This window comes from Coffea arabica, chromosome 11c (genome assembly GCF_036785885.1).
Source record: "Coffea arabica cultivar ET-39 chromosome 11c, Coffea Arabica ET-39 HiFi, whole genome shotgun sequence".
Taxonomy (NCBI): domain Eukaryota; kingdom Viridiplantae; phylum Streptophyta; class Magnoliopsida; order Gentianales; family Rubiaceae; genus Coffea; species Coffea arabica.
This window is the reverse complement of record NC_092330.1, coordinates 281,666-343,825: the sequence shown is the minus strand read 5'-3', so window position 1 is coordinate 343,825 and position 62,160 is coordinate 281,666. Positions and strand designations below refer to the sequence as shown.

The following is a 62,160-nucleotide window of genomic DNA, read 5'->3' as shown; positions in this document are numbered from 1 at the left end:
TTTCAATAGACTTAATTGACCCACACATCCTGAATTCAGTTATATTAGATATTCATTTACAAGGAAATGAATTTGAAAAACATACAAAGAATTTTGCAATAATATATAGAATATATTATAGACCTTTATCTTCACATTTAAATCCAAAATTCATAATGACTCCAACTCTTAAAGAAGAAACAACTTTATTACAAGTAGATGCAGATAGACCTACAACTTATACTCCAAAAAGATTAAAATGGAATGAAATAACAATACTAAGTGAATTTGAAATTAAAAATCCACAAATAGCGAGAAATATAGAACAAACTACTGCCGAAGATATTATAGAAAAACCTGATGGAAATACTTTAATAAGATTTGCTTCATTAAGAGAAAGACCTAGTTCAAGTTATTCATGGTTACCAGCTAGACATTCTAATTATGAATCTACTGAAATAAATTTTCCGGTAGAAAATACTTCAACTTTTAAATATAAAACTCTTGTTCCAGAAGTTATAAATCAAAATCAATCAGAGTATTCCCCAACTCATTCACAAATGAAAGGAGAAATAAATGTTATAAATAAACCATATAAAATAAATCATAAATATTTACAAGAAGATTTTGATGATGAGGAAAATACTGGAAAAAGAATTTGGTTTTTTCAATTAGAATCAGAATATAAAGAAAAATTAATATTAGAATGGAAAGAAGAATTAGAAAAGAGAAAATTTGATTTTCCTTTCTTTACCTGGTTATCATTTTATATTTCAAAAATAGGAATAAATGATGTTTATAATACACCACAAATAAATGTTCAAACTAATTTATATAAAAAATGGAAATTAAAAGATGATCAAATATTAACCTCAATACATCCCCCATTACAAGAAGTAAAAATTAATATAGGACAAGGAGATATAATAGCCTCACCTTTTAAAAAGGGTAGAGAAGCTGAATCAAGTACAAATAATAATGTAAATTTAGAAGATATTAAAAAAATTTATCAACAAAATAATTATACAAATCAAATTCTTCATACAATTTCTCAACATATGGAAGTATTAAATACAAAAATAGATACATTAAAGAAACCAGAATTAAAGTTTCCAAATGATATTTCAACACCTCATTTTCAACCAAAAAGCCTGACCAGAGAAAAAGAACAAGATTTAGTTCAAAATATTAATAGTCAGAAAATAAATAATACAGACAATCTATTAAATAAAATATCACATGCATTACAAAGTATAACTACAGAAGTAAAACCTTCAATACCTAAAATAAATACTTTAGATCAAACTATAGAAGAAAATTCAACTGAAGAACTAGAAAATTCATACGAAAAATCAATAAATTCATATCTAGAAGAAAATATAGTATTACCCATAGAAAATCAATTTGAAGAAAAAAATGATCAAATAAATAGAATAAGAAGAAAAACTTATAATAAAGGAAATACCAAAGATTAGAAAGTAATAAGTACTAGAAATTATTATCCAAGACCTAGCCCTCCAAATATTCAATATGAAGAAAGATCAAAATTTAGAACTACTAAATATGATGGAGATTCAATTTATGAATGGAACATAGATGGCAAAGCTGAATATGAAGTATTAAATAATTTGCAAGAAATGGGAATGGCTAGATTAGCTTATAAAATTAAAAACATTCAAGAAAGAAATATTGCAACATTATTAGTTTCAAGATTTACTGGACAATTAAAAAATTGGTGGGATAATGCTTTAACATTACAAGATAAATTGTCAATATTAGAACATACACAAGAAATTGAAGATGATCAAGGAAATATTCAAATACAATCAGATGCTGCAGAATTTTTAATTGTAACAATAGTAATGTACTTTATAGGAAATCCAAAAGAAGAATTAAACTCTAATAAAACATTTCTAACAAACTTAAGATGTCCAACATTATCAGATTTTAGATGGTATAAAGATATATTTTTAACAAATGTATTAAGAAGACCAGATTGCAATGCCTCATTCTGGAAAGAAAGATTCATAACAGGATTACCAAGTTTATTTTCACAAAGAATAATAGATAGTTTACAAAAAGAAATGGGAACAGATGTTATTTCATTTGAAAATATAACTTTTGGACAATTATTTGCATTTGTGAAAAAAGAAGGATTAATGTTATGCTCAGAATTAAGATTACAAATAAAATATGGATATAAAACAAAAGAAGTAGGATCATTTTGTGATGCATTTGGAATTAAAAGAATTAAATCACCATCAGCATACAAAAAGAAAATTAAAAAATATAACAAAAAAATAAAATATAAAAGATCTAAGGAAGATGAACCAGAACAAAAGAGAAAATTTATTAAAAAGAAAATTGTTTGTTATAAATGTGGAAAAATAGGTCATAAAGCAAACAAATGTAAATTAAAAGAAAAAATCACAGAAATCTGTGCAAACGAAGAAGAAATTAAAAATAAATTAATACATTTACTAATAAATGAACAAGATAACAATTCTGAAGACGATTATTATGATGATATATCTAGTTCCGAAAGTGAAGAAAATTGTAATTGTACTCCAAAATATATAAATGTTATAACTAAAAAAGAAGATAAAAAATTCTTATTAGATATAATAGAAAAAATCGAAGATCCAATAGCTAAAAAAGAATATTTAGAAAAATTAAAAAGTCTAATTATTCAAGAAGATAAAATGCCAAAAATAATAGAACCTTTTAGCATTTCGAAATTAATAGGTAAATATCCAAATATAAATATAATGAAGAAAGAAACTACTAAAGATCTTCAATCCGAAATTAATAATCTTAAAATACAAGTAAAACAATTACAACAAGAAATAATAGAATTAAAAACAAAAGATTTAGAAATAGAAGCAAAAATAACATTAATAAATAATCAGCCCTCAACCTCTAATTCTAAAACAGAAGAAATATTAATATCAGAAAAACCAGTAGAAGAAGCTCAATATTTAAACACTATAGAAAAAATGACATTTCAAAAATGATTTGCTTTAGTAACCATTACAGTAGAAGATTTCAAAGAAACCTATGTAGCTCTAATAGATAGTGGAGCTGAAGCAAGTTGCATTAAAGAAGGAATAATCCCTACTAAATATTGTGAAAGGACAAAAGAAACATTAATAGCAACAAATGGAGAAAATTTACAAGTAAAATATAAGTTTACAAAAGGATCAATATGTAACAATGAATATTGTATTAAACATAATTTTATAGTTGTAAAAAATATAAATCATGATGTAATATTAGGAACACCTTTTTTAATTCAAATTTATCCATTTTTAGTAAGCCATGAAGGAATTTCAATAAATATAATGGGAAAAATTATTACTTTTAAATTTTTAACTCCAATAAAACAAAGAGAATTACAGACTTTACAAACATCCTCCATTTACAAAACAATAAATACTATTACCAGAGTACAACAACATATAAATTATATTAAAGAAGAAAAATCTTATTTAAAAATTGAAGAACAACTAAAAGACAATAAAATACAACAAAGAATTAGAGAAATAGAAAAATTATTACAAACATAAGTATGCGCAGATATTCCTAATGCTTTTTGGGATAGAAAACAACATATGGTAGAATTATCCTATGAAACAGGGTTTAATGAAAAAAATATTCCAACTAAAGCTAGACCAATACAAATGAATTTTGATTTACTAGAATTTTGCAAAAAGGAAATAAAAGCATTACTAGATAAGAAATTAATAACTCCCTCCAAATCACCGTGGAGTTGTGCTGCATTTTATGTAATGAATCAAGCTGAAAAAGAATGAGGAGTTCCAAGATTAGTTATAAATTATAAACCTCTAAACAAAGTTTTACAATGGATTAGATATCCCATTCCTAATAAAAAAGACTTGCTTAATAGATTATTTAAAGCAAAGATATTTTCAAAGTTTGATTTAAAATCAGGCTATTCGCAAATATTAATAACACCAAAAGATAGATATAAAACAGTATTTACAACGCCTTTTGGTCATTATGAATGGAACGTAATGCCATTTGGATTAAAAAACGCACCATCAGAATTTCAAAATATAATGAATGGTATTTTTAACCCTTATAGTACATTTAGTATAGTTTATATTGACGATGTATTAATATTTTCTGAATCATTAGAACAACATTTTAAACATTTGAATATATTTTTGAAAATAGTTAAGAAAAATGGATTGGTAGTTTCAGCCCCAAAAATGAAATTATTTCAAACAAAAATAAGATTTTTAGGACATGATATATACCAAGGAACAATAAAACCAATTAATAGAGCATTAGAATTTACTACTAAATTTCCAGATGAGATAAAAGACAAAAATCAATTACAAAGATTTTTAGGATGCTTAAATTATATAGCAGATTTCTTTCCCAACTTAAGACAAGAATGTTCAATACTATTTAATAGACTAAAGAAAAATCCAAAACCATGGACAGAAGAACATACTCAAAAAATAAGATATTTAAAAGAAAAAATTAAATCATTACCATGTTTATGTCTACCACATCCTAAAGCATTCATGATAGTTGAAACAGATGCATCGGAATTAGGATATGGAGGAATATTAAAACAAAGAATCGGAGATTCAAAAGAAGAATTAGTTAGATTTCATTCAGGAACCTGGTCTGACCCTCAAAAGAATTACTCAACAATTAAAAAAGAAATTTTATCCATAGTCTTATGTATATCAAAATTTCAAGATGATTTATATAATAAAAAAATTTTAATTAGAATAGACTGTAAATCTGCAAAAGAGATTTTACAAAAACATGTTCAAAATATAGTTTCAAAACAAATATTTGCTAAATGGCAAGCTATTTTATCTGTATTTGATTTCGAAATTGAATTCATCAAAGGAGAAGATAATTCTCTCCCTGACTTCTTGACCCGAGAATTTTTACAGGGCAATGAAACGTGAAACTCACAAAGAATATATTCGAAGATTACGAGCTGAAAGAGATAATCCTATTCTTAGAAGACGAGATTCAAATATTTCACACAGACATTTTACCTATTATATTAAAACCTCTGAAACTGAGATTCAACCCATTCCTTATCATCAAATTCGAAACCACGATACAGTACACATTAGACACAGCTTTTGGGCTGCCACTACTCCAAAAGAACAAGCCTTTTTTTTCCAAAGACAAATCAATTCCTATATTATTTTCAAAGACGTCCTTAAAAAGGCCGGTCATCCTCAAGAGGATATTCAATATTACAACAACCAAATCCAACAGCTGAGAGAAAAACTTAACAAAATTATTTGTTAATTGTGCAGGATCATGGATTCAAAAGTAGGAAATTCCAGGCCAAAGACTCCTCAGGATTATGAGATGAGTCTTACTCCTGTTACTCAAAATAGATTCCAACTTTTATCAGATTTTCCAGCACTGACTTATAGTCAAGCTGCTTGTACTCCAACTTCCTCTCAAATTAAACCACTTCAACAACTACCAAAATCCCCAGAAAAATCCACAGAAAATACCTATTTTACAAAGCCATTTACCCAACATATCACTCTAACCAGATTTCAAGAAGTACCTCTATACTCTACACTTAATCAAATTACCCAAAGAATCTTTCCGCAAAAGTGTTTTTGGCAACTAGATGATCCTTCAAAAAATTTGGATTATTATGAATTAATTCTTACAGATACTCAATCTGTAGAAATATTCCCAATTCCAGACAGAAAAAATCCAAATATAATTAGCCACTCAAAATGCATAATCAAGAGAGTTTGTTCTCCAAATGAATGGACTTCTCTTTATTCTAAAAAATCCTTTTCAGTAAGGTTCATTCCAGATGGATTCACTTATCAAGACTACAAAATGGCATGGTATCGTGCCTTCCTTTTTAGACCATTCAATCATTCATGGTTCTTCACGTTCAAAGAAAATTGCAGCAGCGAATTTCCAATTTGGTTTAATCACTGGTGGAAATGGTTTGGACCACAACCAGAGATATTACCTCCAAATGTGCTTATGGGATTTCAAACATATCTAAAAAGAGCAAAGGGGGAAGAATATACAAGACCGATTTTATTTCACATGGAGTTCAAAGTTCCATGGATATTTTGCTGGAGTTTCAAAATTCATCAAGAGCTTGAAAAACCACTTCCAATGTCATTAGTCAGAGAATTCAAAGTTAAATGGTGGACAGGATTCAATCAAGAATTCGGAGATCAAGTAAATGTCATCAGATTCCTAACTACCGGAGATAAACTCAAATGGACCAAACCAATATCTACTCCAACAACTTTTGTACCTACTACAACCAAGTCTTCACCAATTCCAACCACTACGGCACCAACTCCAACCACTACTCCAATAAAGAAAGAAAAAGAAAAAGATACCGAGATGGTATCCGAGGCAATCTCAAATGACTTTTTGATGAAAAAGATGATTCAAGATCCAAGACTGCTTAAAGAGTATTTGGACTATATACAAAAGCAGAATAAGAAAGAAGAAACCGACAAGATTGACGAGTCAGCAGAATCATCCGAATCTACTTTTGATCCATTCGGAGGACCATACGGATAAGATCCAAATGACTTTTGAAAAAGATGTCGGCCACAAATGGAAAAGGAAGATGAAACTCAAATGAAGAGAAAATGAAATTCAAATGACAAGTCCCGAGCCTCTATAAATTGAATCAAGATTTTAGAATGAAGGCATTGGTGAAATTATCAAACTAGATATTGTAAAGCCTTTGAAAACTCTCTCAACAACTCTCTTATTTTCAACCTACTCCCAACTACTCTCAACCACTCTTGTACTCAAACTATTGTATAATAAGAAGATTCAAGCATTCTTCAAAACTTCCGTGTGCAACTCAAAGTTTTATTGTAAGTCCAAATCTTTATGCTTATTACAAGTTTATATTGCCTGGGTAAAAGTGGTATCAGAGCCACTTTCACGTTTATATGCACCTGCATATTTAAGATTTTGAACTACTATTATTTTGTTTGAATTTCGATTTTATTTTAATCTGCTAATTCATGCATTTATGTTTACATATTTTATTAAACCTTTACTAAAATCGTTGGTAAGACTTGATGCCTTGTAAGACCGTTGGTAAGTCCAGGATAGGATGTTCCAGGCATAGTGCTCGGTTGTTCCCGGTTAGGTAAAAATTTAATTAAATATTAAACATGGCTGCATTTCTTAGACAATTTAAAATAGGATCTAATTCAAAACAAGCTAATATAGTACAAAATCACGAATATCATATGCCTATAAATAATTCAGATTGGACTATTCCAGAAGAAAAAATAGAACATATTTATAGAATAGGCCCGTTAGATTTCAAAACAGCATTATCAGTTAAAACTCATGAAGAAACAATATCTATTCAAGAAGAATATCAATCAATTCCATTATTAAATCATAGTACAATTCAAAAATATTTAAGTAAAGGATATCGATATATTCATATAGGTTTAATACAAATTGCTGTAAAACCTTTATTCCATCTAGGAGTAGATGCTCCAATATATTTAGCATTAAGAGATACTAGACTCAAACGTTATAAAACTTCTTTACTTTCTATGATTCAAACTAATGTTTGTAATGGACCCATATATTTTAACTGTGCTCCAAATTTTTCAATAGATTTAACTGACCCACACATCCTGAATTCAGTTATATTAGATATTCATTTACAAGGAAATGAATTTGAAAAACATACAAAGAAGTTTGCAATAATATATAGAATATATTATAGACCTTTATCTTCATATTTAAATCCAAAATTCATAATGACTCCAACTTTTAAAGAAGAAACAACTTTATTACAAGTAGATGCAGATAGACCTACAACTTATACTCCAAAAAGATTAAAATGAAATGAAATAACAATACCAAGTGAATTTGAAATTAAAAATCCACAAATAGCGAGAAATATAGAACAAACTACTGCCGAAGATATTATAGAAAAACCTGATGGAAATACTTTAATAAGATTTGCTTCATTAAGAGAAAGACCTAGTTCAAGTTATTCATGGTTACCAGCTAGACATTCTAATTATGAATCTACTGAAATAAATTTTCCGGTAGAAAATACTTCAACTTTTAAATATAAAACTCCTGTTCCAGAAGTTATAAATCAAAATCAATCAGAGTATTCCCCAACTCATTCACAAATGAAAGGAGAAATAAATGTTATAAATAAACCATATAAAATAAATCATAAATATTTACAAGAAGATTTTGATGATGAGGAAAATACTGGAAAAAGAATTTGATTTTTTCAATTAGAATCAGAATATAAAGAAAAATTAATATTAGAATGGAAAGAAGAATTAGAAAAGAGAAAATTTGATTTTCCTTTCTTTGCCTGGTTATCATTTTATATTTCAAAAATAGGAATAAATGATGTTTATAATACACCACAAATAAATGTTCAAACTAATTTATATAAAAAATGGAAATTAAAAGATGATCAAATATTAACCTCAATACATCCCCCATTACAAGAAGTAAAAATTAATATAGGACAAGGAGATATAATGGCCTCACCTTTTAAAAAGGGTAGAGAAGCTGAATCAAGTACAAATAATAATGTAAATTTAGAAGATATTAAAAAAATTTATCAACAAAATAATTATACAAATCAAATTTTTCATACAATTTCTCAACATATGGAAGTATTAAATACAAAAATAGATACATTAAAGAAACCAGAATTAAAGTTTCCAAATGATATTTCAGCACCTCATTTTCAACCAAGAAGCCTGACTAGAGAAAAAGAACAAGATTTAGTTCAAAATATTAATAGTCAGAAAATAAATAATACAGACAATCTATTAAATAAAATATCACATGCATTACAAAGTATAACTACAGAAGTAAAACCTTCAACACCTAAAATAAATACTTTAGATCAAACTATAGAAGAAAATTCAACTGAAGAACTAGAAAATTCATACGAAAAATCAATAAATTCAGATCTAGAAAAAAATATAGTATTACCCATAGAAAATCAATTTGAAGAAAAAAATGATCAAATAAATAGAATAAGAAGAAAAACTTATAATAAAGGAAATACCAAAGATTAGAAAGTAATAAGTACTAGAAATTATTATCCAAGACCTAGCCCTCCAAATATTCAATATGAAGAAAGATCAAAATTTAGAACTACTAAATATGATGGAGATTCAATTTATGAATGGAACATAGATGGCAAAGCTGAATATGAAGTATTAAATAATTTGCAAGAAATGGGAATGGCTAGATTAGCTTATAAAATTAAAAACATTCAAGAAAGAAATATTGCAACATTATTAGTTTCAGGATTTATTGGACAATTAAAAAATTGGTGGGATAATGCTTTAACATTACAAGATAAATTGTCAATATTAGAACATACACAAGAAATTGAAGATGATCAAGGAAATATTCAAATACAATCAGATGCTGCAGAATTTTTAATTGTAACAATAGTAATGTACTTTATAGGAAATCCAAAAGAAGAATTAAACTCTAATAAAACATTTCTAACAAACTTAAGATGTCCAACATTATCAGATTTTAGATGGTATAAAGATATGTTTTTAACAAATGTATAATAAGAAGATTCAAGCATTCTTCAAAGCTTCCGTGTGCAACTCAAAGTTTTATTGTAAGTCCAAATCTTTATGCTTATTACAAGTTTATATTGCCTGGGTAGAAGTGGTATCAGAGCAAATGTTTAGAATAAGTAATTTGAAATTATACTGACAATACTGCTAAGTTGACAATACTAAAATAATTTTATCACTTTCAGACTGACGAGTGGACATCTTTTCTATTCTATAATATCTGATGCAAAAAGTACAATACTATTAATGCCATATGAATTACTTCAAACCTGTGAAGATGATTAAGGAAATATTCAAATACAATCAGATGCTGCAGAATTTTTAATTGTAACAATAGTAATGTACTTTATAGGAAATCCAAAAGAATAATTAAACTCTAATAAAACATTTCTAACAAACTTAAGATGTCCAACATTATCAGATTTTAGATGGTATAAAGATATGTTTTTAACAAATGTATTAAGAAGACCAGATTGCAATGCCTCATTCTGGAAATTATACATGATATATTAAATTGTGTTATACTTAAAATAGTTATAAGTAATACCCTTTTTGGTGTCATTCCAATTCAAAATTGATAAGTATACACAATTGATAAGTAATGTATAAACACTGGATTGATAAGTAATGTATATCAAGCAATGTATTTCCAATCTTGTATTGTCTAAGAAATTATACAATATCTTATTGTATTGTCTAAGAATAAGTAATTTCAAATCTTAAATTATACTGCTGCAAAATGGGTATTACAATTTGAAATACATTTAGTTAATGTTTATAATAGTATTCCATTTGATAAAATAGTATATACCAAGATTCAAAATAGTCTCTGCTGCAATGGGCTGATAAATTGAATCTCAGCAATGGGTAGATGTACTCCCCATATACAATAAGATAGTTTACTATTTGCAGCAATGGGTATATACTGAAAAGTATATGGGGATTAAATGGATATTATTTACTTGTATACAAATAATTATTTTGTCAACTGGTCTGATATAACTATTTTATCAATTAAGTATTCCCATGAAGATGTCCACATTTGATAAGAATATCTTCCATATAAATTGCCTGATTTTGCACCATTAACTATACCGAAGATAACCAAATCTTCGAATATTATTGTAAATAGTTTAAATATTTTAGATATATATGTTTAATAATTTTCAGACATTTTACTCCATAGATATATTTACTTATTCTTAGAAGACGAGATTCAAATATTTCACACAGACATTTTACCTATTATATTAAAACCTCTGAAACTGAGATTCAACCCCTTCCTTATCATCAAATTCGAAACCACGATACAGTACACATTAGACACAGCTTTTGGGCTGCCACTACTCCAAAAGAACAAGTCTTTCTTTTCCAAAGACAAATCAATTCCTATATTATTTTCAAAGACGTCCTTAAAAAGGTCGGTCATCCTCAAGAGGATATTCAATATTACAACAACCAAATCCAACAGCTGAGAGAAAAACTTAACAAAATTATTTGTTAATTGTCCAGGATCATGGATTCAAAAGCAGGAAATTCCAGGCCAAAGACTCCTCAGGATTATGAGATGAATCTTACTCCTGTTACTCAAAATAGATTCCAACTTTTATCAGATTTTCCAGCACTGACTTATAGTCAAGCTGCTTGTACTCCAACTTCCTCTCAAATTAAACCACTTCAACAACTACCAAAATCCCCAGAAAAATCCACAGAAAATACCTATTTTACAAAGCCATTTACCCAACATATCACTCTAACCAGATTTCAAGAAGTACCTCTATACTCTACACTTAATCAAATTACCCAAAGAATCTTTCCGCAAAAGTATTTTTGGCAACGAGTTGATCCTTCAAAAAATTTGGATTATTATGAATTAATTCTTACAGATACTCAATCTGTAGAAATATTCCCAATTCCAGACAGAAAAAATCCAAATATAATTAGCCACTCAAAATGCATAATCAAGAGAGTTTGTTCTCCAAATGAATGGACTTCTCTTTATTCTAAAAAATCCTTTTCAGTAAGGTTCATTCCAGATGGATTCACTTATCAAGACTACAAAATGGCATGGTATCGTGCCTTCCTTTTTAGACCATTCAATCATTCATGGTTCTTCACGTTCAAAGAAAATTGCAGCAGAGAATTTCCAATTTGGTTTAATCACTGGTGGAAATGGTTTGGACCACAACCAGAGATATTACCTCCAAATGTGCTTATGGGATTTCAAACATATCTAAAAAGAGCAAAGGGGGAAGAATATACAAGACCGATTTTATTTCACATGGAGTTCAAAGTTCCATGGATATTTTGCTGGAGTTTCAAAATTCATCAAGAGCTTGAAAAACCACTTCCAATGTCATTAGTCAGAGAATTCAAAGTTAAATGGTGGACAGGATTCAATCAAAAATTCAGAGATCAAGTAAATGTCATCAGATTCCTAACTACCGGAGATAAACTCAAATGGACCAAACCAATATCTACTCCAACAACTTTTGTACCTACTACAACCAAGTCTTCACCAACTCCAACCACTACGGCACTCTTGTAATTAATAACTTTACAATATCTGTATTGTTATTAATCTTCTATATTGGAGTTGTTAAACTATCTATATTGTATAGATATAATATACATATCTATATATTCTTATATCCCAAGTATAAAGTTAAACTATAGTTTAAGTAATTATATATATTACAAATATATATAAGGATATCTTTATAACTACAAAATAAAGGATTGCATATAAGAATTTGGAAGTATATCATAACAAAAGAAGTAGGAAAATTGGATATCATTGTTTCAACTAATTTGTGATATACTATGATATCCTGGGATATTTATCCTCAAACTTATAAGTTTCAAAATTCCTATGATATTACTTATAAAATCTCAGCAATTTCATCCTAATTTGTTCTATCATGTATATCAATAAGATATTTGTATTATCAGCAGTAAAATTGTTCACCTTAAAATTGTAATACCCTTTTAAAAGTATTTCAAAGGTATATACATGGGGAGTACTATTTCTTATCCTGCTCCACCAATTGCAGCAGAGACTTTCTTCATGATATTTTATATTATAACTAGGTCAGTTATAATATGGATTTGGTCTATAATATTCGAATAGTCTATTATACAGTGTAATTTAAGACAATCATCCTGGATTCAAAATAATATTCGAATATGGAAAATTAATATTTACCCACACATAATACACTCGTCAATCTATCTTGTAATGTTTAAATGCTCTGATACCACTTCTACCCAGGCAATATAAACTTTACTAAATGTACTATAAGGGTTAAAAATATCATTCATTATATTTTGAAATTCTGATGGTGCGTTTTTTAATCCAAATGGCATTACGTTCCATTCATAATGACCAAAAGGCGTTGTAAATGCTGTTTTATATCTATCTTTTGGTGTTATTAATATTTGCCAATAGCCTAATTTTAAATCAAACTTTGAAAATATCTTTGCTTTACATAATCTATTAAGCAAGTCTTTTTTATTAGGAATGGAATATCTAATCCATTGTAAAACTTTGTTTAGAGGTTTATAATTTATAACTAATCTTGGAACTTCTCGTTCTTTTTCAGCTTGATTCATTACATAAAATGCAGCACAACTCCACGGTAATTTGGAGGGAGTTATTAATTTCTTATCTAGTAATGCTTTTATTTCCTTTTTGCAAAATTCTAGTAAATCAAAATTCATTTGTATTGGTCTAGCTTTAGTTGGAATATTTTTTTCATTAAACCCTGTTTCATAGGGTAATTCTACCATATGTTGTTTTCTATCCCAAAAAGCATTAGGAATATCTGCGCATACTTCTGTTTGTAATAATTTTTCTATTTCTCTAATTCTTTGTTGTATTTTATTGTCTTTTAGTTGTTCTTCAATTTTTAAATAAGATTTTTCTTCTTTAATATAATTTATATGTTGTTGTACTCTGGTAATAGTATTTATTGTTTTGTAAATGGAGGATGTTTGTAAAGTCTGTAATTCTCTTTGTTTTATTGGAGTTAAAAATTTAAAAGTAATAATTTTTTCCATTATATTTATTGAAATTCCTTCATGGCTTACTAAAAATGGATAAATTTGAATTAAAAAAGGTGTTCCTAATATTACATCATGATTTATATTTTTTACAACTATAAAATTATGTTTAATACAATATTCATTGTTACATATTGATCCTTTTGTAAACTTATATTTTACTTGTAAATTTTCTCCATTTGCTGCCATTAATGTTTCTTTTGTCCTTTCACAAAATTTAGTAGGGATTATTCCTTCTTTAATGCAACTTGCTTCAGCTCCACTATCTATTAGAGTTACATAGGTTTCTTTGAAATCTTCTACTGTAATGGTTACTAAAGCAAACCAATTTTGAAATGTCATTTTTTCTATAGTGTTTAAATATTGAGCTTCTTCTACTGGTTTTTCTGATATTAATATTTCTTCTGTTTTAGAATTAGAGGTTGAGGGCTGATTATTTATTAATGTTATTTTTGCTTCTATTTCTAAATCTTTTGTTTTTAATTCTATTATTTCTTGTTGTAATTGTTTTACTTGTATTTTAAGATTATTAATTTCGGATTGAAGATCTTTAGTAGTTTCTTTCTTCATTATATTTATATTTGGATATTTATCTATTAATTTCGAAATGCTAAAAGATTCTACTATTTTTGGCATTTTATCTTCTTGAATAATTAGACTTTTTAATCTTTCTAAATATTCTTTTTTAGCTATTGGATCTTCGATTTTTTCTATTATATCTAATAAGAATTCTTTATCTTCTTTTTTAGTTATAACATTTATATATTTTGGAGTACAATTACAATTTTCTTCACTTTCGGAACTAGATATATCATCATAATAATCGTCTTCAGAATTGTTATCTTGTTCATTTATTAGTAAATGTATTAATTTATTTTTAATTTCTTCTTCGTTTGCACAGATTTCTGTGATTTTTTCTTTTAATTTACATTTGTTTGCTTTATGACCTATTTTTCCACATTTATAACAAACAATTTTCTTTTTAATAAATTTTCTCTTTTGTTCTGGTTCATCTTCCTTAGGTCTTTTATATTTTATTTTTTTGTTATATTTTTTAATTTTCTTTTTGTATGCTGATGGTGATTTAATTCTTTTAATTCCAAATGCATCACAAAATGATCTTACTTCTTTTGTTTTAGATCCATATTTTATTTGTAATCTTAATTCTGAGTATAACATTAATCCTTCTTTTTTCACAAATGCAAATAATTGTCCAAAAGTTATATTTTCAAATGAAATAACATCTGTTCCCATTTCTTTTTGTAAACTATCCATTATTCTTTGTGAAAATAAACTTGGTAATCCTGTTATGAATCTTTCTTTCCAGAATGAGGCATTGCAATCTGGTCTTCTTAATACATTTGTTAAAAATATATCTTTATACCATCTAAAATCTGATAATGTTGGACATCTTAAGTTTGTTAGAAATGTTTTATTAGAGTTTAATTCTTCTTTTGGATTTCCTATAAAGTACATTACTATTGTTACAATTAAAAATTCTGCAGCATCTGATTGTATTTGAATATTTCCTTGATCATCTTCAATTTCTTGTGTATGTTCTAATATTGACAATTTATCTTGTAATGTTAAAGCATTATCCCACCAATTTTTTAATTGTCCAGTAAATCTTGAAACTAATAATGTTGCAATATTTCTTTCTTGAATGTTTTTAATTTTATAAGCTAATCTAGCCATTCCCATTTCTTGCAAATTATTTAATACTTCATATTCAGCTTTGCCATCTATGTTCCATTCATAAATTGAATCTCCATCATATTTAGTAGTTCTAAATTTTGATCTTTTTTCATATTGAATATCTGGAGGGCTAGGTCTTGGATAATAATTTCTAGTACTTATTACTTTCCAATCTTTGGTATTTCCTTTATTATAAGTTTTTCTTCTTATTCTATTTATTTGATCATTTTTTTCTTCAAATTGATTTTTGTAAGGCCTGGTGCAACCCAATGAGTACAAACAATTTCACAATGATGCACAAACATATATCAAATTTAAGCACAATAAAGAAAACTTAATTAAAGAGAAAAGATAAGAAATGCAAACCAAATATCAATCCAATAGCCTCTTCAATAGATGGCGATGCTAACCAAGATGTACAAGTGAAGGCTCACTCCTTCCTCACCCCAAACACACTTTGGTTGAGCCAAGGAGTTTTATAACTATTCTAGTTAACCCTCAACAACCTACACTTGAAAGATCACTCACCCAATTAAGAACTATTTTATACAAATGAGGCAACCTTCACCAAGGTTTTACCACTTCAAGTGATAGGTTCACCTTCACCAAGGTTTTACTCCTCCTAGAGAGTAACATTCACTTGAGCAACCTCACAATCCAACTTTCCCAACCCCTTATACAACCAACAAAGAATCTTTCTACTCAAAAATCTCACTTGTAAGCTTGTATTTTGTGTTGGCAAAAGTCATTTGTCTTCTTGTGCTTTGGGGTTTTTATAGAAGGTGAGAAATGGCTCCAAAAGGCTCTCCAACGGTCAAATATTAAATGCTGTCAAAACTAGCCGTTGGCCTGTCGGACGTTCGAACCACCTGTCGGACGTCCGAACCCTGCGTCCGACCGTCGTCAGAGAGTCATCAAATCTTTGCGAAATTTCTCGGACGTCCGATGCGATCGATGTGCGTCCGATGCGTGCGTCCGTTGATGTTCTTCATCCTTTCGGACGTCCGATAGCTTCCTTTCGGACGTCCCACATGAGTGCCCTGTTTTTGCTTCTTCTTTTATGCCACAAGAATCTGTTCTAACAAATTACTCACATAAAAACATTAGCCCAAATCTACATTTTGGTTTGTTAATCATCAAAACCAAGGATTGATCGACCAAGGTCAACAATCTCCCCCTTTTTGATGATGACAAACAAAATGAAGATTTCTTTTATCAAATAAGTTCAAATAAAGCTCCCCCTTAGAAAGTGCCAACATACAAAGAAATTTCAATAAATCCTACTCCCCCTTTTGGCATCAATCAAAAAAACAAACTCTCCCTTTATTTTTCAAATCAAGACCATATTGAATATCAAAATTTTCAATTGTACTTACAACCATATAGCACTTCTTGGATCAAATCTTCATGATGTACCTAAATATGAGAAATTTCATTTGGTACCCTTTCTTTATAGGGTCCTTGGAAGTTAATACGACATGATCTAGCAATCCACATGGATTTCATGCATTTTCTCATATTTTTCTTTACATAGCAATCATTTTGCATATGTCCAAATTTGCAACAAAAGTGACACATGATAGAAGTATTTTGCACATAGGTGGATTTAATGCAGCTAATTTTCTTACCCCTTATCATAGCAAACTTATTTGTACCTTGAAAAAATTTTCTTTCTTTTGTTTGAGAAAACTTTTGTTTTTCATTTTCGAGAAACTCGTTCAAGTCATTAATTCTTTTCTTTAACACATTTTGTTCCTCTAACATTTTTTCATAAAACTTTGTTTTCTCTTCCAACTTCCTTTTCAAATTATTTTTGCTATCAAAAATCCTTTTTTGATTTTTTAAATCATCATTTTCCATTCTCAAACATTTGTTTTCTTGAAAAAGGTTGGAGTTTTCTTCCAACAAATCATTTATTTTTGTTTTCAAATTTTTATTTTTAGCATAAGATTTTCTCAAACTGTTATGCATTTTAATCATAAGAATTTTCACATCATCATCTTCATTATCTTCATCACAAGAAGAGTGATAAGAATTTACCTCATTTTCTCCAAAGGCCATTAGTGCCATTTGTGCCAACTCTTCTTTTTCTCTTTTTGAATTGCATTCATCCCATATAATTTTGCAATCTCCTCTTGAACTTCTCTTGTTGAAGATCTTCTTGAAACTTTTGATGTGAGGAGTTATATCATTGTCCACTTCCATGTTTTCATTATCCATGAAGGATGGGTTATCCCCCACTTGAGATGCTTTAAAAACTATGCCTCTCTTATACATTCTTGCATTTTCTTCCTCTTGCACTTTGAATTTCAGCTTTAATTCATAAGAGGTTAGGGAATTCACAAGAGATTCAATGGACATAGAATTTAAATCCTTTGCCTCTTCTATAGCATTTATTTTGTTTTCCCATTCTTTTGACAAGGCATTCAAAATCTTTCTATTTTTCTCACCCAAAAAATATTCTTTTCCAAGCAATTTAAGATCTTCAATAATGTCACAAAATCTACTACACATCTTATCAACATTTTCAAGAGGATGCATTTTGAAAAATTCATATTCAGAAACAAGTAAAGATTTCTTTTGTTCTTTAATATCTTGGTTACCTTCATGAAATTCACACAATTTATCCCAAATGTCTTTAGCTGATTTACAACCTTTAATCCTACTAGATTCATTTACATCTAATGCAATGCACAATATATACATGGCCTTGGCATTCAAAGAAAGATATATCTTGTCTTTTTCATTCAATTCTTGTCTAGTCTTTAATCTACTCAAATTGGTGGTAGAGTCAACTATTCTAGCTTCATAAGGACCATCTTCTACTACATACCATAATTCAATATAAACGGATTGTAAGAAAATCATCATTCTTTGTTTTCACATGCTAAAATGAGAACCATCAAACATAGGTGGTCTATCAATAGATTGCCCTTCTAAAAAAGAAACTTTTATGGTTGCCATGATCTTTACTCTAAGCGGTTAAGCTTGATCAAAAGAGACCAAACTCTGATACCAATTGTAAGGCCTGGTGCAACCCAATGAGTACAAACAATTTCACAATGATGCACAAAGATATATCAAATTTAAGCACAATAAAGAAAACTTAATTAAAGAGAAAAGATAAGAAATGCAAACCAAATATCAATCCAATAGCCTCTTCAATAGATGGCGATGCTAACCAAGATATACAAGTGAAGGCTCACTCCTTCCTCACCCCAAACACACTTTGGTTGAGCCAAGGAGTTTTATAATTATTCTAGTTAACCCTCAACAACCTACACTTGAAAGATCACTCACCCAATTAAGAACTATTTTATACAAATGAGGTAACCTTCACCAAGGTTTTACCACTTCAAGTGATAGGTTCACCTTCACTAAGGTTTTACTCCTCCTAGAGAGTAACATTCACTTGAGCAACCTCACAACCCAACTTTCCCAACCCCTTATACAACCAACAAAGAATCTTTCTACTCAAAAATCTCACTTGTAAGCTTGTATTTTGTGTTGGCAAAAGTCACTTGTCTTCTTGTGCTTTGGGGTTTTTATAGAAGGTGAGAAATGGCTCCAAAAGGCTCTCCAACGGTCAAATATTAAATGCTGTCAAAACTAGCCGTTGGCCTGTCGGACGTCCGAACCACCTGTCGGACGTCCGAACCCTGCGTCCGACCGTCGTCAGAGAGTCATCAAATCTTTGCGAAATTTCTCGGACGTCCGATGCGATCGATGTTCGTCCGATGCGTGCGTCCGTTGATGTTCTTCATCCTTTCGGACGTCCGATAGCTTCCTTTCGGACGTCGCACATGAGTGCCCTGTTTTTGCTTCTTCTTTTATGCCACAAAAATCTGTTCTAACAAATTACTCACATAAAAACATTAGCCCAAATCTACATTTTGGTTTGTTAATCATCAAAACCAAGGATTGATCGACCAAGGTCAACAATTTTCTATGGGTAATACTATATTTTCTTCTAGATCTGAATTTATTGATTCTTCGTATGAATTTTCTAGTTCTTCAATTGAATTTTCTTCTATAGTTTGATCTAAAGTATTTATTTTAGGTGTTGAAGGTTTTACTTCTGTAGTTATACTTTGTAATGCATGTGATATTTTATTTAATAGATTGTCTGTATTATTTATTTTCTGACTATTAATATTTTGAACTAAATCTTGTTCTTTTCCTCTGGTTAGGCTTCTTGGTTGAAAATGAGGTGCTGAAATATCATTTGGAAACTTTAATTCTGGTTTCTTTAATGTATCTATTTTTGTATTTAATACTTCCATATGTTGAGAAATTGTATGAAAAATTTGATTTGTATAATTATTTTGTTGATAAATTTTTTTAATATCTTCTAAATTTACATTATTATTTGTACTTGATTCAGCTTCTCTACCCTTTTTAAAAGGTGAGGCTATTTTATCTCCTTGTCCTATATTAATTTTTACTTCTTGTAATGGGGGATGTATTGAGGTTAATATTTGATCATCTTTTAATTTCTATTTTTTATATAAATTAGTTTGAACATTTATTTGTGGTGTATTATAAACATCATTTATTCCTATTTTTGAAAAATAAAATGATAACCAGGTAAAGAAAGGAAAATCAAATTTTCTCTTTTCTAATTCTTCTTTCCATTCTAATATTAATTTTTCTTTATATTCTGATTCTAATTGAAAAAATCAAATTCTTTTTCCCCTATTTTCTTCATCATCAAAATCTTCTTGTAAATATTTATGATTTATTTTATATGGTTTATTTATAACATTTATTTCTGAATATACTCTTATATTTTAAATATAAGGATTACTACAAAATATAATATAAAACATATATCCAAAATAAAGAATTATAGTTTAAGATTATAGTTACAATGTAATCAGGATATAACTTGGGATAATATATAGTTGCATGATAATAATTAGTTAAACTAATATTAATACAGATTGTATCTTTATAATTTGTAAAAGGGTATATACCAAAGTAATACTTTTGTTATCATTTAATATCCCAACATTCTTATATGCATGATAATACTATATTGAGAGAGTTTTCTTAGACATTCTTACTTATCCAAAATAGTCTAATATTTGAAATTACTTTTTAAACTATGATAAAGAAAAAATTGGTGGGATAATGCTTTAACATTACAAGATAAATTGTCAATATTAGAACATACACAAGAAATTGAAGATGATCAAGGAAATATTCAAAGACAATCGGATGCTGCAGAATTTTTAATTGTAACAATAGTAATGTACTTTATAGGAAATCCAAAAGAAGAATTAAACTCTAATAAAACATTTCTAACAAACTTAAGATGTCCAACATTATCAAATTTTAGATGGTATAAAGATATGTTTTTAACAAATGTATTAAGAAGACCAAAGCCTTTGATGTAATTATATCGGTGAAATTATCGGTGAAATTATATTGTAACTGATATCTTTATATATAAAGATATAAAGATATATAAATTGTAAAGTGGCATATGACAAAAAGATGTTTTGTCCCGAGCCTCTATAAATTGAATCAAGATTTTAGAATGAAGGCATCGGTGAAATTATCAGACTAGATATTGTAAAGCCTTTGAAAACTCTCTCAACAACTCTCTTATTTTCAACCTACTCCCAACTACTCTCAACCACTCTTGTACTCAAACTATTGTATAATAAGAAGATTCAAGCATTCTTCAAAGCTTCCGTGTGCAACTCAAAGTTTTATTGTAAGTCCAAATCTTTATGCTTATTACAAGTTTATAATGTAACTATAGTCCTACTATAGTTACAATGTAACTAATTATAGTTTGATAACTTTGAGATTGCCTCGGATACCATCTCGGTATCTTTTTCTTTTTCTTTCTTTATTGGAGTAGTGGTTGGAGTTGGTGAAGACTTGGTTGTAGTAGGTACAAAAGTTGTTGGAGTAGATATTGGTTTGGTCCATTTGAGTTTATCTCCGGTAGTTAGGAATCTGATGACATTTACTTGATCTCCGAATTCTTGATTGAATCCTGTCCACCATTTAACTTTGAATTCTCTGACTAATGACATTGGAAGTGATTTTTCAAGCTCTTGATGAATTTTGAAACTCCAGCAAAATATCCGTGGAACTTTGAACTCCATATGAAATAAAATCGGTCTTGTATATTCTTCCCCCTTTGCTCTTTTTAGATATGTTTGAAATAATACATTACTTATCCAATGTCTAGCCTTGATGGATTACCTTATTATATCATAGTATAATTATACAATCTTCCAATTAAATACTATGATATCACAACATGTGTTGGCAATCCATCATGTATAAGATTAAATTAGTTGATATCACTGTTAGCATTAAAGGGTATACTCATCTCAATATACAAACTTACATGATTTAATACCCTTTAATATGCTTTGTAATTATCAGGATTCTATTGTTACATAGAATTATACAACAATTCTATTGTTACATGGATTATACATTGGATATACACAATTTAATACATTAGATATTCATTTACAAGGAAATGAATTTACAAGAAAATTCTTTGTATGTTTTTCAAATTCATTTCCTTGTAAATGAATATCTAATATAACTGAATTCAGGATGTGTGGGTCAGTTAAGTCTATTGAAAAATTTGGAGCACAATTAAAATATATGGGTCCATTACAAACATTAGTTTGAATCATGGAAAGTAACGAAGTTTTATAACGTTTGAGTCTAGTATCTCTTAATGCTAAATATATTGGAGCATCTACTCCTAGATGGAATAAAGGTTTTACAGCAATTTGTATTAAACCTATATGAATATATCGATATTCTTTACTTAAATATTTTTGAATTGTACTATGATTTAATAATGGAATTGATTGATATTCTTCTTGAATAGATATTGTTTCTTCATGAGTTTTAATTGATAATGCTGTTTTGAAATCTAACGGGCCTATTCTATAAAAATGTTCTATTTTTTCTTCTGGAATAGTCCAATCTGAATTATTTATAGGCATATGATATTCGTGACTTTGTACTATATTAGCTTGTTTTGAATTAGATCCTATTTTAAATTGTCTAAGAAATGCAGCCATGTTTAATATTTAATTAAATTTTTACCTAACCGGGAACAATTGAGCACTATGCCTGGAACATCCTATCCTGGACTTACCAACGGTCTTACAAGGCATCAAGTCTTACCAACGATTTTAGTAAAGCTTTAATAAAATATGTAAACATAAATGCATGAATTAGCAGATTAAAATAAAATCGTAATTCAAACAAAATAATAGTAGTTCAAAATCTTAAATATGCAGGTGCATATAAACGTGAAAGTGGCTCTGATACCACTTCTACCCACGCAATATAAACTTGTAATAAGCATAAAGATTTGGACTTACAATAAAACTTTGAGTTGCACACGGAAGCTTTGAAGAATGCTTGAATTTTCTTATTATACAATAGTTTGAGTACAAGAGTGGTTGAGAGTAGTTGGGAGTAGGTTGAAAATAAGAGAGTTGTTGAGAGAGTTTTCAAAGGCTTTACAATATCTAGTCTGATAATTTCACCGATGCCTTCATTCTAAAATCTTGATTCAATTTATAGAGGCTCGGGACTTGTCATTTGAATTTCATTTCCTCTTCATTTGAGTTTCATCTTCCTTTTCCATTTGTGGCCGACATCTTTTTCAAAAGTCATTTGGATCTTGTCCGCATGGTCCTCCGAATGGATCAAAAGTAGATTCGGATGATTCTGCTGACTCGTCAATCTTGTCGGTTTCTTCTTTCTTATCCTGCTTTTGTAAATAGTCCAAATACTCTTTAAGCAGTCTTGGATCGTGAATCATCTTTTTCATCAAAAAGTCATTTGAGATTGCCTCGGATACCATCTCGATATCTTTTTCTTTTTCTTTCTTTATTGGAGTAGTGGTTGGAGTTGGTGCCGTAGTGGTTGGAGTTGGTGAAGACTTGGTTGTAGTAGGTACAAAAGTTGTTGGAGTCGATATTGGTTTGGTCCATTTGAGTTTATCTCCGGTAGTTAGGAATCTGATGACATTTACTTGATCTCCGAATTCTTGATTGAATCCTGTCCACCATTTAACTTTGAATTCTCTGACTAATGACATTGGAAGTGGTTTTTCAAACTCTTGATGAATTTTGAAACTCCAGCAAAATATCCATGAAACTTTGAACTCCATATGAAATAAAATCGGTCTTGTATATTCTTCCCCCTTTGCTCTTTTTAGATATGTTTGAAATCCCATAAGCACATTTGGAGGTAATATCTCTGGTTATGGTCCAAACCATTTCCACCAGTGATTAAACCAAATTGGAAATTCTCTGCTGCAATTTTTTTTGAACGTGAAGAACCATGAATGATTGAATGGTCTAAAAAGGAAGGCACAATACCATGCCATTTTGTAGTCTTGATAAGTGAATCCATCTGGAATGAACCTTACTGAAAAGGATTTTTTAGAATAAAGAGAAATCCATTCATTTGGAGAATAAACTCTCTTGATTATGCATTTTGAGTGGCTAATTATATTTGGATTTTTCCTGTCTGGAATTGGGAATATTTCTACAGATTGAGTATCTGTAAGAATTAATTCATAATAATCCAAATTTTTTGAAGGATCATCTGGTTGCCAAAAACACTTTTGCGGAAAGATTCTTTGGGTAATTTGATTAAGTGTAGAGTATAAAGGTACTTCTTGAAATCTGATTAGAGTGATATGTTGGGTAAATGACTTAGTAAAATAGGTATTTTCTGTGGATTTTTCTGGGGATTTTGGTAGTTGTTGAAGTGGTTTAATTTGAGAGGAAGTTGGAGTACAAGCAGCTTGACTATAAGTCAGTGCTGGAAAATCTGATAAAAGTTGGAATCTATTTTGAGTAACAGGAGTAAGACTCATCTCATAATCCTGAGGAGTCTTTGGCCTGGAATTTCCTGCTTTTGAATCCATGATCCTGCACAATTAACAAATAATTTTGTTAAGTTTTTCTCTCAGCTGTTGGATTTGGTTGTTGTAATATTGAATATCCTCTTGAGGATGACCGGCCTTTTTAAGGACGTCTTTGAAAATAATATAGGAATTGATTTGTCTTTGGAAAAGAAAGGCTTGTTCTTTTGGAGTAGTGGCAGCCCAAAAGCTATGTCTAATGTGTACTGTATCGTGGTTTCGAATTTGATGATAAGGAATGGGTTGAATCTCAGTTTCAAAGGTTTTAATATAATAGGTAAAATGTCTGTGTGAAATATTTGAATCTCGTTTTCTAAGAATAGGATTATCTCTTTCAGCTCGTAATCTTCGAATATATTCTTTGTGAGTTTCACGTTCCATTGCCCTGTAAAAATTCTCGGGTCAAGAAGTCAGGGAGAGAATTATCTTCTCCTTTGATGAATTCAATTTCGAAATCAAATACAGATAAAATAGCTTGCCATCTAGCAAATATTTGTTTTGAAACTATATTTTGAACATCTTTTTGTAAAATCTCTTTTGCAGATTTACAGTCTATTCTAATTAAAAATTTTTTATTATATAAATCATCTTGAAATTTTGATATACATAAGACTATGGATAAAATTTCTTTTTTAATTGTTGAGTAATTCTTTTGAGGGTCAGACCAGGTTCCTGAATGAAATCTAACTAATTCTTCTTTTGAATCTCCGATTCTTTGTTTTAATATTCCTCCATATCCTAATTCTGATGCATCTGTTTCAACTATCATGAATGCTTTAGGATGTGGTAGACATAAACATGGTAATGATTTAATTTTTTCTTTTAAATATCTTATTTTTTTGAGTATGTTCTTCTGTCCATGGTTTTGGATTTTTCTTTAGTCTATTAAATAGTATTGAACATTCTTGTCTCAAATATTTTTCTTTAATTAGAATCCGATCAATTCTCTGTATATTTTGTCTTCCACTTCCCTCGTGTTACACCAAGTGAAAAAGCACCCCTTGCTAGGATATTCAATTACATCTAGTGCATCCAGACAATTATTGAAATCTTCCATGGCCCCAAGGTCAAAGTCTGAGCAGCCAATTCTTTCAGTGCTGGTCCTTATTGCATTAAAATCCCCAAAGATAAGCCAAGGGGAGTTGCCAATAGTAGCCCAGATTTGTCTTAGATGCTGCCATAATCCTTTTCTTTGCTCAGTTTTATTTGCCCCATAGACTATGGTCAATATAAAGATCTGACCCTCATGTGTGTCAACAAGGTAGGATATTGCTTGTTGATGAATGATTAGCAAGCTACAATGTACTATTGAACTATTCCATGCAACCCATATTCTACTGACACTACCAGGCACCCCATTACGAAAAAGTTGCCACTGGAAAAAATATTTTGTAAAAATAGTATTGATGTTCTCATACCTAACTTTATTTTCAACAACTCCAAAAATATGTACAAATTTATTCAGTTCTATTTGCTTTATAGGGTCATTTAGCAAAAAAACTTCTTGTAATAGGAGGGGAGAAGGGCTTTGTACCTGCCTTCTTCCTGGCTCCCCCTCCTAGCTTTTCATCCTGCACCTCTATGACCTGAGAGTTGTCTGTATTATCCAGAGGGCTATAGCTGTTACGCATATTCACCATTCCAATAGGTTGTATCTCCATCTTGGCTGTGCCCTTCGCATTCCTTTTCAAAGCCACAGAATATAACTCTTTTGTTTGCTGTGTGTGTTGTCTATCAGTTTCCAGCCTTTCCTCCGTTTGCTTACCCTGTTGCTCTGTAGTAACTTCAGCAGCATTATCAGTTTCCAGCCTGTCCTCTTTTTGTTCACCCTGTTGCTCAGTAATAGTTTCAGCAACACTCTCCACAGGTTTCGGAGAAAATAGCTCATCAGGAACAAGGATTTGTCGTATAGTATCCTGCTTGTATCCAGTTTCACTTTGACTAGTAGCCTTTGGCATCCATTTAGTAGAAGCTTGTAGTGCCAGAGGACATTGCTGAACAAGATGTCCAAATTTCTGGCATTTCAAACAACTAGGTGGATTCCATTCATACTCAATCTCTTGATATTCAAGCTGTCCATGTTCATTTATGTAAGGGATACTATCAGGCCTAATAGTGTCTATATGCAGTTCCACACAAATTCTAGCATAGGCAACTGGAGACTGGTCAGCAGACTGCTTGTCTGTATATAATGAATTTCCCACAAAACTAGCAAATTTGCTCAAATTGGTTTCAGTGTAATAATGAAGTTTAAGATGAGGGAGACGAATCCAGACAGGTATCGACTCCAAATCCATCTTTTTCACATCCAAATCAGGTGTCCATGGTTTTAAGAAAATCATTCTGCTAGCCATAGGCTAGGGAGATTGTTCAAGCACTCCCATCTTAGACTCAGGCGACTCGAAATTGAAAAGAAATACCCCATTTTTCAGAGAGGTTTCTTCAATTTTCCCCAATTCTACCCATCTGCGTTCCACAAACCTTTGAATCACAGTAAAAGGAGGGTGAAAGCCAAACATGAAACTGACCACAGCGATCTTTTTGAAGTTCAAGTTAGGTCAACCCGATCGAAGAGGTGGAAATTGAGTAGAGAAATCAGCCGAACATTGCAGAGAAACAAAGCACAATAAGGAGTCCCGATCCAATAGATTGCAAGAAGCATTCGTCTTATCTGTAACATTTTTGCTGGGGACATTTTTTAGATTAGTATTATCTGTAACCGTATATCTGCTTTGGCAGAGTAGAAATGCTGTATTCAATCAGTATGGAGTTATACATATTCCATCTCCTTTTGCAGAAGATTATCACTGATGTTCGGCATGTGACCACTATTTGAAAGGGTGTGCCTGAGCCGCAAACGAGCCAAGTTAAATCGAGTTTTGATCTAATCAAATCGAGTCTTGACTTAATTTTATTGAACTCGAGTTCGAATTCGACGAACTAACAATTTTGAACTCGAATTTGAGCTCGACTCGAGCTGCTCGCAAGTGACTCGGTTCGTTTGCAGCCATAGGTGTGTCCAGGAATCTTTTTTTTTTAACAAACGTTATATATTAATACTTGAAAATACAATGATTAATTACAAAAAAGGAACCTCAGCCCTCTAGTCATTGTTAGCTACTTCTACTAGCCATGGTGGGAAATTATTTTCCAATTTATGTCATTAATTAACTATGTTGCAAAATGTGCTAGCCTATGATTTCCTACATTAGTTGATCTAGGTACAAAAGAGACTCTGCATTGCTCAAAACCTTTAATTAGGTCCTCAATGTCTTCCAGAAGGGTTGCTATATGATCATCCTGCGCATTGTTGCTTGTGATCATGTCGATTGTTTTGCAGTTTGATAGCACATCTATTTTCCTCCAACCTGCTTGTCTTGCCATTTAGAGTGCCATCCTAATGGTTAAAATTTCTTACATTAGAGCTTCTCCCTTCTTTGTCTCCACTACTCCTCTTGATCTGATGATATTTCCTATCCAGTTCCTTGCTATTATTCCTTTTCTTGATCATTTTTGCACTGATAGCAGCATCCCTATTGATTCTAATGATTCCTTCCTTTGGTGGCTCTTCCAATTGTTCTCGCTGATTTGGAACCACTCCTCCCTCTTTGTCCCTTTTTTCTCTTGCAATGGCCTAGGAATCAAGACAACTGGATTCTTGCAATGGCCTGGGGACTATCCTAGAAAACTTTTGAGTAGGTTGTTTGTAATAGATTGGTCTTTGTCAAAAACAGAAGAAAATTAATGTTTGATTGGCACAAGACAAACTTTTGTTAACTCATTGGAAGAGGTTGAATACAAAGGATGTGTTGGTTGCTTAGGGTCATTGAGGTGGATTTTTTGTCTAGCTCGTGGTGTAAGCAAATGAGTCAACCAGTGTATATTTTTGTTTTCTTTCCCTGCATTTGGTAGGTTGTGTAGAATAAAGGGTACCAGGAGATTACGATACTCAGCTAAAATGGATGCTGCAGCATATTCTCACGCTTCTTTTAGCCTGTCTAGTTATGCATGTTGCTTTTACGAACCAGTGTACTATATAGATGGAGATGTAGGAACAAGGAGGCTTTTTGAGGAGTTCATCTTTCGTCCTGAGTCTGTTAGTGTTCAAATTTGAAGGAACTGAGAAGCATTGTTGTCGACCAGAAGACCGTATTTAGCATAATTTTTTTCGGAAACGACAACTATTGTATAACCTATCTTAGACTACAGGGGAAGGGGAGCCTAAAGAGGCTGTGTTTGGAGCTAGCAGGTACACAAACCTTACTAGACCAAGGGAGTGCTTTAACATAAATAAGAACAAGACATTTTGCTTTCCAATCTTTGCAGCTTAGTTTTTCTACTGTGATACACTTAGCTAGTCGCCTTACTGATTGCTTTTCTAATTTTCCCAATGTTTTCCCAGTTGTAAGCCGTCCCTAGTCTATTCTTCCCACAAGATCAATAAAGTAAATAGTGTGTGCTCGTGTGTTTTGTTGTTGTCATTGTTTTGGCTGCTCATAAAAGGAAAGGAAACTCCATGATTAACATCAACATCCAAGATCTTACAAAGAAAAATGCGTCGAGAAAATGAAAGAGCTACATCTTAGCTTTTCCCGGCCAAAACGTCATGGGAACAAAGAAATTTTAGTCCAGTTACGCAAATCTAACCCAGTTTCAGAACTCGAATCATGAAACAGATGAACTCACGGGAGGCAGAATTCCTTTTAATGACCTCAGTAAATTTGCAGAAAACTCACGGGGAGGGCTCTGATTTGCATCAATCAAGAATTAAGGACTAAAGATGAAAGAAATGGACGAGAAGAGGAAGGAATATAGTGATAAAAGACACGAATTGCAACTGGCAAAGAAACTTAAGGGGTAAAGGGGAGATCCAGTTAAAGGTTGATGGAAACAGGTGGTCTTCCCAACAAGTAAAAAAACAATGCCTTACCCTCATTATAAAACACTTTTACAAGTTATATTCCTTGATCTTAACTGGTCCTATTTGAATTCCTCACCTGTTTGCCAAATTTTTGGCTAACGTACCCCATATCTCCACTATATCACAACAATATTACAGTGTACTAGAAGATCTCAGGCCAATCTAAATGTTCAGTATTTCCTTTACTAACATGCCAAGCTCCCTCAGCAATCTCATGAAACAACTGTTCCCAACCCCAGCTTGAAAACCCCAAGAAAAACCAGTGACCACGAACAGATTTATTCCCCAACTTCAGTTCATCCATTAGTCGAAGTGTTGCCCATTGATCAAGAAAATACACATCCGGTAGCACTTCTGGGTGCTTATCATCCACAAATTTCTGTGCTAAAGCAACCAAGGGCATTCCTTGTTTCATAACAGGACCACCATAAGAAAGAGGAGCACCCTTTAGCTTTTGTAGACCTTCTTCAAGTTCTTCAAGTGACTCCCAATTGATATGTTTGTTAACAATCAAACCTTCAAATCCTGTGGCTTGATTCACTTTCACGATAAGAATTTTGGATTCATCAAAGGGCTGTACATTCAGGAGCTTGTCTGTTGCAGTTAAAATGCATCCAGGAACTACTAAAGGGGTTGATTCATGTGAGCTGCTCCAAGATTGAACTCTGAATTGAGTAGCTGCAACTTCTCTCTTCTGGTCCTCGAGGAAAACTTCATAGTATGTGCTCTGGGACAGAGGAGCAGTTATAGAAAAGCTTCCACCTTCTTTGACCTCACCCCATGAAATATCTAAAAAAAGAAAAAAAGGTTGAATGCTACAAGGACAAATTACAAAACAAATACCCATAATTAAGCATCATGATTTAGATACTTAATTTCAGTTAATTACTAGCTTTTTGGGCTCCAATAGCTGGCATCACCTAACAATTAGAGTTCTCATTCGTCGTTATCAAACTACTGATTAACTGGATCTTAAGTTGGTGTCTAGCCCCAAGACTACAAATCCAGCCAAACCACCCAAATCAAGGAGTATACAAATGGATCCACAAGATCTTCCAGAAATTCATGGCTTTACTCAATCAACACACAAAGAATCCACTCCCTAGGTTTGTTACGAACACCATCCAAATCTTTGATTTGGCTAATAGCACTAAAACTATTCTGAAATTCCATGTGTTCATATGTGATTCAAGTGAATATACATGTATCCAAATATTTACTGCTCATGTGTACTTTCATGGGTTGACCATTTTTGACAGTATGGGCATGCTTACATGTGTTCTGATCTGTCCATCAGTTTGGTTTTCACATGTTCGAGTATGTGCTGAGAAGGAGAATGTAGCAGGAGCAAGCAGGAAAAAGGGTAGACAACTTGCATAGAATTTAGGTCTGTCATGCATGCAATTTGTCCTGCTCATTCTTATCTGTGGAGATCTCAAGGAAAATGAAGATGGTTAAGAGATAACGAGGAAGAAGAAGGTAAGATGAAGGATGTGGTTCCTAAGATTTAGCATGACTACAAGCGAAACCCTAATAAAAGTGTGTCCATGCCATAGGTGTGTGGTAGACCTGAGCATGGGATGCATATGATCCGTGTTCACGGACATCTCACTCTCGTATTATCTTCTTATGCTTCCAATTTTTCTACAAAGATACTAAGAACTCTTTTGCCATTGTATTAGTTCCAACAAAGGGATTAAAATGAAGTATAACCAAAGATTGAATTGAATGTGGTTTGGTGAAATCCTAAGGGGCTTGGTTTCGCCAAACCCTGAAGGGAGCACATACACAGAACCCAGTGTAAGCATAATTAGAAAAACACACCAAACCTAAAACTTGGCCCTTGTCCACTGCCCCAGCCTTTTTTTTTATCTTCAAAAGCACCCATTTTCATTCAAAGAGTAATTACTCTTATTTGATATTTTCATAGATTCTTCCCAGAAAACCAACTTATTTTTCATTTTGGTTGTCTCCCATTTGAGTTCAGCTCATTATTTGTAGTTGCAGACACTATGCTATGCTTGAACTAAAGGAAAAATTGTCCAGGACAGGACCTTTGGTTACCAGCTCTATAGTTTTATATTAATCCTACTAGTGGATCCATAAAGAGTTCTTTTCGGTAGGGAAGGGGACCGAGAGCGGAACAATTCCAGTAACCTTTTACATTCTCCCCTGCTGTGCTACCTTCCCACATAGAACAGATATATTATTTTTGTTGTCCCAGTTTTACATCCATCTTGACAATTGACGCGGAATGTTCAGGTCTTTTGATCATAAATGAAATCTAAGTCAAAGCCCATTGGGCGTTTCTTGTTCAATTTGATTACCTAGAGCGTTCTTGGAGGAGTAACTAGCATGGTTAAGGAAATTCAAGTTTACATTGGCCATTAGGCTTTTCCTCAAGGGTACAAGTTCAGCCAAGTTCTAACGTATAACACTCGAGAAACATAGTAGCAAAGGTCCTTGATAGTTCAAGTAATAAGTACTTAACCTTCACTCAAGTCGCTAATATAGTTTTCTAGATCTCGAGTAAAAATTCGGGCAGCATGCCCTTTGTGTTTACCTAATTTTCCAGCCATTTAGGTTTCATTATTTTTCTCAACCACAACCCAACATCGCATATATCAACAATTCATGTCAAGAGCCGTTCCATAGGCTCACAATATCATAATAACAAGAATCACAACAATAACAAGTGCAGAAATTCAATTTGGCACAAGACAGATTTGACGTATGAATGCGGAAATAACATATTCGAGGCTACGCTTATCGGATTGAGACGCAACCTATGCCGTTTCGAAGCTAAGACACAGAGCTACAATGTTCATGAAGGTTACTTAGTCCAGTTTCTAATGTAATTTGGTCAAATTCTCAAATTACTAAACCAGAAACCAATTCGTCGGCTGTTTAATCGCATTACACTGTAATGGACATAACTCAGTGTACAAAAGTCCTACAACTTTCATGTTTTGGCAAAAAGCTAAATCAGTACGGCTCCTAGTCAAAAAACGTGATAAACTGGACTTAACTGATGAAACGGACTGTTGGGAAAATATTTAAAACAGTAAGGGTATTTTGGACTTTTCACGAGTTACGTTGCTCCGATTGAACTGAAATTTTGTAGGCACCTATAAAATACCATTCTCTACAACTTTCCTTCTTTGACCTAAGGCCAATTCGGCCTCTAACATACAGTTACAAATTCGGACAGAATGTTAGGAAAAAATTTCCAGATTCTGGAATTTCTAGTTTTTAGTGGAACTTTCCTTAATTTCTTGGTCTAATCACTACCAAAGCCTCTCTTATAACCTTAATTTCAACATATAAGCACCATACAACAAATTGGGCAGAATTTCCCCAAACCCTAGTTCATCAAATAAAAAGGGGAAAACTTCTAAAACATGATAATATCCATGATTCCACTACAAAATCAAGTTGCTAAGTTCAATTTAACAAAATTGAAAGTAAAACTTAGAGAGATAAGCTTTCTTACCTTGACTAGAGTTCACTAAAGGTAGCCCAAGCTTTCTCCTTCCAAAGTCTCACCACAAATCACTAACTAATCACTCAAGAACAAGTTTAATCGATTTTTTTTGTTTGATTCCTCACTTAATTGTTGGATTCAAGATGAAATGAAAAAGTTTTCTCTCTTATTCTTCCCTCTCTCTCTCTCTCTCGGCTCTTCAGCAGAAAAATGAAGAGAAAAGGTGCAATTTTGGTGTTAAATAGATAGTCTTTTGTCTTGGTCAAGAAGCCTTGAGGTGGCGACAAGTGTCGCCACCACCACCTTTCTTTTTTTCTTTCTTTCTTGTTATTTTCTAGCCTCAAATTCGGTCAAGCTTGCTGCCAAGAGAGAAGATATTTTGCTCAAGTTCAATAAATTTGTTTGGTAAGGAAAAATGGTGGTCAAACGGCGCGTTCAATCGGTAGTGCGCGGGACCCGCCGGTTGGGGCCTTTTTTTTAAAAACTCACGTACTAGGGTTTTTACTTCCCATTCACTAACCTTATATCATTGCTACTATTCACATATTATTTCTCACTTAAAAGTCACTTTTAATCATCAAATTGATCCTTGGCCAGTATCGAAAATTCCTCCGGCGGAAAATCGCAAAAACCCTAATTTTGCTCAAATCTTGAAACCGAAGCGGAAAATCCTACTTTCTAGGTTTATTTACACTTAGGGTGGAATAATTGGGTAGTGGGTTTTGATAAATAATAAGTTTCAAATAAAAGGGTATTTTTGAGAAAAATACAAGAAATTTACGAGTCCTCACATTCTCTCCCCCTTAAAAGAATTTCGATTTCGAAATTCATACCTTTCGTCGTGAACAGGTCAGGATATTTCTCTTGCGTGTCCTTTTCTAGCTCCCAAGTTGCTTCTTCCACTTCATGATGCTTCCATAGAACCTTTACTAAAGGAATCTGCTTGTTTCTCAAGTCCTTCACCTTTCGATCCAGTATTTGAATAGGTCGTTCTTCATAGGTTAGGGACTTGTCAAGTTCAACATCTTCAGGTGGCAAAATGTGAGTTGCATCCGGATGATATTTCTTAAGCAAAGAAACATGGAAAACGTCATGGATCTTAGACAAACTAGCTGGTAGTTCAAGTCGATAAACCACTTTTCCTATTCGCTGAAGTACATTGAAAGGTCTTATATATCGTGGTTGCAACTTTTTCCCTTTTCCTGCTCTGATTTTTCCTTTTAATGGTGTAATTCGAAGAAACACCTTATCCCCTATTTCAAACTCCAAGTCTTTCCTCCTATGATCGGCATAACTTTTCTGACGGCTTTGGGCGGTTTGAAGCCTCTGGCGGATCACTTTTACCTTTTCATAGGCTTCCTCCACCCATGGTATAGTGGCCGGATCTATAATTTTTCTCTCCCCTACTTCATCCCAATGGATTGGGGATCGACATCGTCGTCCATACAATGCTTCATATGGGGCCATTTGAATAGAGAAATGATAACCATTGTTATACGCGAACTCGACCAAAGTCAAATATTCACTCCAACTTCCTCCAAAGTCCACAATACAGGCTCTCAGCATATCCTCAAGAGTTTGAATAGTTCTCTCAGATTGTCCATCAGTTTGCGGATGATACGCTGTACTATAGCTCAACTTAGTCCCTAGAGTCTCTTGTAATTTCTGCCAAAATCGGGATACAAACCTGAGGTCCCTATCCGATACAATACTCACTGGTACCCCATGTAGTCTTACTACCTCATCCATATAGAGTTTAGCAAGTTTCTCCAAAGGATATTTCATGTTCACCGGCAGAAAATGTGCAGTCTTAGTTAATCTGTTCACTATCACCCAAATTGCATCATGCCCCTTTTGTGTTCGTGACAATCCTGACACAAAATCCATCGTTATATGCTCCCATTTCCATTCAGGGATCTCTAACGGCTGTAACAAACCGAATGGCTTTTGATGCTTAGCTTTTACCTGTTGACACGTAAGACATTTTTGTACAAACTGGGCAATCTCCGCCTTCATTTTCTCCCACCAATACAGACTTTTAAGATCTCGATACATCTTATTATTCCCTGGGTGCACCGTATACCTAGAGCAGTGTGATTCCTCCAAAATTTCCCTCTTTAAATCTTCATCCCTAGGTACTACGACACGATTTCAAAACTTTAAGATTCCATCAGGGCTTAGGCTAAAATTAGGTAACTCCCCTTTCTTCACCTTCTCCACCCACTTTTGCACTATTGGATCCTTCACTTGGCCCTCTTTGATCCGCTCTATCAATGCCGATTTCACCTCAATATTCCCAAAAATCACCCTCTTCGATTCCAAACGAGGTTTCCACTCACAAACATTTTCCAACAGGCTCCACTCTCTCACTAAGGAACTTGCTAGTTGAGCTTTCCGGCTTAAAGCATCTGCTACAACGTTGGCCTTTCCAGGATAGTAGTTAATTGTACAGTCATAATCTTCTAAGAACTCTACCCACCGACGTTGTCTTAGGTTTAACTCCTTCTGAGAAAACAGATATTTAAAACTCTTATGATCCGTATAAACCTCAAAAGTTACACCATAGAGATAATGTCGCCATTTCTTCAAAACGAACACTACAGCTGCAAGCTCTAAGTCATGGGTCGGATAATTCTGCTCATGAGGTTTTAACTTTCGGGACGCATAAGCAATCACATTCCTATTCTGCATCAACACACACCCTAGTCCTTCTTTCGAAGCATCGGTATAAACCGTATAACTATCGTTCCCATTGGGTAAAGCTAAAACTGGAGCCACAGTTAATTGTTTTTTAAGCTCTTGGAAACTACTTTCACACTTGGCATCCCAAATATACTTCCCTTGTTTCTTGGTCAAGTTAGTCAAGGGTCCTGCAATTCTCGAGAAATTCTTTATAAATCTGCGGTAGTACCCTGCTAAGCCTAGAAAACTTCGCACCTCTGTGGGATTTTCTGGCCGTTTCCATTTGGCCACAGCTTCCACTTTCGCTGGGTCTACAGCAAGGCCATCTTTCGAAATTATGTGACCTAGAAATGCCACACTTTCCAACCAAAATTCACACTTACTGAACTTAGCGAACAGTTGGTGCTCTCTTAGGATTTGCAGCACTATCCGCAAATGTTGTTCATGCTCCTCCCTTAACCTCGAATACACTAAGATATCATCAATGAACACCACTACAAACCTATCCAAGCAAGGTTTGAACACGTAAATTTCTTGTATTCTTCTCAAAAATACCTTTTTATTTGAAACTTATTATTTATCAAAACCCACTACCCAATTATTCCACCCTAAGTGTAAATAAATCTAGAAAGTAGGGTTTTCCGCTTCGCTTTCAAGATTTGAGCAAAATTAGGATTTTTGCGATTTTTCGCCGGAGGAATTTTCGGTACTGGCCAAGGATCAATTTGATGATTAAAAGTGACTTTTAAGTGAGAAATAATATGTTAGTAGTAGCAATGATATAAGGTTAGTGAATGGGAAGTAAAAACCCTAATACGTGAGTTTTTAAGAAAAACGGCACGAACCGGTGGATCCCGCGCACTACCGATTGAACGCGCCGTTTGACCACCATTTTTCCTTACCAAACAAATTTATTGCACTTGAGCAAAATATCTTCTCTCTTGGCAGCAAGCTTGACCGAATTTGAGGCTAGAAAATAACAAGAAAGAAAGAGAAAAAAAGAAAGGTGGTGGTGGCGACACTTGTCGCCACCTCAAGGCTTCTTGACCAAGACAAAAGACTATCTATTTAACACCAAAATTGCACCTTTTCTCTTCATTTTTCTGCTGAAGAGCCGAGAGAGAGAGAGAGAGGGAAGAATAAGAGAGAAAACTTTTTCATTTCATCTTGAATCCAACAACTAAGTGAGGAATCAAACAAAAAAAATCGATTAAACTTGTTCTTGAGTGATTAGTTAGTGATTTGTGGTGAGACTTTGGAAGGAGAAAGCTTGGGCTACCTTTAGTGAACTCTAGTCAATGTAAGAAAGCTTATCTCTCTAAGTTTTACTTTCAATTTTGTTAAATTGAACTTAGCAACTTGATTTTTTAGTGGAATCATGGATATTATCATGTTTTAGAAGTTTTCCCCTTTTTATTTGATGAACTAGGGTTTGGGGAAATTCTGCCCAATTTGTTGTATGGTGCTTATATGTTGAAATTAAGGTTATAAGAGAGGCTTTGGTAGTGATTAGACCAAGAAATTAAGGAAAGTTGCACTAAAAACTAGAAATTCCAGAATCTGGAAATTTTTTCCTAACATTCTGTCCGAATTTGTAACTGTATGTTAGAGGCCGAATTGGCCTTAGGTCAAAGAAGGAAAGTTGTAGAGAATGGTATTTTATAGGTGCCTACAAAATTTCAGTTCAATCGGAGCAACGTAGCTCGTGAAAAGTCCAAAATACCCTTACTGTTTTAAATATTTCCCCAGCAGTCCGTTTCATCAGTTAAGTCCAGTTTATCACGTTTTTTGACTAGGAGCCGTACTGATTTAGCTTTTTGCCAAAACATGAAAGTTGTAGGACTTTTGTACACTGAGTTATGTCCATTACAGTGTAATGCGATTAAACAGCCGACGAATTGGTTTCTGGTTTAGTAATTTGAGAATTTGACCAAATTACATTAGAAACTGGACTAAATAACCTTCATGAACATTGTAGCTCTGTGTCTTAGCTTCGAAACGGCATAGGTTGCGTCTCAATCCGATAACCGTAGCCTCGGATATGTTATTTCCGCATTCATACGTCAAATCTGTATTGTGCCAAATTGAATTTCTGCACTTGTTATTGTTGTGATTCTTGTTATTATGATATTGTGAGCCTATGGAACGGCTCTTGACATGAATTGTTGATATATGTGATGTTGGGTTGTGGTTGAGAAAAATAATGAAGCCTAAATGGCTGGAAAATTAGGTAAACACAAAGGGCATGCTGCCCGAATTTTTACTCGAGGTCTAGAAAACTATATTAGTGACTTGAGTGAAGGTTAAGTACTTATTACTTGAACTAGCAAGAACCTTTGCTACTATGTTTCTCGAGTGTTATACGTTAGAATTTGGCCGAACTTGTACCCTTGAGAAAAAGCCTAATGGCCAATGTAAACTTGAATTTTCTTGTACTTTCAACTCAAGTATTATTTCCAAGCATCTATGTTACAAAACCTTATGATTTGAAAAGCAAGCAAGTTTTCACGAGTGTCTTTCAAATGAATTTCAATTGGTCGATTCTTAATGAACGGAACGTTTAAGTTTCGAATCCTACTCATATTTCAAAGTTCTCAAACTGAAATTTTCTCGCAGATTTGGACTCCAAACCCGGAGTACCACCTCGACGCGAGAACTAGAAGCATTATTGTGGTGAGTGCTTTCAAATATCCGGTTGTGATACCTGTGTTCCTTACATGACTTGTGTGAATACATGAAAATAAATGATAGAGCAAGGGTGTACTTTACCGCACTTGCTCTAATATGACTTGTTCTTGCTATTGAATATACTTGACTTGCTTTACATGTACTTGAAATATGTCTTGCCTGGAATTCCAGAAACCCTGCGGCTAGTTAATCGAGTCGAGCCGGCAAGGGCCTGGTCGATTAGATAACGAATCCTGGATTACTAGTTAAGTCGAGTGGAGTGTTATCTCCTCGACAATCCGGTATACTCGAGTATTACCACCCGTGTTTCGTGTGGCGTGCGGGCCCGAGAAAGGGGGTTGATCTGTGGACGGGGATTGGCGTGTAGTGAAATTTTATTTTGGATTTGTTATTACTTGAAAATTGACGGAGTGTCAACTACCCATTGATCAAGCTGGAATGGAACCGAGATATGATTGCCGTATCCTTATTTGTGATTGCAAACTTGATATTATTTGATTAGTTGAAGTACTATTTCCCTGATTATGACTTGTTTGCTTGCTATTTCACTATTACTATGTTATTCCTTGCTTGTTGGCCAATTTGATATTTGGAATTTCACTGGGCTTCGACTCACCCTTTTAGTTTTGTTTTCCTTACAGGGGTACGAGTGAAGCGTGAGAAGTGTAAAGGCTAGCGTAGTCTAATTACTTTAGACTTTGTTTTGAATTTTGGTTTTGTACTCGCGCTATTCCTCGAATGGAACATTTTGTACTTGGATTGTATATATTTTGAACTAGTTTAAGTATATCGAGACTTTGTACCTTGATTTCTATCAATGTAAATTATAAGCTTGAATTGCGGATATTATTAATGGTTCTTGGTGTGTGCACGTGATTCGAGTGAGTGAGTCCTGACGAGAGTTGGGCAGGCGGTCCGCCGAACCCTCTGGTACGCCTTAGAGGGGTACGAGTGAAGCGTGAGAAGTGTAAAGGCTAGCGTAGTCTAATTACTTTAGAGGACTAAACTATACTGAGGAGAGACAAGTTCAATTTGCTATATTCCAGTTCGAGGGGCCAGCTAGGGCCTGGTGGAACGTAATAAGGGCCAAATTGGAGAGAGAAGGAACTGCATGGACTTGGCTAAACTTTGTGCGGGATTTTAACGAGAAATATTTTCCACCCATCGTCCAGGAGAAGAGAGAGGACGAATTCATTAAACTCCGTCAGGGGCTGATGAGTGTAACTGAGTATGAGACTCAGTTTACAAAGTTGTCCAAATTTGCTCCCGAATTGATTGCTACGGAACCAAGGAAAGTACGAAGGTTTATACAAGGACTAAATGTGGAATTACAAGAAGCCTTAGCGGCAGTTCAGATTAATACGTTTACGGAGGTCTTGGAGAAGGCCTAAAGGATAGAAACTGCTAGGACCCACGTGAGGAATTTCCACGCCAAACGAAAAGGGGGATCTAGTGGAGCCCAAGGGTCTGTGCGGAGTGATCAAAACGCACCACCTGCCAAGTCCGGTCGTGGGGCTGGAGGTGGACGATTTTCGAGCATGTCTAGGGGAGGTGCTCCGCGAGGAGGTACTCAGAGGGGAGGCCAAGGTGGTAGAGGACAAGGTAGAGGAATTCCGCAGAGAGGCCAGACCTCTACTCCCCGAGTAACATGTGGATATTGTGAAAAACCGAACCATACTGAGGATGAATGTTGGAGAAAGGCTCGGAAGTGTCTAAGGTGTGGAAGTACGGAACACCAGATAGTTAACTGCCCGTTGATTAGTGATACCCAGTCGACTGCCAGGTCAAACCCAAAGCCGACCAATGCTGGAGGGACTAGGTCGAGGGTTCCAGCTAGAGTATATTCACTGGATCAACAATCTGTGCCTGAACCAACGGAGGTGGTAGAAGGTACGATTCCTGTTCTTCACCGGTTAGCCAGAATTTTGATAGATCCCGGTGCTACTCACTCTTTTGTTAATCCTGCATTTATGCTTGGAATTGATTTGAAAGTTGAAAAGTTACCTTATGACTTCGAGGTAAGAACACTTACGGGTAATCAAATCTTGCTTGCGAATGAGGTGTATAGGAATTGTGATATTTGGGTTGGTGAACGGAAATTGGTAGTGGATCTCATTAGTCTAACCATTAAGGGGTACGATGTTATCCTAGGTATGGATTGGCTAGCTCACTATCATGCTCGGGTAGATTGTAAGATGAAAGTGGTCGAATTTTGTATACCAGGAGAGGCAACTCTAAAGCTTGATGTGAGGGGTATGATAGCCTCTTCTGCACTTATTTCAGGTATAAGGGATAGGAAATTGCTTAGTCGTAGGGCTCGTGGTTACCTAACTTTCCTAATTAACACTCCAGGAGAAAAGACTAAGTTGGAAGACATGCCAGTAATCAGTGAATACCCGGACGTATTTCCGGAAGAGTTGGAGTCTCCGCCGCCCGAAAGGGAGATTGAATTTAAGGTTGATTTAGTACCCGGAACCACTCCCATCTCTAAAACTCCTTATCGTATGGCACCTGTTGAGCTTAAGGAGTTGAAGGTGCAACTGCAAGACTTGCTAGAACGAGGGTTTATTCATGAGAGCGAGTCTCCGTGGAGAGCTCCAGTGCTATTTGTTAAGAAAAAGGACGGGAGTTTAAGATTGTGCATTGACTATTGAGGATTGAATGCAGTAACCATTAAGAATAAATATCCTTTGCCCCACATCGATGAGTTGTTTGATCAGTTACAAGGGGCTGTAGTGTTTTCTAAGTTGGATCTGTGACAAGGGTACTATCAGTTGAGAATTAGAAAGGAGGATGTGCCAAAAACGGCATTTAACACTCGATATGGGCATTTTGAGTTCGCAGTGATGCCTTTTAGTTTTGTTTTCCTTACAGGGGTACGAGTGAAACGTGAGAAGTGTAAAGGCTAGCGTAGTCTAGTTACTTTAGACTTTGTTTTGAATTTTGATTTTGTACTCGAGCTATTCCTCGAATGGAACATTTTGTACTTGGATTGTATATATTTTGAACTAGTTTAAGTATATCGAAACTTTGTACCTTGATTTCTATCAATGTAAATTATAAGCTTGAATTGCGGATATTATTAATGGTTCTTTGTGTGTGCACGTGATTCGAGTGAGTGAGTCCTGGCGAGAGCTGGACAGGCGGTCCGCCGAACCCTCTGGTACGCCTTAGGGGGAGGTGGGGTCGTCACATAAAGAATTAATATTATCATGTTAGTCTACTCGTTTAATTCTTATTTTAGAATTTAGGCTACAGTTTGTTTTGAGGGACAATGTTATTCATTTTGTAACCTATATCTGTCAAATGTAATTAGATATTTGTTTCATAATCCTACTAAGCACGTTAAACCAAACAATCAAAAGAACTAAACTTCAATTTTGTTAAAAGTCATACATTAAAGATTTAGATGTCAAGCTATAAGTCATACCAAATTATAAGTTAGGATATTAAAAGATAGTTTCTTCATATACCATTCTTTCCTGGAGATTAAAAGATATTTCTACTTGACATATTCTTTCTTATAGCTTTTTTTTTTTTGGGGTTCTTTGTTGCTTAAAAAGTACAGCTAGATATTTTACCCAAATTTAATCTAGGCTCATCATCTTTACCAACTTCAATCTACTAAATACCTATTTCGTACTTTTATTTGATGCATTTATTGCTGATAGGTTTCACTACCATATTTAATTCCCAAAGCCTAAAGAATATTCATTCATTTAAGAATCTTTAAAAAACTCAGTATAAATTATTCAGGAATTAAGTGTTTCTTGTTTTGACCTGAGTGGTCTTTTTTTCTTTTAAATACTTTTTCGAATTATCCTTTTGTCATGTCTGTACTATTACTAAATAATTGCTATTGATTTACATTAATAGCTAGTGGCCTATGTCATGGATCATAGAAATAACTTTTTTCAAACTTATAATTTGATCAATGATGGACAAGTGCATATGAATGGCTTAGCTCGTTCTTAAGGAAACTTTTTAAATATTATTGTTTAATTTCTAAAGCTTATAGTAAGAACTTACTTTCGTAGTTGTTTTGTTTTCAAAAGTCATTACATTTGAAATTGATTCCACATCAATTTTTTGTATAAAAATGTTTTAATTAAATTATATTTCTGAAATATATCTCAAAGTATTTTTTTTGGAGCAAAATCTATTTCAAAGTTGGTATTACCTTGTGGGAAAAGCCCGAAGAAATCATTCCAAATATGCGCTCCCTTTGTGTGTTTCAAGGGAGTTAAACTTATTTCGTGAAAGATTAGATTTCTTTCCAATTCATCTTATAGAAATTCAAAGGAATCTAGCTGTCTACAATAAATTGATTTTCTGTCACAATTGCATAATTCCTTTCTAAACCAAATTCTATTGGAGTAAGCTTACTTTAATAGAATTTTATTCCTAACTAAAACATCAAAGTCGATATTACAGGATATCACATCGTAATTAATTGTAATTAAGAGTATATGGCAAGGGAATTGTTGGAAAAAAAAACCTAAATCACTAAATTACCAAATCATATTGGTGATTAGTTCAATCTGTCTTTTTTTGTCAATTTTTTTTCATTTTTTCTCTTTTTCTTTGTTGCTCCACAATTGGCACCTATTTCTTCCATGTAAAACTAAATTACATAAATTTTGATTTCCAATTCATGTTTAGTTTCTAAATTAACCAGCTAAAGTTTTTTTTTTTTTCTTGTTCTTCACTAATTCTGGAATCTATTTTTAAGACAAGATGAAAATTTACACCAGCAAGTTCAATTTCCTCGATGAAAATTTAAAGTCTGATATCATATGAATAACCACAAAAAAAAAAAACAGAAAAGGACCTTGGGAATATAATGTAGTCATTAATGGGTCACTTATTCTGTTAATTTTAATATAGAATTAAGTATACGTCACCAATGTGCACCTTTGGAAGTATCTTTTGGAATCAGTAATATCACGGAAAAGAAAAACAAAATATGATTCTGAGGGACTTGAACTAAATTCAGCCATGTCTACGTTCTTTGTATAACTATCTTAAGCCATGTATAGTGATATGCACCTTGTTTAATGTACGTTATGCAATGAGCCACTGAATTTATAAAAGTTTCTAATCAACTTGGCTGAAATTAATAAAAGTATAAGAAAACTGACATACAAGAAGTTAGTCAAGATTTTTAAGATTATGGCATAACTAATGCCTCGTCATCAAATTTTAACGGAAAAATTTTTCAAGTAAATTAAACTATAACCTATTACTTTCCAAATCAATTTCTATTCCATAAGGGATTCTACTTCTAAGACAAAACTTAAAGGTTGATAGTACGTAAAAGGCCCCAGTAATCCTTAGAATTACATTTATGTTTGGAAATAGATTAAAAATCATTAATATTACTAATAAGGACATTTTAGGAAAGAAAAATTAAATCACTAAATCACCAAATCATATTGGTGCTTTTAATTTAGTATAGACATTATATAATAGAGAGTTGAAAACCTAACAGGTCCATATCAACTCAATGCATTATGCTTTACAAGACAGAAATCCAAAAGGGATGAACTATCAAGGTTACTTTTATGACTAGGATGATTCTAATCATAATTCTTCCAGTAAACTGGAGATTAAGACATTACATACTAAATCCTAAATGCGATTCCTATGTTTCCCTTATCATATCCCGATTTCCTGCTACATCTATTAAACAAAGCCTAAACTCGTATCACAAATACACCAAAGTTACAAATTCTATCCCCAAGCAACCCAACAATGAATACTTGCTAAAATGACTAAATAATTAAAAAGAAGAGAAACGAAACTACTTTTCTACCAGAAAAAAATCATACAAAATAGCTCAATTTAAACACATTGCCAACAAGATAATAGCTTGTTTCCACTCCCTCCCCCACCAGGCCCCCATCCACCCTTCCAGAAAAATATAAACAGGAATTCTCCTCGCTACAAGCAGGGCAAACTTGTCTCAAGCCCGAACAGACAGAATTCATTTGCTCCTTCAGCTATGGTTTTACTGTCTATCCAAGCTTGAAAGCTTTATGCACCACACTTTTCAAATCTAGTAGATGTAACATTTTCTACTTTAATCACCACCACCTGGGTGATATTGTTATTGTAACTCAACTAAATAGTTACAGGAACTTAATACCTGTAATTTTGTGGAAGCATCTATAATGCAAAACTTTGTAATTTAAAATGGCTCCGGAGTAGTTCTTATAAGAACCTATTGATCACGAAACAAATTTTCCTCAAGTACTTACCATTTTAGAGCAATCCAGGTTTACTAGCAACTTGTCATCGTAATAATTTTCTAGAAAATTCTATTGGATGACTTCCACGACTTCCCAAAATGATTTTCCCACTTACTTTTAGTTTTTCATATTTTGAACATCCCACAAATCTAGATATTAGTATGACTAGTACTACAAGTAAGAGGAGTACGTTCATCAGATTTCAATGTGGTTAGTCACCATGACTGTCTAAGGCTAGCACAATTTACCTTTCTCATTGACCAGAGCTCCATGATCAGACAAAAATCTTATGACATCATAAACTGCTACATCTCCTTCGTAACTAATCACATCCTTCCTGCCAGCTGGAAATAGTAACAGAGATGGATAAATTTCCCTCTGCAAATTAGGACCAGAATACAGCATTAGTAGCTCATCTTTAAACATTTATAGGACAAAGAAGAATTATTTACATTTGATCAATACACAAATTGTAAGAAAGAGGGACAGAAATTTGGTCTAATCTTTTGACAGACAAGAAAGCATCTTGTGCTCAGAAATACCAGAAGGTTTAGTTATTTCCTCGATACTTTAACACGGTAATCTTGACATCAAACTAAAAAAACTCATGCCAAAGTACTCTTCTCCATGATCTATGTTCAAAACGTTATTTATTGGCCATTTCCCTGTCCTTAATGAAGAAATCTATTTAATTGCTATATAACAAAATAATGGTTTGCTCCAGCCAAAAAAAAAAAAAAAACTAACTGATATTGTTTGTCTCTACCTTCCATTAAGTTTTTTACAAACTCTAAATTGCTGGAGAAATCAGTAGAAGAATTAGGCAACAACAATTAAATAACACAGAGGCCTGGACCCTATATAGTCATTAACCTGACCTCATTTCTTTTCACCATTTCAGGAAGCTTTCAGAATAACGATAGTACTACAGTAATAAAACTGCAAAATCTAGTAACGTACTAAAGGAGGGAGAGACATGATAGTGGTCAATTTATTGTACATGAAGAATCAACCATAAGTATTCAAAATTCACACCTGAACCACAGATTTCAAAATCCAGCTGCAGTCATTCAGCGTACAATCCATCAAATATATGAGTGGCACCTTTGTGGAACTCCTAATGTTATCTGCACATATCTGACCACATATTAATGGTAGAAACAAAACAGAATCATTTTTATTTGAAAAGACATGGTCATTTTCTGCAATGTTAAAGCAACCAAGAGAAGAGAAAACAAAAGGAGAGAAACACAGAGAAAAGGAAAACACATCCTTCTTGCTAATAATCTGCGATGTGCATGCATCTGTGATGTTGAAGATAAGAGACATATGAAGAAGTTTATTGACCATGATAAAAAATTTTTAAAAAAATTTGCAGACCATGCTAGAGTCCTAAGAACTATATAGCCCAGCATATGCCATCATTCACTCCAAAAACTGGCATCCAACTGAGTTGCATGAAATATTATCCTCTCACTTGACTTGACAAAGCACAAGAAAATTAAAAATTAAAAGGAAAAAAAAAAGCAAATTTGTGACAAAAACAAAATGTTGGAACGAGGTGCTCAATTAACATTATCTCCCCTGCATAACAACAACAGCTATTACTTCACTTTACATCAAATGTTGTAGTTTCCTTACTGCTACTTATGTGTAGAATCATCCAATGTTTTGCATGAATTAAATTATGGTTGTTGGATCAGTAATATTTTACAAAAACATGTGTTACACAAATATGTGAACATCTAATGTAACACATGCAAGGCACATTAATTCAACATGCTACCAAATTGAGCAGCATCCAGGTATAAAAATGCTACATAAAGAGTATCTGATACATCTCATGTAACAAAATTAACAAACTATCAAGTCAGCAAGAGCTGTATAACCTTCATGTATAAGGTGGTGAAAAGCATCATTCCATGTCATCGATAATGTAAAGGACAAATTTATTGTCCTCCCAACTGTTCTTAATAATTTCTCAGAAAATTTGTTGAGTTTTCACACATTTGACCGCAAGCTATAAGATCACATTTGCTCACTTTTTTCAATTTCAACATCACCCGTTTTCAGACTGTATGTAATCATAAAGCAAGAACCATAGTTTTGCACAAAATTTCATGTGGAATTATCCAGATCTTATAGAATCCCTTCACTATATTTCGCATAGCCGTTTCTCATGAACTCAAGCTTGAGCAAAGCATTTGCACCCCTAGTTGGGAGTGTGAAATTGACACAGAAAGAAAATAACGGGTGGGGTACCAGCCGACCCGACCCCAATTCAATTGAATTAAAAAGACAAAAAAGAAAGAAGTAAAGTCAAATAATTTGACATAGCAAAGTCATACAAAATCAAAGAGGAATAAATCTGTTACGGTTTATGGTACAAAAATTAGCCTCAAGAATAAACTTCCAGTCATATAAACAGCATGAAAAATTCGATCCCTTTAACAATCAAGCAACATACATGAGGTTACATAAGCTTAAACAACCCAAAAATAGATAACGTAGTTAAGTTTAACTAGCTTTTTCTTCTCCAAGCGACTCACATTACATTTTCATTCTCTTGCATCAAAAGCATGATTAGCATTATCAGGAAAGAGAATACATTAGAGATCATACTTGCAGTATCATTCCCATATAACTTGCTAATGCATCATATAGGTAGCATAAATTAACCACACTCAAGGATTTCATTCAAATATGGAACTGCTCAAAAAAGCTGTTAACACTACAACATGCTCCAAAGTAGCAGAAACTACCTCGATAAGCATTCAGGGTAAAAGCAAATGTACTTATAGGCATATATGTCTTGAGTAACAAAGAAGACCATTGACTCCAAGTAATTGGACTTGTTACCTTTTGTCAATAAAGAATTCTTGCTACTTGATCTATCATAACCTTGAATTGCTCTAAATACTTCACGAACAACCATTTCCATCCGCTGGCAAAATCCACACCAGCTGTTGCTTAATAGAACCAACGCATCTTTGTCCCGAGGATTACCATCGTTCACAGAATCAGACTGATTACCAAGGACCAGCTCAGAAAATGTATGGGCTGTAACTCGAGGAATAGATTCAGTCTCATGAAAATCTAGATTGACAAATGGAGGAACTGGAGCCTCCCTAGGGCTCTGAAGAACAGTTTCAGATTGTCGATATGGAGAAAGACTTTGATTTAGAAACCCATCAAGAAAATCAGATAATGAGGAATAACTCAAAGTAGCCGTCTCAGGTAAGATAAAATGTTTCTGCATAATGGGATCGATTATCACCACTGATGGAATCTTTAAGCCAGAAGCAGTGAGTGCTCCAAGCAATCTAGAGTGACCATCACAAAAGAAAAATGAACCACTAAATCCTTTGTGTCGTGTCTGCTCATGCACTCCGGCAAGTCTTTCCTCCTCGGCTCCTTTAGTTGTATGAATACGAGTGTATTCAGCAGATGATTCCTCATTCTTCCCAATGGGATCATTCTGATGACCTAGATAAGAAGATGTGGCATCAGTCAGTCTGGATTCTTCATCAGTCACTGGTTTGAAACTAACATGGTTTTGGAGCTTAGGGTCCCTGTCCAGACCCAAAGTATCTTCAATATCATCTTTCTGAGAAAACTCCAAATTAGGCTGAAATTCTGGCTGGACAGGTAGAGGTTCAGCATCTTTAATTTCAAAATCTTCAGACAAAAGTTGAAATCCTGCATCTTTTGCAAGGGAGCTTAACTTTAATTCTTTCTTTTTCTGGAGCAAATTTTCCAGGATCTCATGCAAGGAACTACCCTGTAAATCTGAAATAAATTTTTCTAGCGAAATTTGCGTCTGATCATTCATAAGCACTACAGACATCTTATCCTTCACATTTAACTTCTGAAATGCTGGAAAGCGCTCTAGTTTAGGGACTACTGACGTACCATGTCCTCGAGAAGTTTCATCAGATGACTTTATCAATTTAATAGTGCTTCGTCCAGGCATATGCTTTGAGATGTTATGGTGCATTGCTAATTGTCTGAAAGCATCAAGAGCTTCCTTGCTGTCTTTCCTGATAGATAAGGAATCAGATGATCTGTCAATGAAAAGAAGTATTGACGCCCTATTCGCAGGTAAAGTGGGTACATCATACATGTCATCTGTCAGCTGCACAAAAGAACAAAGACATTTGATCACCAGAATAGCAGGAAAAAGCAAGCAATTGAAAGTATTGTAAATATATAGTACTTAATTGCAGGATTTGATAGAAGACAGATTTAGATAGCATCTTTCTAGCATCTAGATAGCTTGATTTAAGGGTGTACATTGATTAGCTAAATTTCAGAATCTAGATTATTCTACACACGTATATGTACGGATCTTTTGTACTCTTGATAAGAGTAAGATAAAACAAGATATGCTCCTCTCAGTGTTTCTCTGTTATATTTTTCTTTTTGTGGCATGACCCTGAGGAATCCAAGTCATCTCCTCCTATTGTTCCAAATGCCCTTGTGAGACCAAAAAACTCGATGAGGCTGGTCAAGGAAATAGCAAGAGTGACGGTAGTTGAGATGGACATGGTTTTCAAGGTGGTGGGAGTGTTGATCATAGACAATATGACCTAAACCAATACATCTAAAAGTATTTTCTATCAGTCTTTGCCCTTATAACCATTCTGTATCTAAACTGTTTTTATCTTATTGGTTGTTTGTGCTGATAACATTGCAGGTAATGATAGTAATAGAGAGGCATTATAAAGGACTTGGATATGTTGAAGTATTTCTAAAGCATTGAGGTTACAAGGTGTACAAAGGTACCCTGTTATCTCAAAGAAAGTCTATTCTTGACCTATTGATTGTGGCAGGCAACTTGGGTGCTAAATCTTGTAGTGCACCAATAATTACCAACGTGTAACTTACGTGAGAAAATGCTTTCAAATCCTAAGATATGGCAGACAATAGTTGGGAAACTAAACCATCTTAGAGTGACTCATCCTAACATTGCATATCCTGTTGTCATCGTGTACCAATTCATCTTCAAAAACAACTCAATGGGAAGCTTTAGAGCAAATTTATTGTCATCACAAGGAGCTCCAGGACATGATAGACTATACCGTAATCATGATTATTCTCGTATTGAGGCTCTTAGCTACAAATGGGGTGTTATGTTTTTGTTGGGAGTAATTCAGTATAATGGAAAGTAAGACCTAAAACCAGTGCAGAATCAGAATATAGAGCAGTAGCAAATCCACTTGTGAGCTTATGTAAATATCGACTCTCAAGCAATATTAGTTTCACTGCCTAAGAAATTATGGTGTGATAATCAAGCTGCTCTTCACATTGTCAAAATGATTTTTTTCATTGAAGAACCAATCACAATGAAGTTGAGTGCCTTTCTTTTGGTGACAAGATTAGGAAAATCTTGAGCTTTGTTGGCATGCTTGTTTTTCAGCCTATTTTTATGTAACTTTTATTATTGCCATTTTATTGGAAAGAGTGTATGTGAGATAAATAAGGTGGTTAGAGAACATCAAAAGGTTTAAGAATAGAGTGTTTTGTAGACAAACCATCAAAACAAAACCAAAATTTCAACTAGTCACGCGAAAACTGGAGAGCAGTTAGCTGACTTTTTTGCTGAAGCATTGAGTGGTTCAAGGATTGGTTATATCTGTAACAAGATAGGCATGATTAACATCTATGCTCCAAGTGTTTTGTAGAACCTAGATTGCTTAATTTAAGGATGTGAATTATTCTAGATTTGTAACTTCTGAACCCTTGCCCTTGCCAAAGAAGTGAACAGAAAAAGATTTTATTCTTTCCATTTACAAAAGCCTAAAAAAGCATAACCAACCAGAATTGCATAGTTTTCCAAGGACTGATGAAATTGAGCTTCATTACTTGTCAAAACCTTGCCAAAAAGATTGATCTAAAAGTAATCAACATTCTGACATTCAAAGTGTTATGTTACAACCCAAGCATGAGTTTAAAAAAATGGCAAGAGTAAGAAGAAAAAGAACGAGGCATCTTAGGAGCATCATAGGACTGCTTTTAGGACTTGAAATTCAAAAATGGAGGATTAAAGGAATTCAACTGAGTAAAATATCTGCATCAACTAAGAATTATCATTATTTAATAACATGTACCAGGGACAAAAACAATAAGTGTTTCTTCATTTAGATTTGCCAGGACTCTAAGGATTAACAGGTTCTGACTTAAGCTATCTTAATTGGAATACCATGGCAGGGAGAAACTCACCCGGAGAGCTAAATGGATAAAGTAACCATCAGAAAATTATGACAAGATAAAGAAGGTTCAATTAATATCTCCAGGGCTTCACAAAATATGGAACCCTCAAAGTTAAGTTGCTTGCAACACAAAGGAAACTTGTAAGCCCCTAAATCATTGCATAAATTAACTGTCCTTATCCACAGTGGAAGAAAGAAGTGCATAAACATTTACTTGAGAAATCCTTTAACTTTGAATTTCAGGAGGAAAAAAAATTCCTGGCTAAGTAATTTAAAAATACCTAAATACTCTGCACAACTCAACACCAACACAATCAGAGAGAAACATACTTTCAGATCTTTTACAAATCAACAAGTACCTGAGCTTATACAAAGCACATCACTGCATCAACATCTTATGGATAATTACACAGACAACTAAGTTAAGCCACAAAACTACATTCAAACGGAAAAGAGGATTCAAACTAATAGCATGTGAACAGCCTGCTTGTAAACCTAACTGAATTTCGAAAATCTGCCATGCAATCAATCTTAGTTCTTCTTATGTTTCTTATAAAATACATCACCAAATAAAGGCTATATAAGCAGTATATAAGCAGGAGAGATGAGAGCATACAAAGATGGCAGACCAAGTGGTGTGTCATCACCCGTCATTATTATAACAAACATATCAACTAAACTAATTCAGAGAAGTTCCCCCCTCCCTTGCTGGAGAGGGAGGGAGAGACAGAGAGAGCACTAAAAGAAGTCTCCTTTCGTCATAATCACATGTCCAACACAATGAGAAGATTTCTTCGATTTAAACAATACATAAAGCAAAGGAGGCCATGGTGCAATGTGATTAACGAAATCCTCGTAACTATTCTAATATTTTCTTTTCATTGCATGTCAGGGGAAAAAAGATACTTTAAAGGGAGCCTACTTAATTTACCTAATACCCATTCCAAACAAGTGAATAAATTAAATGTGAAGACATGATTTGTAGGAATTTAGAAACTCACAAATGAGTAGTCTTGCATGGAAAATTAAGTAGAGACCCATTCAAAACAAGTGTATAAATTAAATGCTAAGACATGATTTGTAGGAATTTAGAAACTCGCAAATGAATAGTCTTGCATGGAAAATTAATTAGAGACCAAACTGAACAAGTATAACATTCTAAAGAATTCATGATTATTGATTCTATCAAACACCAAAAAAAAATCTCAGCAGGATCCACATTTGGGAAAAACATTAAGTTTCAAACAACAGAATCAAATAATAATTTTCAAACCATTAAGTGCCATTTTAGAACCTAAAGCACAAACCCTGACAGAAATCAGTAGGATTACTAACTAATAATCAAGAAGGATAACCATATGTTGCACTAAAAGCCAGAGCAAGAACCTAATATATCTCGTTATGAATGTGTGAGCAGGACAGCCAAGACTATGTCCATATATAGTCTGCGGAAATTATTTGCACATTAAACTAAAACAAATTCGATAGTCTGCATAACTCATAGTTTTCTTCTATATCTTCAAAAGCGAATTTCAACAGGATCAGTGAAACATAACCAAAGCAAAGAATTATCACATATGAGAAGTAAATAGAAAAATACTATGCCAGCTTGCCTCTGTGACAACAGACTCTTGAGTCTGTAATATGGCTTTGAGATCATCACCTTCCGTAAGAACCTTTGAACAAGTTGGGCAACCAGCAGAATATAGTTTCATCAACCAGGGAGCAGCAGAAGCCTCAATATCTAGCTCAGAAAGCAATGATTTCTCAGAAACCAATCCAAATCCTAGCCTTTCAGGAGGAAGGAAGAAATCCCTTGCAAATTTCATTAACTTTGGCAAGAAAGATTTAAGAAGCTGAAATTCATCAACTGTACATGAAAAACCATCTGTATGCGTAATCTTATCTGCCTCTGACAAATTGCCATCACTCCCCAAGGTAAGCTCAGTAAGCCAAGGAAATTGATTAAGCCCCTTATCAGCACTGCAACTCATTTTGGGGCTTTGAATGCCTGTTGAACCAAACATTACAAATGACAAATTGCAATCAATCCATCAGATATTTTGGGTCAAATCATCAACATGATAATGGTGAGCAAGGAAATACCATCCACCTTCAGCTGCTTCTCCTCCTGCACAAGTGTTCCGTTGGTCTCTTCACTCAAACCTTTTCGAAAATTAAGAAAAAATTATCACCGGTGTCACTGTAAGGAAACGCTTGCTCGCATTTTGCAACTTTGAAAGTAGAGAAGGTTCATCATCTTCAAACAAGAAAATGTGACGGACAATCCAAGAAATATAAACCATGCAAAATTGACTTCCAGCATGATTAATGATGTATGATCAAGGCTAACCAGCTGTCTGAAAGTTTATTGTTACACCACCACTATGGTAGATGTACATTAAGCCTATAGCAATGGAGAAAAAGACAATGCCTGCATTGCCTACACCTCTTCTATAATACGGCTTATGATTAAATTTCACAAAGGCCATTAGAATTGTGGCATTTTAAAATTATGAAGACCATTTTTCACTACACTAGAACCAAAATCCAGAATGATTAATGCTCCACCAATGGGGCAAAGATTGTAGTCAATACACCTAACAAAAGAGTAGACAGACAGACAAAAGTTAATTATATTGAAGCCCACCAGAAATTTAATATAACCCAACATTCGTTTTACTGAAGCATGTAATCTGAATCGTGCAAATCTCAACCACTAGCTTATTGAGTAAAATTCTCAGACAAGTAATGTAGACATTTCCACTGTGCCTAATAATATTTGAGGTACATGAAGCATCTCAATTCCATTTCTGAAAGTAACAATTACTTCAATTGCTCCCCTTGGAAAGACTATCTTATGCTCTCACCCATTTTTCATCCTTAAAACAGAGTGTCCAGAAAAAGTTCATAATTTTATTGCTCATGATGACCACACAGGCATGCAAGGGGACAATCACCTTTCACCAAAGCGCGGCAGCTATTGAAGGAAAAGCAATCATTAAATGTTCTTTTGCAAGCAATAGTGTGCTGCTAAGCATGCTAAAACAGAACCGATAACTGTTGGACGGATAACTTCTGCTGAATGACAAAGATATTAGTAATACTAGTTGTCATAGAGAGATAAATGTTCCACTCGCTCCATAAGAAGATTGGGATGCAAAGGCTAATTAAGATTGAAGTTCAAGACTTCAAAATATTCAAGGGAAGCGCCTCAATCATTTTTGCAAATCTTTATCCTTGGTCATCTATTCTTTATTTGGAAGCTTTAAGAGGAAACCATTTTCTTCTACACAAGGCAAGGGCTAAAACATGCGACATTGCAGAAGCACATAAGCAAGTAAATCATAGGAAATGAGACTTGAAGTCGTGCTTTACCCCTAGCGAGCAGCCCGGGAGTCCATCCGCAAAAATCCAGGAGAAGCAAAGTGTTGTCAGTTGAATCAAGGAAATTCCTCAACTCGTGTGATGTGCGTAAGAGTCTTAAGGGAAGGTGTTCAGGCAAGAGAGACATGACATGATGAACAGAAGATAAGATGTTTTGCACTCGAAGTGTTCCGCGGTACTTGTAAGACAAGGAATGGTGGAAGTAGATAATAGTTACTGCATCGTCAGACTCGGAGGCGCCAAGTGCATTTGCCAGCATTCTCTCAGTATTTCTGTACAATAACATCAGCTTTAGGGAACCGAATCTCTCTTGCTGAGTTGTGACAGCATTTGCTAACTGCTTCTCAAGGGACCGCGACTCTCCACACCCTTTTTTTTAATGTTGGGGGTTTTGTTTGTGGTGGGGGGGCGGCGCCAGAAGGGAGGAAAAAGTTACCTCATCAGACAATTAATAATTAATTAAGAAACATGAATATGTACTTTTTTTTTCTCTTTTAATCTCAAAGATTATTGCCAATCCATCATCATCATCCTGAGATCAGTATAACAAGAGAACAAAACAAAACGATAGTGACTTTGCTCTTTGATAGATAACTCCTCCTCTCTGGCTTTCATAGGAGAAAATGTTCTCATTTTCAATCATCTGATCTGATCAAATGTGTGTGTGTGTGTGAGGGGGAGAAGGAAAAGAGGATGGCGGGTGGGGTAGCTTACATGGTAGGGTGATCATGAGAAGGAGATTGGGATGGCGACGGATTTCTGAGGAGTAGTTGAGTTTGGTGAGAGTTTGCCATTCCACGCCTTTTCTTCTGCTGCTGCCGTCCGACGCTACTGAATCAACGCTCTGGATAGAATGACCTAGCACCAGTAGGAACAGCAGCAAGTAGAAGAGAGATTGCGTATTACTATTACGAATGGGGATCAGCCTTAATGGAAAGGGTTTCTCTGAATTTCCCATCACTCTTCGGAGGACTCTACACTGCACTTCCAGTTCCACCCTACTCTACACTCCGATCGCCACACTTTTTGTAACTACTCAACCAAAAAAAAGATAATTAGGGCTGGCAATTAGATCCAAAATCCAATAACCCCCGGTCTTAAGAGTTGGTAATTAAATCCAAACTTCAATAACCTGTCCACTAATTTTAAAGATTGTGCTGCATCAATTGGGCAATGAGTTTTGGCGACTGATAAAAGAACTCGTGGAAACCAAACAACAAAAAAGTTTCTCATACATTGATTTTAAGGCAAGTTATCCATTTAGCCCTTGAACTTTTTGTCTAGGTAAAATTAAGACCCTTAACTATTTTTGGTCAATTTTCAGCCCTCAAACTTGTAAAATTGGGCACCTGTGACCCTTTTGGCCAGTTTATCCGATTTTGTAATCGAAAAGCCAATTCACACAAATGCCAGTGTGCTTTGAAGAAGGGCATTTTTGTCCGCGTATTCTAAGCAAAGAGGGAACAATTCCTCCTTCTTCCCTCCATTTTCCTAACCCGCCCAAACAAGTCGAATCACACCGCATTTTCCTTACCCATTTTCATCCCAACAAGTCGAACCCTAATGTAATACCCAAATCCAAGTTAAACAATAAAAAAGTTCCAACTTTTAATCAAATGTTGATTATTCATAAATCCCTATTCGTTTTGGGGAAGCATTAAACCTCTGTTGGGTGCGGCAGCTTCGAATTTGGGAGCATTAGCCCAATTAGACCCGACCCGCTTGGTGGGGGGCTTCTTGGTCTTGGTTCTTGGTCCTTTTAGCGCCGAAGTCAAAGGCGTAACTGTTGATGTTATCGTGGTGATAGTTGCGGTTGGGGGCGGAGGCGAGGGGTGGCGCCGTTGACGTGGTTGGTTAAAGGTCAGGTCTTGGAGGTTTTGGCAGCGACAGAAGGGTCTCTGTGGAAGCGCCAAGTTTTGGAGAGACGGCAAGGGTGGTGGGAATGATTTTCGAAAGATTGGTGGCCGATTTCACCTAATCGAACACTGGGGCGGCGTTGTCTCTTGGGGTGTCTAAAATAGTTAGTGTGACGACCCCACCTCTCCCTAGGGCGTACCCTAGGATTTAGTGGACCGCTTGTCCAACTCTCGCTAGGATTCATGCACTCATGTCAAATAAAATAGGGTGCAACTTCAAGAATAAAAGAAATAACAGTTCCCAAGTTTGAAACATATAAATACATTCATTTCTATCTCAAACATCTATACAATCCCAAATATATCAAAAGATTTGAGTTCTCAATACATTCAACCCTAATTGAGCGACTAGTGCGAGTACAATTTCAAAATTTTCAAAAACTAGATTATACTAGCATGTACCAGTCTCACACCTCGCTCGTACCCCCTGTAAGGAAAACAAATGGTATGAAATGAGCTAAAAACCTAGTGAGGTTCCAAATAGCAAGTTGACCATTATTTAAAAGTACAAGTATCAATATAGCAAAATAGCAAGCATAGCAAGTTCATAAAAGTGAGTAATAATACTTCAATTAGCAAATCTCAAAATGAGCGAGTATAAAGTTTTTAAAAAGAAACAATAACACGACAAGTAATAATCATATCAAAGTGTAAGGATACGGATGGCTCTCAAGAGCCAAGTTCTCATTGCTTCACCAAAGTTTGATCAAGTAGTAGTTGACACTCCGTCAACTTTCAAGTAAAGTAACCAGTCCAGTAGAGCACCACTTAACTACAATCTCCATCCACCATTTAAACCCCCCTACTGGGCCCAAAATCCTCAATAAATACTGGCGGTAATACTCGAGTATATCGATTAGTCGAGGAGATAACACTCCACTCGACAATACTAGATACCCATGGTTCGTTCTCTAATCGATCAAATCCTTGTCGGCTCGAATCGATTAACTAGCCAGTGGGGTTTGGGTTCCCAAGAAATCGATGAGATAATATCTCCAATCAACGGAATCAAGATAAAAGTACGGAGACGGGAATGAGAGGCACCTCCCACTCGGATTGAGTGTGGTACATGCTATCGCTTAGCACTTACAAATCAAGCACAAGTATATCAAATCGATTGTAATAATAAACAAGTACATATCTTATTAGGGCAAGTGCGATAAATTACATCCTTGCCCGACCAAACCAATCAAATATCAAGTATTTAAATCAAGTATCGTGTTCAATCATGTACTTGGAAGCACTCATCAATGATTTAGTGCTTGTTAAAAATCACGCTCAGGTGTAACTCTTTGGTTGGAGTCCAAATCTGCGATACAATATCATTTAAAAGCTTGAAATCAATTAGGATTCGAAACATAGGAGTTTCGCTTTAAGAAAATCAAGTAAATGAAACTCATTTAGACAGGGTTCATGTTACATATCAAACTCTAGAAAATTCATGCTCGCTCTTTTGGTATTGCTAAAGAAGCAACTAAAACTTTGGAATTCGCATTTGAGTCTAAAAGACGAGGAAAATATATTCAGAGTGGTTACTACTTTCATTTTTCCAAGGGTACGAGTTTTGGCCAAATTTCAGCATATATACCTCTACGGAAAAAGACTCGAATACCATAGACAATCCAAGTTTAATTCGATCTCAAATCTTCGCTCAAGTCGCGAGTACACACGCCTAATCTTCGAGTGAAAATTTGGGCGGCATGCCCTTTGTATTTAACTATTTTCCAGCCATTTATGGCTTCATTATTTTCCTCAATTCAATCCAAATTCACACATAAACAATCTTAACACAATAGTCCTTCAACTAGGCTCAAAGTCATCCAAATACAAGGCAATTCTAGCAATGCAACCATAAAATCAAAATTGGAAACCAGTTTTAAAGGCAAATTGCTAAGTAGCAGGTTTGATATCTTTTGGCGTTTTGATCACAACTGAAGCTATGCTTATTGGATTTGGGAAAATTTTAGGGTGTTTCGATGCTAAGACAGAGACCTACATTTCTTATGAAAATATTGACACCCAATTCGTGCATTATCATGGTCAAAATATGCAATCTCAGAAAAAACAGAAAGCTGCTTGTGAAATAGGGCTTTTGGCAGTCAAGGGTATTTTAATCATTTCACACTTTACAGTGCTTCGATTGAGTTGAAATTTTACAGACAGATAATTAACTCTATTCCTTACAACTTTTATGTTTTGAGCAAGACCTGATTCGGCCTTTATCATAGACGAATATATAGGGCAGAAACAGGGCAGATTCTACTACAATTGTTAGAATTTGATGTTTCAATGCTTAACACTAACATTCATGTCTTGAATCACTACCCCAAGTCCCTATCCAAGCTTATCAACATCATATATTAGATAAACAACAATACTCACAACTGAAATTTTCAAACCCTAGCTAAACATTCTACCATATCATTCAAAACTAACTAATTAACCATAGGAAACCAAGAACATAAGCTTATTTCCCAATTTTAACATGACTAAGTACAAGAAAAGGAAAGGAAACTATTATACCTTACAAAGCTGCTTGTAGGTGAAAACCTAACCCCTTTCTTCCAAAAATTTTACCACACAAAGCTTGCAAAACACCACAAGATAAGTTTAATCGGTTTAGATTTTGAGATTTCATTCAAACAAGATGGATTCAAGGTGAAAGTTGAACTTTTCTCTCTTGTGTTTTTTTTCTCTCCTCAAGCTTGGCCAACAAGTCAGAAATGGAAAAGAAATGAAGCTAAAAGAATGATAAAAAGATAGAAATTTAGTTTGGTCAAAGTTGGATGGATGGTCGCCAAGTGTCGCAACTAGATTTCCTCTCATTTTTTTTTCTTTTCTCCCTTTCTTTGGTCAAAGATTGTGGCTGGTTTAAGGGATATGTTAGGGTTAATTAGATAAAATAAAAGCAAGGATATTAAGGTAATAAAATGGTGTTCAAGTGGTATACTCACTCGGTAGCAAACGGTACGCGTCAGTTCAAACTTATTTTCCTTAACTGGCGCGTACTAGGGTTTTAACCTATGATTCACTAACTTATTATTATCACTTCTAATCACATACTTTTTTCTTATCTAAAACTCACTCTTAACCACCAAATTTAGTACACACACCTCACCAAGTGATCACACGGCCAAAATATGCAAAAACCCTAATTTACCTGAACTATAAAATTAAAGATAAAACTCTTAAATCTCTTATTCATTACAACTATTGAGGGAGTAAATGAGTAGTAAAACTATCATAAGTAATTGAATCAAAATAAAAGTAGCAGGAATATCAGGGAGATGGGAGGGGGGCCGGAAAGGTGGTGGAAGAGGAGGAGAAGAATCAGAAGAAGAGGGAGCGGGAGGGGCGGAGATGGGTAGTGATGGGTTAGCTGAAGAAATAGTTATAGGAGGGATGATACCAGGAAGCTGGAGGTCAGCCATGTGAGATGTTTCAAACAAGTGAGTGAGAGAATAGTAGAAAAGAGCAGAGTGGAAGGAGGAGGACGGGTGGGAGAGGTGGAGAAGAGAGCAGAAGTTCGTGGGAGGGAATCTAGTGGCGTGGCTACTTCAGTTCTACTAGCACTGCCTGGGCGCTGTGCTATGCTATTGAAAGTGGTTCTCCGATCCAGTTGTCCTTCTAACCCTTTTCCCCCTTTCATATCGTAGTTCAACTTGTTTGGGCGGTGTGGTTCGACTTGTTTGAGTGGGTAGAATGGAGGGAAGAAAGAGGAGTTGTTCCCTTTCTGCTTAGAATATGCGGACAAAAATGCCCTTCTTCAAAGCACACTGGCATTCGTGTGAATTGGCTTTCCGGTTGCAAAACCGGATAAACTGGCCAAAAGGATCACGGGTGCCCAATTTTACAAGTTTGAGGGCTCAAAATTGATCAAAAATAGTTAAGGGGCTTAATTTTATCTAAACAAAAAGTTCAAGGGCCAAATGGATAATTTGCCCTTGATTTTACTAGTAAGGTCTAGCTGTACTACGCACAGCCAATGCCCACCCAAAATTACCTGCAAATTCGAAAATTCGCAATATTCTATTTGATTCGATCCGTAAATTAGGATATTCGAATTGTATTGTTTGATTGGATTAAAAGAGGGTCGGGTACCAGTTTAGATACGAAATAAGTTAGGGTTACATAATTAAAACCTGCGGGTACTCCACCCACTCCGCATATATTTTTTATTTTTATACACATACTATAAAAAAAATATTTTTAGAACTAAATAAGCAATTTCATTGAACAAATTGCATTACAAATATGAGAGTCTATAGTTTATTTACAAAATTCATATATAAAAGTCATTATCTTCAATGACTTCTTACCAATGCAATAGACTCAAATGCAAGGAATTTATTTAAAAAAATGTGCTACTTATTTTAAATTTTTATTGATTTTGAATCATAGTTATTAAAACCAACCCGGACATCAACCCAGCAAGAGGATCGGGTTGACGAGTTAGTGGTTCAACCAGTGGATCAATCGTGGTGTGTGCCCAGCTGCAACGTTTCGCTGGCTTACTGGCAAGGCGGCAACAAAGCTTCAAGGCTTCAATGGCAGCTTCGGTGGCAATGGCTTCCTGGAAGAATTCTGGCAGTAGCTGCGGCAACTTCGAATTTCCAATTTTTTGCCTCAGACCCTAAAAGCAACTAGCAAAGCAAAGGAAAGAAAAATTGAAAACCGAATCCCTGAAAAATTGAAAGTCAAAAAATTGAAAAATTGCTTGCCGAATCCCTGCTTGCCTCAAGAAGTTCTCAATTCGTTCTCACTTCTCAGAGAAACAAAGAAGAAAAGAATCCGTAAATGCCTAAATCCCCAAATGGCCGAATCCCTCTTCAATTTTTCTGATTTTCTCTTCTAATTGGCTAAAAATGTAGCGAAAAGACAATAATGCCCATGTACTGTGAATGGTCAAAATAAAAGAATTGGGTAAAATGGTAACTTTAAAAAAATTGCCAAAACCCATTGGGTTTATCAATAATCGCCTGTTCTAGCGGTTTCTTGGTTAAACCGTCCGGCTCAAACGGGTCGAAGCGGGTTCTTTGCAACTCCGATCTAACTAGTAACCCGGCCCAATTTCATGGCCGGGCCACCGGTTTGACCGGTCCGATCGCCTGTCGGGCCGAATTTAACAACTATGTTTTGAATTCTTTTAATTTTTTTCCTTTTCCTTGTATTTTTTTCGCATGCTTATTTCTTGGTGGGAGGCTTTTTTTGAGAAAAAATCTTTATTAAATCTTAGATGAATGTGTAAAATAAAAAATTAAATTTAGTACAAATCATTTTTTAAAAAAAAATTAAATGATAAGCGGAGAAGGACAGGTACCTGTTGATCCTACCCTATCTCAGCGAGTACCCTATAATCAGGTACCCGCTGATATGTGGGTCGGATCAGGGTTAAAAAATGGCTGACCCGCAAGGTGCGAATCGAGTTAGTCAAATGATGAATGGGGCGAATACCAAACCTGCGCCCCCTAACCCACCCTAAAGTGTTTAAGGGTAACAAAATTTGAATGATTGTTTATGAGTTGAGTATCATGTGTAAATATATTATAAAGAGTATCTTAATGCATTACTGGTTAATAAAGGGAAAAAATTCGTTGCAATAAAAAGCAAATATTATCACATAAATAAAATAAAATAAAATAAAATTGATAGAAAAAATGTATATTATGTTTGGTGGCAATTCCAGTTGGTTTATACAGGTTTAACTAGTGCTAAATAAAATAAGTAAAGTGACTAACTTGGAGTAAAGTAACAGGCAAAGCAAAAAATCTTGAGTATTGAAAGTAATGGTGCAAAAGGAAAACACAAAACACGTAAAAGAAAGTATATGTTACTACAGTAATAAATAAATGCATAGATTTGTTGAAGTAAAAAATAAGACAAATTGTATTATCAAACGTGAGAAAACAAGAAAGTGGAGAAAGCTTTCTCTCTGCTATGTGAGAGTGAGAAGGAAATAAAATAGGAAGGAAATGAAGCACAATAAAGGTTGGTAGTGTATGTAAGGGTGTGTACTATACTATTCAAGGTTAGTTTGTTGATAATAATTTCATCTAAAAAAAATCTATGAAAGCTAAATTAAGCTAGAACTTTGTTTTTCAATCTATTGGTTATAAACGATGAAATACAATTGATAATTCATCAAAAGGTTGATTTTCTTGTGAAGGACAACCTAATTTTGAAGAAAAATGTAAATATCTAATCTGGTTAGGTAATTGAGAAAAAGTTGAGTAGTTGAAGAATAATTGTATTATTTGACTTATGACTTATTACAAGCAAAGCAAAGGAAAAATAAGAGAACCAAGCAATGTATAAGCTAGCTTGTTGAATAATCTAA

The 62,160-nt window shown here is 34.0% G+C and overlaps 2 protein-coding genes across 9 annotated transcripts; both read right to left on the bottom strand.

Annotated features, from left to right (window-relative positions):
• Positions 1-25,210: 25,210 nt before the first annotated feature.
• LOC113716588 (uncharacterized) lies at positions 25,211-26,636 on the bottom strand. Its single transcript, XM_072070822.1, has 2 exons — positions 25,821-26,636; positions 25,211-25,657 (listed from the first exon to the last, which is right to left on the bottom strand). The coding sequence occupies exons 1-2, from the start codon at positions 26,634-26,636 to the stop codon at positions 25,211-25,213; spliced, it is 1,263 nt and encodes a 420-aa protein (XP_071926923.1).
• A 2,557-nt stretch (positions 26,637-29,193) lies between these two features.
• On the bottom strand, positions 29,194-55,104 carry LOC113716896 (uncharacterized). Of its 8 annotated transcripts, none has more exons than XM_072070365.1 (9): positions 54,622-55,104; positions 53,899-54,276; positions 52,627-52,686; positions 52,134-52,531; positions 47,891-48,443; positions 47,168-47,794; positions 45,344-45,435; positions 44,557-44,686; positions 29,194-29,992 (listed from the first exon to the last, which is right to left on the bottom strand). In XM_072070365.1, the coding sequence occupies exons 1-9, from the start codon at positions 54,863-54,865 to the stop codon at positions 29,346-29,348; spliced, it is 3,129 nt and encodes a 1,042-aa protein (XP_071926466.1). In that variant the 5' UTR covers positions 54,866-55,104; the 3' UTR covers positions 29,194-29,345. The 8 variants fall into 8 exon arrangements, with proteins under 8 accessions (XP_071926466.1, XP_027097232.1, XP_027097233.1 ...); XM_027241431.2 differs by having other exon boundaries at positions 47,168-48,097; positions 48,221-48,443; XM_027241432.2 differs by having other exon boundaries at positions 47,168-48,013; positions 48,221-48,443.
• Between the last annotated feature and the right edge of the window lie 7,056 nt (positions 55,105-62,160).

Coding starts and splice junctions, on each gene's coding strand:
- LOC113716588 (XM_072070822.1), bottom strand. CDS start 26,636: ATGGCTAGCAGAATGATTTTCTTAAAACCATGGACACCTGATTTGGAT. Junction 25,658..25,820: donor GAGGGGGAGCCAGGAAGAAG/GCAGGTACAAAG, acceptor TATTTTTTCCAG/TGGCAACTTTTTCGTAATGG.
- LOC113716896 (XM_027241430.2), bottom strand. CDS start 54,865: ATGGGAAATTCAGAGAAACCCTTTCCATTAAGGCTGATCCCCATTCGT. Junction 48,444..52,133: donor AAGAGTCTGTTGTCACAGAG/GCAAGCTGGCAT, acceptor TCTTTTGTGCAG/CTGACAGATGACATGTATGA. Junction 44,687..45,343: donor TTTTGAAATCTGTGGTTCAG/GTGTGAATTTTG, acceptor CCTAATTTGCAG/AGGGAAATTTATCCATCTCT.